At 49.2% G+C, this 72,089-nt stretch overlaps 2 protein-coding genes across 2 annotated transcripts; both read right to left on the bottom strand.

Moving 5' to 3' along the window:
• Nucleotides 1-13,658: 13,658 nt before the first annotated feature.
• On the bottom strand, nucleotides 13,659-31,499 carry LOC116371873 (eukaryotic translation initiation factor 3 subunit H-like). The gene is made up of 2 exons (XM_031820987.1): nucleotides 31,337-31,499; nucleotides 13,659-13,839 (listed from the first exon to the last, which is right to left on the bottom strand). The coding sequence occupies exons 1-2, from the start codon at nucleotides 31,442-31,444 to the stop codon at nucleotides 13,675-13,677; spliced, it is 273 nt and encodes a 90-aa protein (XP_031676847.1). The 5' UTR covers nucleotides 31,445-31,499; the 3' UTR covers nucleotides 13,659-13,674.
• A 3,301-nt stretch (nucleotides 31,500-34,800) lies between these two features.
• On the bottom strand, nucleotides 34,801-56,255 carry LOC109887708 (double-strand-break repair protein rad21 homolog A-like). Its single transcript, XM_031820986.1, is given in 15 exon segments — nucleotides 34,801-35,886; nucleotides 43,668-43,739; nucleotides 43,741-43,749; nucleotides 44,064-44,246; nucleotides 45,679-45,812; nucleotides 46,272-46,422; nucleotides 48,174-48,397; nucleotides 49,947-50,072; nucleotides 50,585-50,707; nucleotides 51,848-52,042; nucleotides 53,691-53,797; nucleotides 54,112-54,211; nucleotides 54,452-54,581; nucleotides 55,144-55,333; nucleotides 56,076-56,255. Coding segments are annotated over 14 exon segments (1,890 nt in total). The 5' UTR covers nucleotides 55,288-55,333; nucleotides 56,076-56,255; the 3' UTR covers nucleotides 34,801-35,694.
• Between the last annotated feature and the right edge of the window lie 15,834 nt (nucleotides 56,256-72,089).

Raw genomic sequence — 72,089 nt, 5'->3', positions numbered from 1 at the left:
TCTCTAAAAACAAGTCTCTCACCGTTGCCGCCTGCTATAGACCACCCTCTGCCCCCAGCTGTGCTCTGGACACCATATGTGAACTGATTGCCCCCCATCTATCTTCAGAGTTCGTGCTGCTAGGCGACCTAAACTGGAACATGCTTAACACCCCAGCCATCCTACAATCTAAACTTGATGCCCTCAATCTCACACAAATAATCAATGAACCTACCAGGTACCTCCCCAAAACCTTAAACACGGGCACCCTCATAGATATCATCCTAACCAACTTCCCCTCTAAATACACCTCTGCTGTCTTCAACCAAGATCTCAGCGATCACTGCCTCATTGCCTGCATCCGTAATGGGTCAGCGGTCAAACGACCTCCACTCATCACTGTAAAACGCTCCCTGAAACACTTCTGCGAGCAGGCCTTTCTAATCGACCTGGCCGGGGTATCCTGGAAGGATATTGATCTCATCCCGTCAGTAGAGGATGCCTGGATATTTTTTAAAAATGCCTTCCTAACCATCTTAAATAAACATGCCCCATTCAAGAAATTTAGAACCAGGAACAGATATAGCCCTTGGTTCTCCCCAGACCTGACTGCCCTTAACCAACACAAAAACATCCTATGGCGTTCTGCATTAGCATCGAACAGCCCCCGTGATATGCAGCTGTTCAGGGAAGCTAGAAATCATTATACACAGGCAGTTAGAAAAGCCAAGGCTAGCTTTTTCAAGCAGAAATTTGCTTCCTGCAACACTAACTCAAAAAAGTTCTGGGACACTGTAAAGTCCATGGAGAATAAGAACACCTCCTCCCAGCTGCCCACTGCACTGAAGATAGGAAACACTGTCACCACTGATAAATCCACCATAATTGAGAATTTCAATAAGCATTTTTCTACGGCTGGCCATGCTTTCCACCTGGCTACTCCTACCCCGGACAACAGCACTGCACCCCCAACAGCAACTCGCCCAAGCCTTCCCCATTTCTCCTTCTCCCAAATCCATTCAGCTGATGTTCTGAAAGAGCTGCAAAATCTGGACCCCTACAAATCAGCCGGGCTAGACAATCTGGACCCTTTCTTTCTAAAATTATCTGCCGAAATTGTTGCCACCCCTATTACTAGCCTGTTCAACCTCTCTTTCGTGTCGTCTGAGATTCCCAAAGATTGGAAAGCAGCTGCGGTCATCCCCCTCTTCAAAGGGGGGGACACTCTTGACCCAAACTGCTACAGACCTATATCTATCCTACCGTGCCTTTCTAAGGTCTTCGAAAGCCAAGTCAACAAACAGATTACCGACCATTTCGAATCTCACCATACCTTCTCTGCTATGCAATCTGGTTTCAGAGCTGGTCATGGGTGCACCTCAGCCACGCTCAAGGTCCTAAACGATATCTTAACCGCCATCGATAAGAAACATTACTGTGCAGCCGTATTCATTGATCTGGCCAAGGCTTTCGACTCTGTCAATCACCATATCCTCATCGGCAGACTCGACAGCCTTGGTTTCTCAAATGATTGCCTCGCCTGGTTCACCAACTACTTCTCTGATAGAGTTCAGTGTGTCAAGTCGGAGGGTCTGCTGTCCGGACCTCTGGCAGTCTCTATGGGGGTGCCACAGGGTTCAATTCTTGGACCGACTCTCTTCTCTGTATACATCAATGAGGTCGCTCTTGCTGCTGGTGAGTCCCTGATCCACCTCTACGCAGACGACACCATTCTGTATACTTCCGGCCCTTCTTTGGACACTGTGTTAACAACCCTCCAGGCAAGCTTCAATGCCATACAACTCTCCTTCCGTGGCCTCCAATTGCTCTTAAATACAAGTAAAACTAAATGCATGCTCTTCAACCGATCGCTACCTGCACCTACCCGCCTGTCCAACATCACTACTCTGGACGGCTCTGACTTAGAATACGTGGACAACTACAAATACTTAGGTGTCTGGTTAGACTGTAAACTCTCCTTCCAGACCCATATCAAACATCTCCAATCCAAAGTTAAATCTAGAATTGGCTTCCTATTTCGCAACAAAGCATCCTTCACTCATGCTGCCAAACATACCCTTGTAAAACTGACCATCCTACCAATCCTCGACTTTGGCGATGTCATTTACAAAATAGCCTCCAATACCCTACTCAACAAATTGGATGCAGTCTATCACAGTGCAATCCGTTTTATCACCAAAGCCCCATATACTACCCACCATTGCGACCTGTACGCTCTCGTTGGCTGGCCCTCGCTTCATACTCGTCGCCAAACCCACTGGCTCCATGTCATCTACAAGACCCTGCTAGGTAAAGTCCCCCCTTATCTCAGCTCGCTGGTCACCATAGCATCTCCCACCTGTAGCACACGCTCCAGCAGGTATATCTCTCTAGTCACCCCCAAGACCAATTCTTTCTTTGGCCGCCTCTCCTTCCAGTTCTCTGCTGCCAATGACTGGAACGAACTACAAAAATCTCTGAAACTGGAAACACTTATCTCCCTCACTAGCTTTAAGCACCAACTGTCAGAGCAGCTCACAGATTACTGCACCTGTACATAGCCCACCTAAAATTTAGCCCAAACAACTACCTCTTTCCCAACTGTATTTAATTTTTATTTATTTATTTATTTTGCTCCTTTGCACCCCATTATTTTTTTATTTCTACTTTGCACATTCTTCCATTGCAAAACTACCATTCCAGTATTTTACTTGCTATATTGTATTTACTTTGCCATCATGGCCTTTTTTTGCCTTTACCTCCCTTCTCACCTCATTTGCTCACATTGTATATAGACTTGTTTATACTGCATTATTGACTGTATGTTTGTTTTTACTCCATGTGTAACTCTGTGTCGTTTTATCTGTCGAACTGCTTTGCTTTATCTTGGCCAGGTCGCAATTGTAAATGAGAACTTGTTCTCAACTTGCCTACCTGGTTAAATAAAGGTAAAATAAATAAATAAATAAATAAAACTGTAGAGGCTAGATAGAACCCTCACACTATACTATAGCGGTGTAGAGGCTAGATAGAACCCTCACGTTATGCTGTAGATTCTAGATAGAACCCTCACGTTATGCTGTAGATTCTAGATTGAAACCTCACGTTATGCTGTAGAGGCTAGATAGAACCCTCACGTTATGCTGTAGATTCTAGATAGAACCCTCACGTTATGCTGTAGATTCTAGATAGAACCCTCACGTTATGCTGTAGAGGCTAGATAGAACCCTCACGTTATGCTGTAGATTCTAGATAGAACCCTCACGTTATGCTGTAGATTCTAGATAGAACCCTCACGTTATGCTGTAGAGGCTAGATAGAACCCTCACGTTATGCTGTAGATTCTAGATAGAACCCTCACGTTATGCTGTAGATTCTAGATAGAACCCTCACGTTATGCTGTAGATTCTAGATAGAACCCTCACGTTATACTGTAGTGGTGTAGAGTTTAGATAGAGACAGCCCATTGGAGTCAGGGACAGAGAGGAGACAGCCCGTTGGAGTCAGGGACAGAGAGGGGACAGAGAGGAGACAGCCCATTGGAGTCAGGGACAGAGCAGTGTTTCTCCTCGTATTAAAAACAACTTGATCCAGAACACTGAACAGTATACGGAGCCCCTCCGTGTTAAGGGCCACAGAGGAGATGGGGCCCCTCCATAAGAGCAGGGTTCCTCCGCTAAGTATTCCTCTCCATAATTACAGCTCCCCCAAATAAATACTGCCCTTGTTTTGGGGTGGCTTCACTGCAGTGCCATAAACTAGATTTGGGCCTTTAAAGGTCATTCATTTGGCCAATTAAAACAAATGCCAAAAGGGTATTTCACTGTTCCCTCCATCTCCCCATTCTCCTCTCTCTCCCAGTCTCTTTCTCCCACACTTTCCATCTCCCCCTCTCTTAGTCCCCCCCCCCCCCCCGTCGCTCTCTTTACTCAAATCTGGTTAAAATATTTCCGTTCCTTAATTAAACCTCTGTAGAGATTACAGAGAGGGTAGGTTGGGTGGAACGCTGTGGAACTGGGTTCCCTGGCTGGGTTCCAACTGCAGGAGACGTCCTTTAGAATGCCATGAGCTCTGACTTGGAGTCAGAGCCCCCATCTCCCTCCCCGTAACCCCATCCTCTCTCCCCGTAACCCCATCCTCTCTCCCCGTAACCCCATCCTCTCTCCCCGTAACCCCATCCTCTCTCCCCGTAACCCCATCCTCTCTCCCCGTAACCCCATCCTCTCTCCCCGTAACCCCATCCTCTCTCCCCGTAACCCCATCCTCTCTCCCCGTAACCCATTTCCTTCCCCATAACCCATTTCCTTCCCCATAACCCATCTCCCTCCCCCTAACCCAGTCTCTCTCTGCCCCATAACCCAGTCTCTCTCTCTGCCCCATCTCCCTCCCCATAACCCATCTCCCTCCCCCTCACCCAGTCTCTCGCTCTGCCCCATAACCCAATCTGTCTCTCTCTCTCTGCCCCATCTCCCTCCCCATAACCCAGTCTCTCTCTCGCTCTGTCCCCATCTCCCTCCCCATAACCCAGTCTCTCTCTCTGCCCCATCTCCCTCCCCATAACCCAGTCTCTCTCTCTGCCCCATCTCCCTCCCCATAACCCAGTCTCTCTCTCTGCCCCATCTCCCTCCCCATAACCCAGTCTCTCTCTCTGCCCCATCTCCCTCCCCATAACTCAGTCTCTCTCTCTCTCTCTCGCTCTCTGCCCCATCTCCCTCCCATAACCAGTCTCTCTCTCTCCTGCCCCATCTCCCTCCCCATAACCCAGTCTCTCTCTCTCTCTCTGCCCCATCTCCCTCTCCCATAACCCAAGTCTCTCTCTCTCCTCTGCCCCATCTCCTCCCCATAACCCAGTCTCTCTCTCTCTCATGCCCATCTCTCCCCCATAACCCAGTCTCTCTCTGCCCCATCTCCCTCCCCATAACCCAGTCTCTCTCTCTGCCCATCTCCCTCCCCATAACCCAGTCTCTCTCTCTGCCCCATCTCCCTCCCCATAACCCCAGTCTCTCTCTCTCTCTGCCCCATCTCCCTCCCCATAACCCAGTCTCTCTCTCTCTCTCTGCCCCATCTCCTCCCCATAACCCAGTCTCCTCTCTCTCTCTCTCTCTCTGCCCCATCTCCCTCCCCATAACCCAGTCTCTCTCTCTCTCTCTCTCTCTCTGCCCCATCTCCCTCCCCATAACCCAGTCTCTCTCTCTCTCTCTGCCCCATCTCCCTCCCCATAACCCAGTCTCTCTCTCTCTCTGCCCCATCTCCCTCCCCATAACCCAGTCTCTCTCTCTCTCTGCCCCATCTCCCTCCCCATAAACCCAGGTCTCTCTCTCTCTCTGCCCCATCTCCCTCCCCATAACCCAGTCTCTCTCTCTCTCTGCCCCCATCTCCCTCCCCATAACCCAGTCTCCTCTCTCTCTGCCCCATCTCCCTCCCATAACCCAGTCTCTCTCTCTCTGCCCCCATCTCCCTCCCCATAACCCAGTCTCTCTCTCTCTCTCTCTCTCTCTGCCCCATCTCCCTCCCCATAACCCAGTCTCTCTCTCTCTCTCTCTCTGCCCCATCTCCCTCCCATAACCCAGTCTCTCTCTCTCTCTCTCTCTCTCTGCCCCATCTCCCTCCCCATAACCCAGTCTCTCTCTCTCTGCCCCATCTCCCTCCCCATAACCCAGTCTCTCTCTCTCTGCCCCATCTCCCTCCCCATAACCCAGTCTCTCTCTCTCTGCCCCATCTCCCTCCCCATAACCCAGTCTCGCTCTCTCTGCCCATCTCCCTCCCCATAACCCAGTCTCTCTCTTTGTCCCATCTCCCTCCCCATAACCCAGTCTCTCTCTCTGCCCCATCTCCCTCCCCATAACCCAGTCCTCTCTCTCTGTCCCATCTCCCTCCCCATAACCCAGTCTCTCTCTCTCTCTGCCCCATCTCCCTCCCCATAACCCAGTCCTCTCTCTCTCTCTGCCCCATCTCCCTCCCCATAACCCAGTCTCTCTCTCTCTGCCCCATCTCCCTCCCCATAACCCAGTCTCTCTCTCTCTGCCCCATCTCCCTCCCCATAACCCAGTCTCTCTCTCTCTGCCCCATCTCCCTCCCCATAACCCAGTCTCTCTCTCTGCCCCATCTCCCTCCCCATAACCCAGTCTCTCTCTCTCTGTCCCATCTCCCTCCCCATAACCTAGTCTCTTTCTCCCTAGTGCCGCTATATCCTCCAATCGGGATTTCTGGAAAAACAAGGAATTTGGGGAAAAGCCAAAAGCCCAAATGAGCGTGTTTACTTGTAACAATAAAATACATCATGGAATTCCGTTGTCCTTCAAGAGCTGCTGAATGTCCTCTACTTTACATTTGGGGAAAGTTGGCAGGAATGTTCAACCCTGATTCTCCTTGCTGGTCGTCTCTGAGGACCGGTATCCATCTACCCATCTGAGCCCAGTCTTATTCCAGTCACTCCTCACTGCTGGTGGTCTCTGAGGACCGGTCTCCATCTACCCATCTGAGCCCAGTCTTATTCCAGTCACTCCTCACTGCTGGTGGTCTCTGAGGACCCGTCTCCATCTACCCATCTGAGCCCAGTCTTATTCCAGTCACTCCTCGCGTCTGAAACGTTTAAACAATACCACATCTGGAGATTATACAGAGGGTGTGTATACCCTGTCTGAGTACACAGAGTGTCCCAAATGGCACCCTATTCTCCATGTAGTGCACTACTTTAGACCAGGGCCCTATTCCCTATATAGTGCACTACTTTAGACCAGGGCCCTATTCCCTATATATAGTGCACTACTTTAGACCAGGGCCCTATTCCCTATATAGTGCACTACTTTAGACCAGGGCCCTATTCCCTATGTAGTACACTACTTTAGACCAGGGACCATAGAGAAACTCATAGGGTAGTGCACTACAGGCAGTGTGTGTGTTTACTGTGTGACACTCCCCATAACCCAGTCTCTCTCTCTGCCCCATCTCCCTCCCCATAACTCAGTCTCTCTCTCTCGCTCTCTGCCCCCTCGCTCTCTGCCCCATCTCCCTCCCCATAACCCAGTCTCTCTCTCTCTGCCCCATCTCCCTCCCCATAACCCAGTCTCTCTCTCTCTCTCTGCCCCATCTCCCTCCCCATAACCCAGTCTCTCTCTCTCTCTGCCCCATCTCCCTCCCCATAACCCAGTCTCTCTCTCTCTCTCTCTGCCCCATCTCCCTCCCCATAACCCAGTCTCTCTCTCTCTCTCTCTCTGCCCCATCTCCCTCCCCATAACCCAGTCTCTCTCTCTCTCTGCCCCATCTCCCTCCCCATAACCCAGTCTCTCTCTCTCTCTGCCCCATCTCCCTCCCCATAACCCAGTCTCTCTCTGCCCCATCTCCCTCCCCATAACCCAGTCCACTATTCCATATATAGTGCACTACTATAGACCAGGACCCTATTTCCCATGTAGTGCACTACTTTAGACCAGGGCCCTATTCCCTATGTAGTACACTACTTTAGACCAGGGACCATAGAGAAACTCATAGGGTAGTGCACTACAGGCAGTGTGTGTGTTTACTGTGTGACACTAACTAGGCAGAGAGACGTGTCCCTGCTAAACCAACAAGAGGGAATCCACGTCAAAAACAGATTCGATATTAGCTACACAATTCGTAAACACACACACACACACACACACACACACACAGTCCACTTTAAATAGAACTCGTGTCAGTCGCCTTCAGTACTGGGTGATACGGACAAAATATGATATCACAGAATAAACTAGACAAATTGACGGTATTTTATGTTTTTAAGATTATAAAAAAGTCTAAATTTGCTTTATCAAATCAAATCAAATCAAATGTATTTATATAGCCCTTCGTACATCAGCTGATATCTCAAAGTGCTGTACAGAAACCCAGCCTAAAACCCCAAACAGCAAGCAATGCAGGTGTAGAAGCACGGTGGCTAGGAAAAACTCCCTAGAAAGGCCAATACCTAGGAAGAAACCTAGAGAGGAACCAGGCTATGTGGGGTGGCCAGTCCTCTTCTGGCTGTGCCGGGTGGAGATTATAACAGAACATGGTCAAGATGTTCAATGTTCATAAATGACCAGCATGGTCGAATAATAATAAGGCAGAACAGTTGAAACTAGAGCAGCAGCACAGTCAGGTGGAAGTTGAAACTGGAGCAGCAGCATGGCCAGGTAGACTGGGGACAGCAAGGAGTCATCATGTCAGGTAGTCCTTTATAAGTAATGAATGACCTCAGAATGTATGTGTTGCCACTAAGTGATGTCAATTAGTCTTTCTCCATTCTGATTGGCTTATACAGTCCAATTCAACTTTCACCCCCCCCAAAAAAATATATATTTTTGTTTCATTTTTCATCCATTTCTGCATTTCCTGCTCTCTTTTGAGATAATTTCCACACTGCCACGTAGGGCTGCGCGATATGGGCAAACTAATCAAAACCTTATTTTGAACCAAAATGTTACAATAATGATTTAACTTGTGATTTGGATCAAAACACGTTGGGTATACTGTTGAAGTCATGGAAATATAAATGATTATTCTAATTCTATAGTCAGAATATAAATAACAGTGGGCACTTTGAATACAGTGTTGTTTGACATGACAACGAATGAAAATGCCAGGGGAGGAGTTATTGTGACAGGGTAGGAACCAAAGTGTTGATAAGTGTTTCCTAGGGGACCCTATAATCTTTGGCTACATTCAATGTTCTCTCTTAGCTACTTCATGTCGCTAACATGTTCGTGCTTCTTGTATTCCTCTTTGATTTAGAAGATACTGTTGAACAAACAACATGCTGATTTAGGTCTACACCATCACTGGTATTATCAGACTGTATTAGCTAGCTACGTTTGCTCTGACTCGGTACATTTATTAGCTAGCTACGTCTGCTCTGACTCGGTACGTTTATTAGCTAGCTACGTCTGCTCTGACTCGGTACATTTATTAGCTAGCTACGTCTGCTCTGACTCGGTACATTTATTAGCTAGCTACGTCTGCTCTGACTCGGTACAATTATTAGCTAGCTACGTTTGCTCTGACTCGGTACATTTATTAGCTAGCTACGTTTGCTCTGACTCGGTACATTTATTAGCTAGCTACGTTTGCTCTGACTCGGTACATTTATTAGCTAGCTACGTTTGCTCTGACTCGGTACATTTATTAGCTAGCTACGTTTGCTCTGACTCGGTACATTTATTAGCTAGCTACGTTTGCTCTGACTCGGTACATTTATTAGCTAGCTACGTTTGCTCTGACTCGGTACATTTATTAGCTAGCTACGTTTGCTCTGACTCTGTACATTTATTAGCTAGCTACGTTTGCTCTGACTCGGCACATTTATTAGCTAGCTACGTTTGCTCTGACTCGGTACATTTATTAGCTAGCTACATTTGCTCTGACTCGGTACATTTATTAGCTAGCTACGTTTGCTCTGACTCTGTACATTTATTAGCTAGCTACGTTTGCTCTGACTCTGTACATTTATTAGCTAGCTACGTTTGCTCTGACTCTGTACATTTATTAGCTAGCTACATTTGCTCTGACTCAGTACATTTATTAGCTAGCTACCTAGCGATTAGCATTAGCGGCTAACAAGATTTAGGTCCCAAATTGCTAAGAAAAAAGACAAACTAGATGTTTGCAGGTGTAAGAAACAAACTGATAGTGTCACTATAGAAACCTAGTGGATTTATATTAAGATGCAAAGTGAAAACAGCATCGTTATCATCAACATTGTTACATGCGCTGCATTGACCCGACTGAACTTAAGTGTCTCATGGTGGAAGGAACAACAAATGATTGATTTGGGTTGGTCCGGCTCGGGTTCATGATGTGCGCAACGTTGTAGCCTGTAGACCAACTCGTGGAGAGAGAGACAGAGAGAGAGAGAGAGAAGTACGCCTCAATCTCTCACAGAACCAGATGATATTTCAATGATCTCTCTCCTCCCTCGCTCTGATAGATACGAGCCTGCACCTCTCATCTCTCTAGAGTTGAACTTCATTTACTTCCTGATAGAATCATAGCCATGGGGAAGGAAGGGTCCTTCATCATTTACTTCCTGATAGAATCACAGACATGGAAGGGTCCTTCAGCATTTACTTCCTGATAGAATCACAGCCATGGGGAAGGAAGGGTCCTTCATCATTTACTTCCTGATAGAATCACAGCCATGGAAGGGTCCTTCAGCATTTACTTCCTGATAGAACCATGGGAAGGAAGGGTCCATCATTTACTTCCTGATAGAATCATAGTCATGGAAGGGACCTTCATCATTTACTTCCTGATAGAATCATAGCCATGGGAAGGAAGGGTCCTTCATCATTTACTTCCTGATAGAATCATAGCCATGAGAAGTAAGGTGGAGATGAACTGAAATACATTTGGCCAAAGTCACAGAAATCACTGCCGTCTGTTCAGAAATAAATGTAATGATTCAGAATACTACACTAGGAGTAGGTCTATAATTTAGCCACGGAGGATCGATAGCTTATTTATTTTTTAATAGCCTAGCTGTGGATTGTTATAGTCCAATCACAAGGCATCGCCTACAGTCTGTAACGCTTAACAAATCTGTCAGTGAACAGCATTGCAGCAACAACAACAAAAAACAGGCCTTGTCCAGTTACACAGGACAGCACAGTTACACAGCACAGTTACACAGCAGTTACGCACGACAGCACAGTTACGCACGACAGCACAGTTACGCACGACAGCACAGTTACGCACGACAGCACAGTTACGCACGACAGCACAGTTACGCACGACAGCACAGTTACGCACGACAGCACAGTTACGCACGACAGCACAGTTACGCACGACAGCACAGTTACGCACGACAGCACAGTTACGCACGACAGCACAGTTACGCACGACAGCACAGTTACGCACGACAGCACAGTTACGCACGACAGCACAGTTACGCACGACAGCACAGTTACACAGGACAGCACAGTTACACAGGACAGCACAGTTACACAGGACAGCACAGTTACACAGGACAGCACAGTTACACAGGACAGCACAGTTACACAGGACAGCACAGTTACACAGGACAGCACAGTTACGCACGACAGCACAGTTACGCACGACAGCACAGTTACACAGGACAGCACAGTTACACAGGACAGCACAGTTACGCACGACAGCACAGTTACGCACGACAGCACAGTTACACAGGACAGCACAGTTACACAGGACAGCACAGTTACACAGGACAGCACAGTTACACAGGACAGCACAGTTAGGAGAGCTGCTGAGACAAAGACTGTGTGTAGTCTACAAAAAAAATATGTTATTAAACTTCCAAATAGACCTATTGACTCGAACAGTGTTGTTTACCAAACGAAAACAAGAGACACGGGCTTTAGGCACGAGCCCATTGGCCGTCGCCTGTGAGGGAGCTGCACATCATTGGGCGAGTCGGTGAAACTAGAAAGCTTATTGTACCATGTGTCTCTCTTCCACACACCTCGACCTCGACTGTTGATGGATTCAAGACCAGGTCGTTTTTTAATGATCTCACATTGTCCATTTGTCAGTGTCAAAACAGCCAATCATTTGAGTATACATTTTAAAATCAGTTAAGTCTCCAGTCATGTATAATTACATAGAATTGCATTAAATGAGTTTATAATTTATTTATTTTAAAGTCAAATTTTTTCCCAGAGCCAAGGCTACAAACAAACAAATCTTCAAGCGCCTCTACTGCCCCATACCACTTTAGCCTGTTTCTCTGCTGTCTGGTAATTTAAATTGGTTTTGTACACTACAGGGCACCACTATATGTTGGGGTCATGGGTCACTGTCGTGCAGAGACTGGGCTTCTTAGAACACATGACTGACCAATCAGCTGTGAGGAGCTGAGAGCTCTTATCACCCCAACAGTTGATATTCAGCGGCTACAGATTTCATCTGGTTTTAAACTTTTATATGATAGACCTAGACTACAGAACAGCATTATTACAATATTCATTAGTACTTAACCAAACAAAGGTTTAAATAATGTACAGGTGTTGACAAGCAGCTCCATACCGTAGGCCTGAGTAAACCTTTCTTTGCTAATAATGACATCCCAGTGTCTGATATGAAAATGACTGAAAAGCAGGTGGAATTGATGTTGCTGGTCTGGTGGAGGCGTGGCCTACTGAGACGGGTCTGGTGGAGGCGTGGCCTACTGAGACGGGTCTGGTGGAGGCGTGGCCTACTGAGACGGGTCTGGTGGAGGCGTGGCCTACTGAGACGGGTCTGGTGGAGGCGTGGCCTACTGAGACGGGTCTGGTGGAGGCGTGGCCTACTGAGAACGGGTCTGGTGGAGGCGTGGCCTACTGAGACGGGTCTGGGTGGAGGCGTGCCTACTGAGACGGGTCTGGTGGAGGCGTGGCCTACTGAGACGGGTCTGGTGGAGGCGTGGCCTACTGAGACGGGTCTGGTGGAGGCGTGGCCTACTGAGACGGGTCTGGTGGAGGCGTGGCCTACTGAGACGGGTCTGGTGGAGGCGTGGCCTACTGAGACGGGTCTGGTGGAGGCGTGGCCTACTGAGACGGGTCTGGTGGAGGCGTGGCCTACTGAGACGGGTCTGGTGGAGGCGTGGCCTACTGAGACGGGTCTGGTGGAGGCGTGGCCTACTGAGACGGGTCTGGTGGAGGCGTGGCCTACTGAGACGGGTCTGGTGAAGGCGTGGCCTACTGAGACGGGTCTGGTGGAGGCGTGGCCTACTGAGACGGGTCTGGTGGAGGCGTGGCCTACTGAGACGGGTCTGGTGGAGGCGTGGCCTACTGAGACGTAGTCGACAGTGAGGGTTTATGGCAGGGGGAACGGACCTAAAAAAAGGGGAACCGGGCCACGGAAATCCCAGGATCTCCTGCAGGGGAACCCCATAGGGGGACTTATTAACTGAGGGGAGAGGCAGAGGACAAATCCTACCATCTGGGTGACAGCTATACACTCACTAGTAGTCACTACCATATAGCCATTCCTCCCTAGACAGCTACAGACAGCCCTACCAGATCTCAGAGTCACTGTTCTCCATTCACTACTACAGACCTACTAGATATCTCAGTTACTGTTCTCCATTCACTACTACAGACCTACTAGATATCTCAGTCACTGTTCTCCATTCACTACTACAGACAGACCTACTAGATATCTCAGTCACTGTTCTCCATTCACTACTACAGACCTACTAGATATCTCAGTCACTGTTCTCCATTCACTACTACAGACAGACCTACTAGATATCTCAGTTACTGTTCTTCATTCACTACTACAGACCTACTAGATATCTCAGTTACTGTTCTCCATTCACTACTACAAACAGACCTCTGATTTGCTCACTAACATACACCCAGACCTCTGATACTAACGAGCTTTTAGCAACCTCTCATGCTCGGGTTATTACCCAGAATTCAGGACCGTAGCTTGTTAGTGAGAGAAATGAGGGACATGATTGGAGAGACCTTTCCCTTCCTCTGGACAGACTGTCAGTCAGTTGGACTGTGTGCCAACAAGCTGCCCGGAGAAACAGGGTTTGATAAGGAAAGCAGCAGGGGCTCCGGTCAGAGGAATGATCTCTGATGAGGTACTGACTGACACACGGGAGACATAATGAGAAACACTGAACATTCAGAGCACACACACACACACACTGAAGGACACACACACACACAAAGAACAGCAGTAGGTTTTCCAATTCGAAGCACAAACCCAGTGTTCTCACGTACCTTCGTCGAAGTCGGCGTCGTCCTCGGTGTGTTGAGGGAAGGGGAAACAGTTGGTGATCTCTAACCTGTCCTCCACTACCAGGCCCAGTAGTACACCCTGAACCACCTCACTGCCCTGACCCTCCTCCTGGTAATGTTTGATCATCTTCAGGACCACCTGTAGAGGGAGAGATAGAGAGAGAGGGGGGGGGGAGATGGGGAGAGATGGAGAGAGAGGGGGGGGGGAGATGGGGAGAGATGGAGAGAGAGAGGGGGGGGAGATGGGGAGAGATGGAGAGAGAGAGGGGGGGAGATGGGGAGAGATGGAGAGAGAGAGGGGGGGAGATGGGAGAGATGGAGAGAGAGGGGGGGAGAGATGGGGAGAGATGGAGAGAGAGAGGGGGGGAGATGGGGAGAGATGGAGAGAGAGAGGGGGGGGAGATGGGGAGAGATGGAGAGAGAGAGGGGGGGGAGATGGGGAGAGATGGAGAGAGAGAGGGGGGGGAGATGGGGAGAGATGGAGAGAGAGAGGGGGGGAGATGGGGAAGAGATGGAGAGAGAGAGGGGGGGAGATGGGGAGAGATGGAGAGAGAGAGGGGGGGAGATGGGGAGAGATGGAGAGAGAGAGGGGGGGGGGGAGATGGGAGAATGGAGAGAGAGAGGGGGGGAGATGGGGAGAGATGGAGAGAGAGAGGGGGGGAGATGGGGAGATGGAGAGAGAGAGGGGGGGAGATGGAGAGATGGAGAGAGAGGGGGGGAGATGGGGAGAGATGGAGAGAGAGAGGGGGGGGAGATGGGGAGAGATGGAGAGAGAGAGGGGGGGGAAGATGGGGAGAGATGGAGAGAGAGAGGGGGGGGAGATGGGGAGAGATGGAGAGAGAGAGGGGGGGAGATGGGGAGAGATGGAGAGAGAGAGGGGGGGGAGATGGGGAGAGATGGAGAGAGAGAGGGGGGGGAGATGGGGAGAGATGGAGAGAGAGAGGGGGGGAGATGGGGAGAGATGGAGAGAGGAGAGGGGGGGAGATGGGGGAGAGAGGAGAGAGAGAGGGGGGGGAGATGGGGAGAGGATGGAGAGAGAGAGGGGGGGGAGATGGGGAGAGATGGAGAGAGAGAGGGGGGGAGATGGGGAGAGATGGAGAGAGAGAGAGGGGGGGGGAGATGGGGAGAGATGGAGAGAGAGAGGGGGGGGAGATGGGGAGAGATGGAGAGAGAGAGGGGGGGGAGATGGGGAGAGATGGAGAGAGAGAGAGGGGGGGAGATGGGAGAGATGGAGAGAGAGAGGGGGGAGATGAGAGAGAGAGGGGGGGAGAGGAGAGAGGGGGAGGGGGAGAGAGAGAGGGGGGGGGAGATGGAGAGAGAGAGGGGGGGGAGATGGAGAGAGAGAGGGGGGGAGATGGAGAGAGAGAGGGGGGGAGATGGAGAGAGAGAGGGGGGGAGATGGAGAGAGAGAGGGGGGGAGATGGAGAGAGAGAGGGGGGGAGATGGAGAAGAGAGGGGGGGAGATGGAGAGAGAGAGGGGGGGGAGATGGAGAGAGAGGGGGGGGAGATGGAGAGAGAGAGGGGGGGAGATGGAGAGAGAGGGGGGGGGAGATGAGAGAGAGAGGGGGGGAGATGGAGAGAGAGAGGGGGGGAGATGGAGAGAGAGAGGGGGGGGGAGATGGAGAGAGAGAGGAGGGGGGGGAGATGGAGAGAGAGGGGGGGGAGATGGAGAGAGAGAGGGGGGGGAGATGGAGAGAGAGAGGGGGGGGGAGATGGAGAGAGAGAGGGGGGGGGAGATGGAGAGAGAGGGGGGGGGGAGATGGAGAGAGATGAGAGAGAGGGGAGATGGAGAGAGATGAGAGAGAGGGGGGGGGGGGATGGAGAGAGATGGAGAGAGAGGGGGGGGGGGGGAGGGGGAGAGATGGAGAGAGAGAGGGGGGGGAGAGAGAGGGGGGGTAGAGAGAGGGGGGAGAGAGAGGGTGAGAGAGAATTTCAGAAAAAGGGCAAGACAAAGTATTTGGTCAGAAACTGGACCAAGCCAGACACTATAGAGGATTATTGGTCTCCACTAGACTCAGGGAATAATCCTGACTGTGTGGACACCCACCTGTAGCACGCGCTCCAGCAGGTATATCTCTCTGGTCACCATAACAACACCCACCCGTAGCACACGCTCCAGCAGGTATATCTCTCTGGTCACCATAACAACACCCACCCATAGCACGCGCTCCAGCAGGTATATCTCACTGGTCACCATAGCAACACCCACCTGTAGCACGCGCTCCAGCAGGTATCTCTCACTGGTCACCATAGCAGCACCCACCCGTAGCACGCGCTCCAGCAGGTATATCTCACTGGTCACCATAGCAGCACCCACCCGTAGCACGCGCTCCAGCAGGTATCTCTCACTGGTCACCATAGCAGCACCCACCCGTAGCACGCGCTCCAGCAGGTATATCTCACTGGTCACCATAGCAGCACCCACCCGTAGCACGCGCTCCAGCAGGTATATCTCACTGGTCACCATAGCAACACCCACCCGTAGCACGCGCTCCAGCAGGTATACAGTATCTCACTAGTCACCCCCAAAGCCAATTCCTACTTTGGCCGCCTCTCCATCCAGTTCTTTGCTGCCAATGACTGGAACGAACTGCAAAAATCTCTGAAGCTGGAGAGTCATATCTCCCTCACTAGCTTTTAAGCACCAGCTGTCACAGATCACTGCACCCGTACATAGCCCACCCGTACATAGCCCACCCGTACATAGCCCATCTAACTACCTCATCCCCATAGTGTTATTTGTATTGTGTTGCTCCTTTGCACCCCAGTATCTCCACTTGCACATTCATCACTCCAGTGTTTAATTTGCTAAATTATAATTACTTCACCTCTACGGCCTATTTATTGCCTCACCTCCTTAATCTCACCTCATTTCCACTCACTGTATATAGATTTAATGTCTACTGTATGTTTGTTTATTCCATGTGTAACTCTGTGTTGATGTTTGTTGTGTGTCAAACTGCTTTGCTTTATTCTGGGCCAGGTCGCAGTCGTAAATGAGAACTTGTTCTCGACTGGCCTTGCTTGGTTATATAAAAGTATATAAACATCAATATAAAAATAGATACCATGGAGGGATGACGGGTCAGAGGCCTTAGCGCTCTGTTGTTCTAGAGAGAACACACCGGAGACGAGGAATAGACACCATGGAGGGATGACGGGTCAGAGGCCTTTAGCGCTCTGTTGTTCTAGAGAGAACACACCGGAGACGAGGAATAGACACCATGGAGGGATGACGGGTCAGAGGCCTTAGCGCTCTGTTGTTCTAGAGAGAACACGCCGGAGACGAGGAATAGACACCATGGAGGGATGACGGGTCAGAGGCCTTAGCGCTCTGTTGTTCTAGAGAGAACACACCGGAGACGAGGAATAGACACCATGGAGGGATGACGGGTCAGAGGCCTTTAGCGCTCTGTTGTTCTAGAGAGAACACACCGGAGACGAGGAATAGACACCATGGAGGGATGACGGGTCAGAGGCCTTTAGCGCTCTGTTGTTCTAGAGAGAACACACCGGAGACGAGGAATAGACACCATGGAGGGATGACGGGTCAGAGGCCTTTAGCGCTCTGTTGTTCTAGAGAGAACACGCCGGAGACGAGGAATAGACACCATGGAGGGATGACGGGTCAGAGGCCTTTAGCGCTCTGTTGTTCTAGAGAGAACACGCCGGAGACGAGGAATAGACACCATGGAGGGATGACGGGTCAGAGGCCTTAGCGCTCTGTTGTTCTAGAGAGAACACACCGGAGACGAGGAATAGACACCATGGAGGGATGACGGGTCAGAGGCCTTTAGCGCTCTGTTGTTCTAGAGAGAACACACCGGAGACGAGGAATAGACACCATGGAGGGATGACGGGTCAGAGGCCTTAGCGCTCTGTTGTTCTAGAGAGAACACGCCGGAGACGAGGAATAGACACCATGGAGGGATGACGGGTCAGAGGCCTTTAGTGCTCTGTTGTTCTAGAGAGAACACGCCGGAGATGAGGAATAGACACCATGGAGGGATGACGGGTCAGAGGCCTTTAGCGCTCTGTTGTTCTAGAGAGAACACGCCGGAGACGAGGAATAGACACCATGGAGGGATGACGGGTCAGAGGCCTTTAGCGCTCTGTTGTTCTAGAGAGAACACGCCGGAGACGAGGAATAGACACCATGGAGGGATGACGGGTCAGAGGCCTTAGCGCTCTGTTGTTCTAGAGAGAACACACCGGAGACGAGGAATAGACACCATGGAGGGATGACGGGTCAGAGGCCTTTAGCGCTCTGTTGTTCTAGAGAGAACACGCCGGAGACGAGGAATAGACACCATGGAGGGATGACGGGTCAGAGGCCTTTAGCGCTCTGTTGTTCTAGAGAGAACACGCCGGAGACGAGGAATAGACACCATGGAGGGATGACGGGTCAGAGGCCTTTAGCGCTCTGTTGTTCTAGAGAGAACACGCCGGAGACGAGGAATAGACACCATGGAGGGATGACGGGTCAGAGGCCTTAGCGCTCTGTTGTTCTAGAGAGAACACACCGGAGACGAGGAATAGACACCATGGAGGGATGACGGGTCAGAGGCCTTAGCGCTCTGTTGTTCTAGAGAGAACACACCGGAGACGAGGAATAGACACCATGGAGGGATGACGGGTCAGAGGCCTTTAGCGCTCTGTTGTTCTAGAGAGAACACACCGGAGACGAGGAATAGACACCATGGAGGGATGACGGGTCAGAGGCCTTAGCGCTCTGTTGTTCTAGAGAGAACACACCGGAGACGAGGAATAGACACCATGGAGGGATGACGGGTCAGAGGCCTTAGCGCTCTGTTGTTCTAGAGAGAACACACCGGAGATGAGGAATAGACACCATGGAGGGATGACGGGTCAGAGGCCTTTAGCGCTCTGTTGTTCTAGAGAGAACACACCGGAGACGAGGAATAGACACCATGGAGGGATGACGGGTCAGAGGCCTTTAGCGCTCTGTTGTTCTAGAGAGAACACACCGGAGACGAGGAATAGACACCATGGAGGGATGACGGGTCAGAGGCCTTTAGCGCTCTGTTGTTCTAGAGAGAACACACCGGAGACGAGGAATAGACACCATGGAGGGATGACGGGTCAGAGGCCTTTAGCGCTCTGTTGTTCTAGAGAGAACACGCCGGAGACGAGGAATAGACACCATGGAGGGATGACGGGTCAGAGGCCTTTAGCGCTCTGTTGTTCTAGAGAGAACACACCGGAGACGAGGAATAGACACCATGGAGGGATGACGGGTCAGAGGCCTTAGCGCTCTGTTGTTCTAGAGAGAACACACCGGAGACGAGGAATAGACACCATGGAGGGATGACGGGTCAGAGGCCTTAGCGCTCTGTTGTTCTAGAGAGAACACGCCGGAGACGAGGAATAGACACCATGGAGGGATGACGGGTCAGAGGCCTTAGCGCTCTGTTGTTCTAGAGAGAACACACCGGAGACGAGGAATAGACACCATGGAGGGATGACGGGTCAGAGGCCTTAGCGCTCTGTTGTTCTAGAGAGAACACGCCGGAGACGGGGAATAGACACCATGGAGGGATGACGGGTCAGAGGCCTTAGCGCTCTGTTGTTCTAGAGAGAACACACCGGAGACGAGGAATAGACACCATGGAGGGATGACGGGTCAGAGGCCTTTAGCGCTCTGTTGTTCTAGAGAGAACACACCGGAGACGAGGAATAGACACCATGGAGGGATGACGGGTCAGAGGCCTTAGCGCTCTGTTGTTCTAGAGAGAACACGCCGGAGACGAGGAATAGACACCATGGAGGGATGACGGGTCAGAGGCCTTAGCGCTCTGTTGTTCTAGAGAGAACACGCCGGAGACGAGGAATAGACACCATGGAGGGATGACGGGTCAGAGGCCTTAGCGCTCTGTTGTTCTAGAGAGAACACGCCGGAGACGAGGAATAGACACCATGGAGGGATGACGGGTCAGAGGCCTTAGCGCTCTGTTGTTCTAGAGAGAACACACCGGAGACGAGGAATAGACACCATGGGGGGATGACGGGTCAGAGGCCTTTAGCGCTCTGTTGTTCTAGAGAGAACACACCGGAGACGAGGAATAGACACCATGGGGGGATGACGGGTCAGAGGCCTTTAGCGCTCTGTTGTTCTAGAGAGAACACACCGGAGACGAGGAATAGACACCATGGAGGGATGACGGGTCAGAGGCCTTAGCGCTCTGTTGTTCTAGAGAGAACACGCCGGAGACGAGGAATAGACACCATGGAGGGATGACGGGTCAGAGGCCTTAGCGCTCTGTTGTTCTAGAGAGAACACGCCGGAGACGAGGAATAGACACCATGGAGGGATGACGGGTCAGAGGCCTTAGCGCTCTGTTGTTCTAGAGAGAACACGCCGGAGACGAGGAATAGACACCATGGAGGGATGACGGGTCAGAGGCCTTAGCGCTCTGTTGTTCTAGAGAGAACACGCCGGAGACGAGGAATAGACACCATGGAGGGATGACGGGTCAGAGGCCTTAGCGCTCTGTTGTTCTAGAGAGAACACGCCGGAGACGAGGAATAGACACCATGGAGGGATGACGGGTCAGAGGCCTTAGCGCTCTGTTGTTCTAGAGAGAACACGCCGGAGACGAGGAATAGACACCATGGAGGGATGACGGGTCAGAGGCCTTTAGCGCTCTGTTGTTCTAGAGAGAACACACCGGAGACGAGGAATAGACACCATGGAGGGATGACGGGTCAGAGGCCTTTAGCGCTCTGTTGTTCTAGAGAGAACACACCGGAGACGAGGAATAGACACCATGGAGGGATGACGGGTCAGAGGCCTTTAGCGCTCTGTTGTTCTAGAGAGAACACACCGGAGACGAGGAATAGACACCATGGAGGGATGACGGGTCAGAGGCCTTTAGCGCTCTGTTGTTCTAGAGAGAACACACCGGAGACGAGGAATAGACACCATGGAGGGATGACGGGTCAGAGGCCTTAGCGCTCTGTTGTTCTAGAGAGAACACGCCGGAGACGAGGAATAGACACCATGGAGGGATGACGGGTCAGAGGCCTTAGCGCTCTGTTGTTCTAGAGAGAACATGCCGGAGACGAGGAATAGACACCATGGAGGGATGACGGGTCAGAGGCCTTAGCGCTCTGTTGTTCTAGAGAGAACACGCCGGAGACGGGGAATAGACACCATGGAGGGATGACGGGTCAGAGGCCTTAGCGCTCTGTTGTTCTAGAGAGAACACGCCGGAGACGAGGAATAGACACCATGGAGGGATGGGATGACGGGTCAGAGGCCTTAGCGCTCTGTTGTTCTAGAGAGAACACGCCGGAGACGAGGAAGATAAAAAAGGACAACAGTGTGAATAAAACAAGAGTAACAAGCTGAAAAACAACAGGTCACAAGAGTTCTTCATAAATCACATTGATAAGAGCAGAAGCAGGTCAAGATCAACAGACAATCTCACACTGCTGGAACAGAGGAGAGGTTGAGGCACCCTATTGGTTATTAATACCAGGGAGCCAATGTGGAACCATGGGGAAATAACAGCCCAGGGCAACGAGCCCAGGGCAAATAACAGCCCAGGGCAACGAGCCCAGGGCAAATAACAGCCCAGGGCAACGAGCCCAGGGCAACGAGCCCAGGGCAAATAACAGCCCAGGGCAACGAGCCCAGGGCAAATAACAGCCCAGGGCAAATAACAGCCCAGGGCAAATAACAGCCCAGGGCAAATAACAGCCCAGGGCAAATAACAGCCCAGGGCAACGAGCCCAGGGCAACGAGCCCAGGGCAACGAGCCCAGGGCAACGAGCCCAGGGCAACGAGCCCAGGGCAACGAGCCCAGGGCAACGAGCCCAGGGCAACGAGCCCAGGGCAACGAGCCCAGGGCAACGAGCCCAGGGCAACGAGCCCAGGGCAAATAACAGCCCAGGGCAAATAACAGCCCAGGGCAACGAGCCCAGGGCAAATAACAGCCCAGGGCAACGAGCCCAGGGCAACGAGCCCAGGGCAAATAACAGCCCAGGGCAACGAGCCCAGGGCAAATAACAGCCCAGGGCAACGAGCCCAGGGCAAATAACAGCCCAGGGCAAATAACAGCCCAGGGCAAATAACGAGCCCAGGGCAAATAACGAGCCCAGGGCGGGAAACGAGCCCAGGGCAGGCAACGAGCCCAGGGCAGGCAACGAGCACAGGGCAGGCAACGAGCCCAGGGCAACTAACGTGTTTTATAGCTTGGTTCTCTAAAACTTCTGATTAAAACTTCTGAATAAAAGTGCATAATGTGCTCTCCACCAACAGGAGGTGTGTGAACAGAAAACCCACTGTATATATTTAAATATTCATGAGGTCATTCTGCCAGGTGAACATTGGCTACTTCGTACTTAACATTTAAATGAGATGTTTTTTTGGGGGGGGACTTTAAATCTACCAGAAGGCTTTTCATTAGCATCATCGCTAACGGCTACATTAAGTGGTAAGACTCGGGACACTGCATTTATTTTCAATACATTTATTTTTATATTGTTGAAAATAAAATTGGGTTTTTTCAACGTCTGGATTCAGTCCACGTTTTATAGGGACAGAACAGACACCTTTTAAAGGTCTATTCCCCCTCTATCACTGCTGCAAACGTCCTTCTTCCCCTCTCTCAAAGCCACAGGGTCAGATTAAAGTCTGTAAATATTCTAAACCTTCACCCAGCCACACCAATCCTTCCATCACGTATTCTAAACCTTCACCCAGCCACACCAATCCTTCCATCACGTATTCTAAACCTTCACCCAGCCACACCAATCCTTCCATCACGTATTCTAAACCTTCACCCAGCCACACCAATCCTTCCATCACGTATTCTAAACCTTCACCCAGCCACACCAATCCTTCCATCACGTATTCTAAACCTTCACCCAGCCACACCAATCCTTCCATCACGTATTCTAAACCTTCACCCAGCCACACCAATCCTTCCATCACGTATTCTAAACCTTCACCCAGCCACACCAATCCTTCCATCACGTATTCTAAACCTTCACCCAGCCACACCAATCCTTCCATCACGTATTCTAAACCTTCACCCAGCCACACCAATCCTTCCATCACGTCTCAAAAACTAAAATAATGGAGCGTCACAACAGAGCTGGAACCCTGACAGATCGATCGTCCCACATCTCCTGAAGGACTGCGGGTTAAAAATCAGCTAGTAGTGGCTTTGTGATGATATTCAGGCTTCATATAAATACCATCAGGTATTGCAAGTAAAGCCTGTTGGACTTTATAAGGTAGGTTTCTCTTCTACCTCAGATCGATCTTGCTCAAACAGCTGGTGGCAGCAAACTTCATGTGGAGAAGAAAGATGGATATATGTGGGCACTAAAATTGTAATCAAAACAGGTTTAAAATTGAATCACGCAACAAACAAACATAATCATGAAATCGTAGGCGAAAACCCTGCTGACTTCCATCCTCAATTCCAGGCCATAAATCATGAGCCCCACAGACACAATAACACATTGGATGTGAGTGACTCAGGATCTACGATGTGGAATGTTTGTACCAGCCAAGCATCTGAAGTAGCTGACTGAGACCTCCACCCCGATGACCTGTTAACCTGGTGCAACGCTCAATAGAACTGTTGGTAGGGCTGGCAAGGGCCACGGTGGGCCCCCGTGGAGGGCCGGGCCACGGTGGGCCCCCGTGGAGGGCCGGGCCACGGTGGGCCCCCGTGGAGGGCCGGGTCTCGCTGGGCCCCCGTGGAGGGCCGGGCCACGGTGGGCCCCCGTGTAGGGCCGGGCCACACGGCCGCCGTGGAGGGCCACATGAGCGCCGTGTAGGGCCGGGCCATATGACCTAAAAATCATAGCTACATTCAGACTGATGGGTGATTCACGATATACACTACCAGTGAATGAGAATGCCAAGAGTGTGCAAAGCTGTCATCATGGCAAAGGGTGGCTACTTTGAAGAATCTAAAATATATTTTGTCATAGTTCTCATGTCTTCACTATTATTCTACAAAGTAGAAAATGGTTTTAACAAATAAAGAAAAACCCTTGAATGAGTTTGTGTCCAAACTTGACTGGCACCATTTATCTGTACTGAACAAAGATCTGTATATACTGAAGAGATGCACGTCTCCGCCCTAACAATGGGAGTCGTTGACCCAAAGGAGGGAAGACAGGCGACAAGCTTAGGTCCAGAAATAAGCCCATAGAAACACATGGGCCTTATTGTGGACAGATTTTAGCAAGAGTAAAACATCTCGCTTCGACTCTTCCTCTAAGGTTTACGCACACGCCAAGCCCCCCCCCCTGGCCTCTCACGCCAAGCCCCTCCCCCTGGCCTCTCACGCCAAGCCCCTCCCCCTGGCCTCTCACGCCAAGCCCCTCCCCCTGGCCTCATCTTCCTGTCTGACAAGCGGTTTTAACTCACTATTTACATTTTGAGGTTTGATCCAACAGAAATGGGACATATTGACACCGAAACACATTTAGACATTATTTTACTGTAATAGACAAGTTAACCTTTATGTCTCAATTCCTCAAACCTGCAGTTCAGAGCAGACACTACTAAAAACAAGAGTATCAATGAACATTGATTTATGCTGTTTGGCACAACAACAAAAATGACATTTTTATAGACTTGAAAGATCAGTGACTATTGCAACAACCACCAAAAATGCTGGTTAAACTCACTGTATGACTCCAAGTATGACTCTCTATTGATGAATAGAGAGAGAATGACCAATGTCTAAATGTGTTTCATATATCTTTATGTACATATTCCTTATCCCTTTACACTTGTGTCTATAAGACAGTAGTTTTGGAATTGTTAGTTAGATTACTTGTTGGTTATTACTGCATTGTCGGAACTAGAAGCACAAGCATTTCGCTACACTCGCATTAACATCTGCTAACCATGTGACCATTAACATCTGCTAACCATGTGACCATTAACATCTGCTAACCATGTGTATGTGACAAATAACATGTAATTTAATATATGGGGCCGACACCTGATTGATTGATTGATCACCTGCCATTCTCTATTGCCGATAGTCCCTCTACATAGAAAAACCTCAGCCACGCCAGCCGTCAATCACCATCTAATGTTATGTTTTATAACGAAAACACTTTCTCCCGTGTCGTTACGGTCGCTGTCCGCGGTTCTGAAACATCCTTTTCAGTAGAGATAGAGAAGGGCAGGTGTCGGCCCCATACTGTGGAATTGGCACCTTTTCCCCATGTTGCTATGTGCATAATAACTAAATGAAACCAGCATGTTGAGATGGAGAACAATGAGGCGGAGGCAGCAGAGGAAACAGCCCTTCGCCTAATTGTCTGAGAACATTGAGGAGAGAGAGGAAACTCCAATGTAATTAGGTCTATAAATCAATGGCCTAACTGTTCATTTTCTGCCTAAGTGTTCATCTTTACACTGCTGCTACTCTGTTATCATCTAGTCACTTTAATAACTCTACCTCTATGTACACATTACCTCCACTAACTGCTGCTACTCTCTGTTATCATCTAGTCACTTTAATAACTCTACCTACATGTACACATTACCTCCACTAACCTCTGCTACTCTCTGTTATCATCTAGTCACTTTAATAACTCTACCTACATGTACACATTACCTCCACTAACCGGTGCCCCCGCACATTGACTCTATACTGGTACCCCCTGTATATAGCCTCCACATTGACTCTGTACTGGTACCCCCCTGTATATAGCCTCCACATTGACTCTGTACCGGTACCCCCTGTATATAGCCTCCACATTGACTCTGTACTGGTACCCCCTGTATATAGCCTCCACATTGACTCTGTACCGTAATACCCTGTATATAGCCTCCACATTGACTCTGTACTGGTACCCCCTGTATATAGCCTCCACATTGACTCTGTACCAGTACCCCCTGTATATAGCCTCCACATTGACTCTGTACCGTAATACCCTGTATATAACCTCCACATTGACTCTGTACCGGTACCCCCTGTATATAGCCTCCACATTGACTCTGTACTGGTACCCCCTGTATATAGCCTCCACATTGACTCTGTACCGTAATACCCTGTATATAACCTCCACATTGACTCTGTACCGGTACCCCCTGTATATAGCCTCCACATTGACTCTGTACCAGTACCCCCTGTATATAGCCTCCACATTGACTCTGTACTGGTACCCCCTGTATATAGCCTCCACATTGACTCTGTACCAGTACCCCCTGTATATAGCCTCCACATTGACTCTGTACCGTAATACCCTGTATATAGCCTCCACATTGACTCTGTACTGGTACCCCCTGTATATAGCCTCCACATTGACTCTGTACCGGTACCCCCTGTATATAGCCTCCACATTGACTCTGTACTGGTACCCCCTGTATATAACCTCCACATTGACTCTGTACCGGTACCCCCTGTATATAGCCTCCACATTGACTCTGTACCAGTACCCCCTGTATATAGCCTCCACATTGACTCTGTACCGGTACCCCCTGTATATAGCCTCCACATTGACTCTGTACCGGTACCCCCTGTATATAGCCTCCACATTGACTCTGTACTGGTACCCCCTGTATATAACCTCCACATTGACTCTGTACTGGTACCCCCTGTATATAGCCTCCACATTGACTCTGTACTGGTACCCCCTGTATATAGCCTCCACATTGACTCTGTACTGGTACCCCCTGTATATAGCCTCCACATTGACTCTGTACTGGTACCCCCTGTATATAGCCTCCACATTGACTCTGTACTGGTACCCCCTGTATATAGCCTCCACATTGACTCTGTACCATAATACCCTGTATATAGCCTCCACATTGACTCTATACTGGTACCCCCTGTATATAGCCTCCACATTGACTCTGTACCATAATACCCTGTATATAGCCTCCACATTGACTCTATACTGGTACCCCCCCCCCCTGTATATAGCCTCCACATTGTTATTTAACTGCTCTTTAATTACTTGTTACTTTTATTGTTACATTTATCGCTTATTCTTATTTTATTTATTTAAATGCATTGTTGGTCAAGGGGCTCGTAAGTAAACATTTCACTGTAAGGTCTACTACACCTGTTGTATTCAGCATTTCACTGTGAGGTCTACTACACCTGTTGTATTCAGCATTTCACTGTAAGGTCTACTACACCTGATGTATTCAGCATTTCACTGTAAGGTCTACTACACCTGTTGTATTCAGTATTTCACTGTAAGGTCTACTACACCTGTTGTATTCAGCATTTCACTGTGAGGTCTACTACACCTGTTGTATTCAGCATTTCACTGTAAGGTCTACTACACCTGTTGTATTCAGCATTTCACTGTAAGGTCTACTACACCTGTTGTATTCAGCATTTCACTGTAAGGTCTACTACACCTGTTGTATTCAGCATTTCACTGTGAGGTCTACTACACCTGTTGTATTCAGCATTACACTGTAAGGTCTACTACACCTGTTGTATTCAGCATTTCACTGTAAGGTCTACTACACCTGTTGTATTCAGCATTTCACTGTAAGGTCTACTACACCTGTTGTATTCAGCATTTCACTGTAAGGTCTACTACACCTGTTGTATTCAGCATTTCACTGTGAGGTCTACCTACACCTGTTGTATTCAGCATTTCACTGTGAGGTCTACTACACCTGTTGTATTCAGCATTTCACTGTAAGGTCTACTACACCTGTTGTATTCAGCATTTCACTGTGAGGTCTACTACACCTGTTGTATTCAGCATTTCACTGTAAGGTCTACTACACCTGTTGTGTTCAGCATTTCACTGTAAGGTCTACTACACCTGTTGTATTCAGTATTTCACTGTAAGGTCTACTACACCTGTTGTATTCAGCATTTCACTGTAAGGTCTACTACACCTGTTGTATTCAGTATTTCACTGTAAGGTCTACTACACCTGTTGTATTCAGCATTTCACTGTAAGGTCTACTACACCTGTTGTATTCAGCATTTCACTGTAAGGTCTACTACACCTGTTGTATTCAGCATTTCTACTGTAAGGTCTACTACACCTGTTGTATTCAGCATTTCACTGTAAGGTCTACTACACCTGTTGTATTCAGCATTTCACTGTAAGGTCTACCTACACCTGTTGTATTCAGCATTTCACTGTAAGGCCTACTACACCTGTTGTATTCAGCATTTCACTGTAAGGTCTACTACACCTGTTGTATTCAGCATTTCACTGTAAGGTCTACTACACCTGTTGTATTCAGCATTTCACTGTAAGGCCTACTACACCTGTTGTATTCAGCATTTCACTGTGAGGTCTACTACACCTGTTGTATTCAGCATTTCACTGTAAGGTCTACTACACCTGTTGTATTCAGCATTTCTACTGTAAGGTCTACTACACCTGTTGTATTCAGCATTTCACTGTAAGGTCTACTACACCTGTTGTATTCAGCATTTCACTGTAAGGTCTACTACACCTGTTGTATTCAGCATTTCACTGTAAGGTCTACTACACCGGTTGTATTCAGCATTTCACTGTAAGGTCTACTACACCGGTTGTATTCAGCATTTCACTGTAAGGTCTACTACACTTGTTGTATTCAGCATTTCACTGTAAGGTCTACCTACACCTGTTGTATTCAGCATTTCACTTTAAGGTCTACTACACCTGTTGTATTCAGCATTTCACTGTAAGGTCTACCTACACCTGTTGTATTCAGCATTTCACTTTAAGGTCTACTACACCTGTTGTATTCAGCATTTCACTGTAAGGTCTACTACACCTGTTGTATTGAGCATTTCCCTGTAAGGTCTACTACACCTGTTGTATTCAGCATTTCACTGTAAGGTCTACATCAGTTGTATTCGGTGCATGTGACTAAGAACATTAGATTTGTGGCTTTATAAATGATCCATATGCATCTACAGAAATAAAACAGATCCTGCTTCTGTTTTAACAGGACATCCTGGCCATCCTGACTCTAGATCTCTTGACGTAGCATGATGCAATGGAATAGCAACTAGCTGGCTGTCTCCAAGTACCCCCGAGTAGGTGACTAGCTACACTGGGAAGAACTGTCCTTCACAATGATCCAATCTAGCACCAGGCAGGCAGCAACCACAGGTGGGTTAGATGTTTTACTCAACCAGGCAAGTCGGGTTAATTCTTATTTACAAATGACGGCCTACCATTGGCCAAAACCTCCATTAACCCGGGACGGCGTTGGGCCAAATTGTGCGTTGCCTTATGGGACTTCCGATCACAGCCGGCTGTGATACAGCCCGGGATCGAACCAGGGCCTGTAGTTACGCCTCTAACACTGAGTTGCAGTGCCTTAGACCGCTGAGCCACTCGGAAGCCCCAAAATGAATGAATGCGGTGTATTTCACAGACAAACACAGGCTGAATCCTAAATGACACTCTATTCCCTATATAGCGAACTACTTTTGACCAGGACCTGTGGTGCGCTATATTAAAGAATAGGGTGCTATTTGAGATGCGGGCAGACAATTATTTTCCCAAAATGAGTCCATATTTCTTCATAACAAATCTCCTTGTATCTAACCAGCCAAGCACTTATTAAACCATACACAGTAGACTCTTATTTGAACCGTAGTCCTCTCGTCTGGCTGTTGATTTAACGAGGACGATCAAATCGTGTTCTAGCAGCAGCTGCCCGGTCAAGTTCCTCTCCTCTGAATAAACATGAAGCATAAAAAAACAGCTTCTTTATTTTTTCTACTGCAGATTGATTAGATTTCACTAGCAGTAAAACAATGGCGCCCTCTGTTGGCAAAACAGCGGTAGTGCAGGAGAAAAGGTCAATGTAGACTAGATGCAAATCTGTCATTTCTGTTTTTCCAGTTCATTTGTGAGCTTTTTTTGTTTGTTTGAGTAATGTGTGTACTGTGGACACAGCAGGGGCCACTTCTGGCACTGACTGATGAAGTTTTTGGGGGGTATCTGTACTTAACAATTTATATTTTTGACAACTTTAGGTTTTACTCCACTACATTCTTCAAGAAAATAATGTACTTTTTACTCCTTACATTTTCCCTGAAACCCAAAAGTATTCGTTACATTTTGAATGCTTAGCAGGACATGAAATTGTCTAATTTACGCACTTATCAAAAGAGCATCCCTGGACATCCCTACTGCCTCTGATCTGGATGACTCACTAAACAGAGAACATCCCTGGTCATCCCTACTGCCTCTGATCTGGTGGACTCACTAAACAGAGAACATCCCTGGTCATCCCTACTGCCTCTGATATGGAGGACTCACTAAACAGAGAACATCCCTGGTCATCCCTACTGCCTCTGATCTGGATGACTCACTAAACAGAGAACATCCCTGGTCATCCCTACTGCCTCTGATCTGGTGGACTCACTAAACAGAGAACATCTCTGGTCATCCCTACTGCCTCTGGAGGACTCACTAAACAGAGAACATCCCTGGTCATCCCTACTGCCTCTGATCTGGAGGACTCACTAAACAGAGAACATCCCTGGTCATCCCTACTGCCTCATCTGGAGGACTCACTAAACAGAACATCCCTGGTCATCCCTACTGCCTCTGATCTGGAGGACTCACTAAACAGAGAACATCCCTGGTCATCCCTACTGCCTCTGATCTGGAGGACTCACTAAACAGAGAACATCCCTGGTCATCCCTACTGCCTCTGATCTGGAGGACTCACTAAACAGAGAACATCCCTGGTCATCCCTACTGCCTCTGATCTGGAGGACTCACTAAACAGAGAACATCCCTGGTCATCCCTACTGCCTCTGATCTGGATGACTCACTAAACAGAGAACATCCCTGGTCATCTCTACTGCCTCTGATCTGGTGGACTCAGTAAACACAAACACTTCGTTTGTAAATTATGTCTGAGAGTTTAACTGTGCCCCTGGCTATCCGTAAATGTTTAAAAAAAACAAGAACATTGTGTCTTCTGGTTCTCTTAATATAAGACATTTTAAATATAAACTATAACTTTTGATACTTAAGTACATTTTAAACCAAATACTTTTAGACTTTTACTCTTGTAGTATTTTACTGGGTGACTTTTACTTGAGTCATTTTCTTTTAAGGAGTTCGACATTTACTCCAGTTTGAAAACGGGGTACTTTTGTCCACCCCTGTTTATTATTAACTACATAGTTCGAGATGGATTTTCAGCCGTATGGCAGGAGTGACGTCACTTTCCTTTTCTACATGAAAAAAAATATATTTTAGTTTAGTTTATTAATTCGACCATTTAAAAAATTAAAAATAAAACAAGCACACACAAAACTTAAAAGCCTTATACATGAACATGAATAAAATCGAGGTTAACAGGATTATTTCTATTGTGGTCCTCTTGAGACAAGTTGGCAAGCGAAGATCCAACACAGTATGGCAGTACTAACCACATTTAACGTTAGCAACAAGACCCTGGTGTTAATGTCTGGTAAATCGGGCTTTTTATTGTCACAACAACAACAAAAAAATGGTACAGACAGCGATACTATCCAACCACATTTAACAGTTAGGACACATTCCATACATCCCGCTTGTGTCCGCCATGATGCTAAAGCTAACTAGCATAGCCACACTTTCCAGCCAGTCTATCCGGGTCCCACAGCCTCCAAAAACGGACAGAAATAACCTCATAATTAACTCACCAGCCCCTCGATCTGAATCTGTTTCACAGGTGAATCTAAAGTCGCTCCCGGAGACGTGGAAGCCATCGGGGCGGTTGGTGTCGACGGTGTTTCCTTGCGAGTAGCCATTCTGAAACACGCCGAAAAAAAGAGGGAGGAAAGAGAGGGTGGGACATGGTGCACCGGCTTTCTACGCTTGGGGTAAATGGTTACATAATAAATAGTTCCGAGTGTCGAGCCATTATTCAGAGACTGGATACAGTCATATCTACATACAGTAAGTAGTTCAAACACGATGTTATTGCTATATTGCTGCCATCACATAATTCATTTCATGAGGAAAAGATCTTCAACCTCTCTCCTTTCTATACTTTATAACAGTAAATTGTCTTGTGCCGTTCACGAGCCATTTGGGGCCCAAAGCAACATTTAATTTCCCCCACCCCCAGCGATCAAAACATTTTAGCAGCCCCTACTGTTATGAAGAGAAGAGATGGAGAGGGAGAGAGAGAGAGAGGGGGGTAGGGAAGGAAGGAAGGAATGAAGGAAAGATGAAAGGAAGGAGGAGAGGAAGAGAGGAAAAGGGGCTGAATGGATTTGAAATTGATTTTTTTTTTTCTTTAATTGTAACTTATTTTGTCCATAATGTTTCTGACGCGATGTCTTATGACCGAAATGAGCTTCTTGATATCAGGGCAGCGATTACTCACCTCGTACTGGAGGAATTCTTCAACGAGTCGGACGGAAACGATGACGTCATCCCCAACAGGGCCCTCATCCCCGTATTTCGCAGGAGGTAAAGACGGAGATATCGTGGACGACGGTCCGGGTGCCTTGTAAGGATCCGTCTCAAAGAGGGTGATCTACATTTACCATCGGTCCTATTAGCAAACGTAGAATCAAATTAGAATCAAATAGACGGGCATGTATATTCTACCAACGGGACATTAAAAACTTGTCTCAGGATGGTAAGTTGGTGGTTGAAGATATCCCTCTAGTGGTGTTGGGGCTGTGCTTTGGCAAAGTGGGTGGGGTTATATCCTGCCTGTTTGGCCCTGTCCGGGGGTATCATCAGATGGGGCCACAGTGTCTCCTGACCCCTCCCGTCTCAGCCTCCAGTATTTATGCTGCAGTAGTTTATGTGTCGGGGGGCTGGGGTCAGTTTGTTATATCTGGAGTACTTCTCCTGTCTTATCTGGTGTCCTGTGTGAATTTAAGTATGCTCTCTCTAATTCTCTCTTTCTTTCTCTCTCTAGGAGGACCTGAGCCCTAGGACCATGCCTCCGGACTATCTGGCATGATGACTCCTTGCTGTCCCCAGTCCACCTGGTCGTGCTGCTGCTCCAGTTTCAACTGTTCTGCCTGTGGCTATGGAACTGACCTGTTCACCGAACGTGCTACCTGTCCCAGACCTGCTGTTTTCAACTCTCTAGAGACAGCAGGAGCAGTAGAGAAACTCTAATGATAGTCTATGAAAAGCCAACTGACATTTACTCCTGAGGTGCTGACCTGCTGCACCCTCGACAACCACTGTGATTATTATCTGATCCTGCTGGTCATTTATGAACATTTGAACATCTTGTTCTGTTATAATCTCCACCCAGCACAGCCAGAAGAGGACTGGCCACCCCTCAGAGCCTGGTTCCTCTCTAGGTTTATAATCTCCACCCAGCACAGCCAGAAGAGGACTGGCCACCCCTCAGAACCTGGTTCCTCTCTAGGTTTATAATCTCCACCCGGCACAGCCAGAAGAGGACTGGCCACCCCTCATAGCCTGGTTCCTCTCTAGGTTTATAATCTCCACCCGGAACAGCCAGAAGAGGACTGGCCACCCCTCATAGCCTGGTTCCTCTCTAGGTTTATAATCTCCACCCGGAACAGCCAGAAGAGGACTGGCCACCCCTCATAGCCTGGTTCCTCTCTAGGTTTATAATCTCCACCCGGAACAGCCAGAAGAGGACTGGCCACCCCTCATAGCCTGGTTCCTCTCTAGGTTTATAATCTCCACCCGGCACAGCCAGAAGAGGACTGGCCACCCCTCATAGCCTGGTTCCTCTCTAGGTTTATAATCTCCACCCGGCACAGCCAGAAGAGGACTGGCCACCCCTCATAGCCTGGTTCCTCTCTAGGTTTATAATCTCCACCCGGCACAGCCAGAAGAGGACTGGCCACCCCTCATAGCCTGGTTCCTCTCTAGGTTTATAATCTCCACCCGGCACAGCCAGAAGAGGACTGGCCACCCCTCATAGCCTGGTTCCTCTCTAGGTTTATAATCTCCACCCGGCACAGCCAGAAGAGGACTGGCCACCCCTCATAGCCTGGTTCCTCTCTAGATTTCTTCCTAGGGAGTTTTTCCTAGCCACCGTGCTTCTACACCTGCATTGCTTGCTGTTTGGGGTTTTAGGCTGGGTTTCTGTACAGCACTTTGAGATATCAGCTGATGTAAGAAGGGCTATATAAATACATTTGATTAATATCTTATGTTTCACAGAGTCGCGGCTGAACAACAACATGATTAACATACAGCTGGCGGGTTTTAAGCTTTTTCGTCGGGAGTCACGAGTGTCAACTGGTGTTGTATTCTAAACAGCAGGATTATTAAAGGGATACCTCGATTTTGGCAATGAAGCCCTTTATCTTCTTCCCCAGTCAGATTAACATGGACACCATTTTTATGTCTGACTGTGTCCAGTATGAAGGAAGCATGCTAGCTGTTCTCATAGACTTCCATTCAATGCGCTAACGCTAGTTAGCAACTTCCTTAAAAAAATAGTTTTTATTGCATACGTGACAAATAAAATTTGATTTCAAACGGCACAGACATAAAAATGACTGAGGAAATAAGTAAAAAGGCTTCATTGCCAAAATATTTAAGCATCCCTTTAAGTTAGCCTCAACTTGTCGTCAAGTCAGTTATTTTAAGTCCACATTTCTCTAAAAGATTAAATCATTTCAAGTCATTCTAAACAGTCAGCTGGACCAAGTCATTCTGAACAGTCAGCTGGACCAAGTCATTCTGAACAGTCAGCTAGGCCAAGTCATTCTGAACAGTCAGCTGGGCCAAGTCATTTTGAACAGTCAGCTGGGCCAAGTCATTTTGAACAGTCAGCTGGGCCAAGTCATTTTGAACAGTCAGCTGGGCCAAGTCATTTTGAACAGTCAGCTGGGCCAAGTCATTTTGAACAGTCAGCTGGCCAAGTCATTTTGAACAGTCAGCTGGACCAAGTCATTTTGAACAGTCAGCTGGACCAAGTCATTTTGAACAGTCAGCTGGGCCAAGTCATTTTGAACAGTCAGCTTGGCCAAGTCATTTTGAACAGTCACCAAGTCATTCTAAACAGTCAGCTGGGCCAAGCCATTTTGAACAGTCAGCTGGGCCAAGTCATTTTGAACAGTCAGCTGGACCAAGTCATTGATCTTGCTTTCTGGAACATATTCTTGATGTCATTTCACCAGACAGAATGGTTCAGAGTGTGTAAACCAGGTAATTAAAACACTTTTTATTTCAAATTCTTTACAGAAGTATCACAACAGCTAGTTAACCATAAGACTTAAAAACATGGGATCATCAACTTTCATTGAAACATGTACAAGCATCTAGTTTCTTTTATGCAACAACAAAAATAGCTGTGGAGGTACAAAACGCAACAGGAATAAATGGGCATTATTATACACCTAAACAATACAATTCAATGCTAGTCGTAATATAGCCAATTTATCAACAGAAATAACAACCTGTATAAACAAAAACAAAAATCAACAAAAAAAAATTGGGAAAGAAAAACAGGATTTTATGTCAAGTGCAATAGGAAGAACTTGAGGTGAAGAGCTCTTATTCCATTTCTCTCATGATATAACAGTACCTGTAAAACAGCATGTATGTAAGCATGAAAGACAAATGTTCTAACACAATTTTTGAAGGGGAATTCGTGATTGGAGACTAAAATTTGATTAATCTTTTTGATGAATTTGACCATTACAGAGCAATGGGACATGTATTGTTCCAACCCCCCCCAAAACAAAACAACTAGTGTGGTCAGAAAGCTTTACAAAATGGAAAGAAGGAACTTGACAGGATATATATAAATATACTGGATAAATGCATTTCTCACGTAAAAAAACAATACTGCATGATTCAGTTGGTGGTAGATACAGTACAATCCTTTTCAAAGTTAGCATTTAGGACCCCCCCACCCCCCCCAACAAAAAAAAAGGGCAAAAAAAAAACTAACATATACATAAAAATAGTGAAAAAGACATTTCCAAATGGCACCATATTTCCTATATAGTGCACTACTTTTGCCCAGAACCCTAAGGAGGCTCTGGTCAAAAGTAGGGTGCTGTATAGGAACCAGTGCCATTTGGACCTCAGGCAGTGTCTAAACCAGGTGGAATCTTGGTCCGGCTGTAGCGATGATGTCACTGTAAGGCTCGGTCTGGTTGAGCTCGATGGCCTGCTGTTTCTTCAGAACCAGGAAACTGTAGAACTTGGCGGCCGCCTGCTTCTTGTTGTTGTCTCGGCACAGCGCCAACAAGCTGACCTGCTCGGCTCCCGTCTTGGCCATGACTCGCTGTAGAGAGGAGAGAACAGAGAGACGGTCACCTTACTGATCAATGGTCTGTTCAACCAGATTACAGACCGACCCAGGGGGTCGTCCAGCGAGATAACAGACCGACCCAGGAGAAAGTGGTTCGCCCAAATAAGAGATGATGGAATGACTTGCTAAAGATATGAAGTCAGTCGCCTCCAGACAACCAGATGTCGACATCGGCTATCGTCAGGTGTCGACATCGGCTATCGTCAGGTGTCGACATCGGCTATCGTCAGGTGTCGACATCGGCTATCGTCAGGTGTCGACATCGGCTATCGTCAGGTGTCGACATCGGGCTATCGTCAGGTGTCGACATCGGCTATCGTCAGGTGTCGACATCGCTATCGTCAGGTGTCGACATCGGCTATCCGTCAGGTGTCGACATCGGCTATCGTCAGGTGTCGACATCGGCTATCGTCAGGTGTCGACAATCGGCTATCGTCAGGTGTGCCGACCATCGGCTATCGTCAGGTGTCGACATCGGCTATCGTCAGGTGGTCGACATCGGCTATCGTCAGGTGTCGACATCGGCTATCGTCAGGTGTCGACATCGGCTATCGTCAGGTGTCGACATCGGCTATCGTCAGGTGTCGACATCGGCTATCGTCAGGTGTCGACATCGGCTATCGTCAGGTGTCGACATCGGCTATCGTCAGGTGTCGACATCGGCTATCGTCAGGTGTCGACATCGGCTATCGTCAGGTGTCGACATCGGCTATCGTCAGGTGTCGACATCGGCTATCGTCAGGTGTCGACATCGGCTATCGTCAGGTGTCGACATCGGCTATCGTCAGGTGTCGACATCGGCTATCGTCAGGTGTCGACATCGGCTATCGTCAGGTGTCGACATCGGCTATCGTCAGGTGTCGACATCGGCTATCGTCAGGTGTCGACATCGGCTATCGTCAGGTGTCGACATCGGCTATCGTCAGGTGTCGACATCGGCTATCGTCAGGTGTCGACATCGGCTATCGTCAGGTGTCGACATCGGCTATCGTCAGGTGTCGACATCGGCTATCGTCAGGTGTCGACGACATCGGCTATCGTCAGGTGTCGACATCGGCTATCGTCAGGTGTCGACATCGGCTATCGTCAGGTGTCGACATCGGCTATCGTCAGGTGTCGACATCGGCTATCGTCAGGTGTCGACATCGGCTATCGTCAGGTGTCGACATCGGCTATCGTCAGGTGTCGACAATCGGCTATCGTCAGGTGTCGACATCGGCTATCGTCAGGGTGTCGACATCGGCTATCGTCAGGTGTCGACATCGGCTATCGTCAGGTGTCGACATCGGCTATCGTCAGGTGTCGACATCGGCTATCGTCAGGTGTCGACATCGGCTATCGTCAGGTGTCGACATCGGCTATCGTCAGGTGTCGACATCGGCTATCGTCAGGTGTCGACATCGGCTATCGTCATGGTGTCGACATCGGCTATCGTCAGGTGTCGACATCGGCTATCGTCAGGTGTCGACATCGGCTATCGTCAGGTGTCGACATCGGCTATCGTCAGGTGTCGACATCGGCTATCGTCAGGTGTCGACATCGGCTATCGTCAGGTGTCGACATCGGCTATCGTCAGGTGTCGACATCGGCTATCGTCAGGTGTCGACATCGGCTATCGTCAGGTGTCGACATCGGCTATCGTCAGGTGTCGACATCGGCTATCGTCAGGTGTCGACATCGGCTATCGTCAGGTGTCGACATCGGCTATCGTCAGGTGTCGACATCGGCTATCGTCAGGTGTCCGACATCGGCTTATCGTCAGGTGTCGACATCGGCTATCGTCAGGTGTCGACATCGGCTATCGTCAGGTGTCGACATCGGCTATCGTCAGGTGTCGACATCGGCTATCGTCAGGTGTCGACATCGCTATCGTCAGGTGTCGACATCGGCTATCGTCAGGTGTCGACAATCGGCTATCGTCAGTTCGACATCGCTATCGTCAGGTGTCGACATCGGCTATCGTCAGGTGTCGAAATCGGCTATCGTCAGGTGTCGAATCGGCTATCGTCAGGTGTCGACATCGGCTATCGTCAGGTGTCGACATCGGCTATCGTCAGGTGTCGACATCGGCTATCGTCAGGTGTCGACATCGGCTATCGTCAGGTGTCGACATCGGCTATCGTCAGGTGTCGACATCGGCTATCGTCAGGTGTCGACATCGGCTATCGTCAAGGTGTCGACATCGCTATCGTCAGGTGTCGACATCGGCTATCGTCAGGTGTCGACATCGGCTATCGTCAGGTGTCGATCGGCTATCGTCAGGTGTCGACATCGGCTATCGTCAGGTGTCGACATCGGCTATCGTCAGTGTCGACATCGGTCGGTGTCGACATCGTCTATCGTCTATCGTCAGGTGTCGACATCGGCTATCGTCAGGTGTCGACATCGGCTATCGTCAGGGTGTCGACATCGGCTATCGTAAGGTGTCGACATCGGCTATCGTCAGGTGTCGACATCGGCTATCGTCAGGTGTCGACATCGGCTATCGTCAGGTGTCGACATCGGCTATCGTCAGGTGTCGACATCGGCTATCGTCAGGTGTCGACATCGGCTATCGTCAGGTGTCGACATCGGCTATCGTCAGGTGTCGACATCGGCTATCGTCAGGTGTCGACATCGGCTATCGTCAGGTGTCGACATCGGCTATCGTCAGGTGTCGACATCGGCTATCGTCAGGTGTCGACATCGGCTATCGTCAGTGTCGACATCGGCTATCGTCAGGTGTCGACATCGGCTATCGTCAGGTGTCGACATCGGCTATCGTCAGGTGTCGACATCGGCTATCGTCAGGTGTCGACATCGGCTATCGTCAGGTGTCGACATCGGCTATCGTCAGGTGTCGACATCGGCTATCGTCAGGTGTCGGACATCGGCTATCGTCAGGTGTCGACATCGGCTATCGTCAGGTGTCGACATCGGCTATCGCTTTTTTATTTCAGGTGTCGACATCGGCTATCGTCAGGTGTCGACATCGGCTATCGTCAGGTGTCGACATCGGCTATCGTCAGGTGTCGACATCGGCTATCGTCAGGTGTCGACATCGGCTATCGTCAGGTGTCGACATCGGCTATCGTCAGGTGTCGACATCGGCTATCGTCAGGTGTCGACATCGGCTATCGTCAGGTGTCGACATCGGCTATCGTCAGGTGTCGACATCGGCTATCGTCAGGTGTCGACATCGGCTATCGTCAGGTGTCGACATCGGCTATCGTCAGGTGTCGACATCGGCTATCGTCAGGTGTCGACATCGGCTATCGTCAGGTTGTCGACATCGGCTATCGTCAGGTTGTCGACATCGGCTATCGTCAGGTGTCGACATCGGCTATCGTCAGGTGTCGACATCGGCTATCGTCAGGTGTCGACATCGGCTATCGTCAGGTGTCGACATCGGCTATCGTCAGGTGTCGACATCGCTATCGTCAGGTGTCGACATCGGCTATCGTCAGGTGTCGACATCGGCTATCGTCAGGTGTCGACATCGGCTATCGTCAGGTGTCGACATCGGCTATCGTCAGGTGTCGACATCGGCTATCGTCAGGTGTCGACATCAGGCTATCGTCAGGTGTCGACATCGGCTATCGTCAGGTGTCGACATCGGCTATCGTCAGGTGTCGACATCGGCTATCGTCAGGTGTCGACATCGGCTATCGTCAGGTGTCGACATCGGCTATCGTCAGGTGTCGACATCGGCTATCGTCAGTGTCGACATCGGCTATCGTCAGGTGTCGACATCGGCTATCGTCAGGTGTCGACATCGGCTATCGTCAGGTGTCGACATCGGCTATCGTCAGGTGTCGACATCGGCTATCGTCAGGTGTCGACATCGGCTATCGTCAGGTGTCGACATCGGCTATCGTCAAGGTGTCGACATCGGCTATCGTCAGGTGTCGACATCGGCTATCGTCAGGTGTCGACATCGCTATCGTCAGGTGTCGACATCGGCTATCGTCAGGTGTCGACATCGGCTATCGTCAGGTGTCGACATCGGCTATCGTCAGGTGTCGACATCGGCTATCGTCAGGTGTCGACATCGCTTATCGTCAGGTGTCGACATCGGCTATCGTCAGGTGTCGACATCGGCTATCGTCAGGTGTCGACATCGGCTATCGTCAGGTGTCGACATCGGCTATCGTCAGGTGTCGACATCGGCTATCGTCAGGTGTCGACATCGGCTTATCGTCAGGTGTCGACATCGGCTATCGTCAGGTGTCGACATCGGCTATCGTCAGGTGTCGACATCGGCTATCGTCAGGTGTCGACATCGGCTATCGTCAGGTGTCGACATCGGCTATCGTCAGGTGTCGACATCGGCTATCGTCAGGTGTCGACATCGGCTATCGTCAGGTGTCGACATCGGCTATCGCAGGTGTCGACATCGGCTATCGTCAGGTGTCGACATCGGCTATCGTCAGGTGTCGACATCGGCTATCGTCAGGTGTCGACATCGGCTTAGTCAGGTGCGACATCGGCTATCGTCAGGTGTCGACATCGGCTATCGTCAGGTGTCGACATCGGCTATCGTCAGGTGTCGACATCGGCTATCGTCAGGTGTCGACATCGGCTATCGTCAGGTGTCGACATCGGCTATCGTCAGGTGTCGACATCGGCTATGTCAGTGTCGACATCGGCTATCGTAGGTGTCGACACGGCTATCGTCAGTGTCGACATCGGCTATCGTCAGGTGTCGACATCGGCTATCGTCAGGTGTCGACATCGGCTATCGTCAGGTGTCGACATCGGCTATCGTCAGGTGTCGACATCGGCTATCGTCAGGTGTCGACATCGGCTATCGTAGGTGTCGCATCGGCTATCGTCAGGTGTCGACATCGGCTATCGTCAGGTGTCGACATCGGCTATCGTCAGGTGTCGACATCGGCTATCGTCAGGTGTCGACATCGGCTATCGTCAGGTGTCGACATCGGCTATCGTCAGGTGTCGACATCGGCTATCGTCAGGTGTCGACATCGGCTATCGTCAGGTGTCGACATCGGGCTATCGTCAGGTGTCGACATCGGCTATCGTCAGGTGTCGACATCGGCTATCGTCAGGTGTCGACATCGGCTATCGTCACGGTGTCGACATCGGGGGGGGGTGTCGACATCGGCTATCGTCAGGTGTCGACATCGGCTATCGTCAGGTGTCGACATCGGCTATCGTCAGGTGTCGACATCGGCTATCGTCAGGTGTCGACATCGGCTATCGTCAGGTGTCGACATCGGCTATCGTCAGGTGTCGACATCGGCTATCGTCAGGTGTCGACATCGGCTATCGTCAGGTGTCGACATCGGCTATCGTCAGGTGTCGACATCGGCTATCGTCAGGTGTCGACATCGGCTATCGTCAGGTGTCGACATCGGCTATCGTCAGGTGTCGACATCGGCTATCGTCAGGTGTCGACATCGGCTATCGTCAGGTGTCGACATCGGCTATCGTCAGGTGTCGACATCGGCTATCGTCAGGTGTCGACATCGGCTATCGTCAGGTGTCGACATCGGCTATCGTCAGGTGTCGACATCGGCTATCGTCAGGTGTCGACATCGCTATCGCGGTGTCGACATCGGCTATCGTCAGGTGTCGACATCGGCTATCGTCAGGTGTCGACATCGGCTATCGTCAGGTGTCGACATCGGCCTATGCGTCAGGTGTCGACATCGGCTATCGTGCAGGTGTCGACATCGGCTATCGTCAGGTGTCGACATCGGCTATCGTCAGGTGTCGACATCGGCTATCGTCAGGTGTCGACATCGCTATCGTCAGGTGTCGACATCGGCTATCGTCAGGTGTCGACATCGGCTATCGTCAGGTGTCGACATCGGCTATCGTCAGGTGTCGACATCGGCTATCGTCAGGTGTCGAACATCGGCTATCGTCAGTGTCGACATCGGCTATCGTCAGGTGTCGACATCGGCTATCGTCCGTGTCGACATCGGCTATCGTCAGGTGTCGACATCGGCTATCGTCAGGTGTCGACATCGGCTATCGTCAGGTGTCGACATCGGCTATGTCAGGTGTCGAACATCGGCTATCGTCAGGTGTCGACATCGGCTATCGTCAGGTGTCGACATCGCTATCGTCAGGTGTCGACATCGGCTATCGTCAGGTGTCGACATCGGGGCCCTATCGTCAGGGTCGACATCGGCTATCGTCAGGTGTCGACATCGGCTATCGTCAGGTGTCGACATCGGCTATCGTCAGGTGCGACATCGGCTATCGTCAGGTGTCGACATCGGCTATCGTCAGGTGTCGACAGCTATCGTCAGGGGTTTCGACATCGGCTATCTCAGGTGTCGACATCGGCTATTGTCAGGGTGTCGACATCGGCTATCGTCAGTGTCGACATCGGCTATCGTCAGGTGTCGACATCGGCTATCGTCAGGTGTCGACATCGGCTATCGTCAGGTGTCGACATCGGCTATCGTCAGGTGTCGACATCGGCTATCGTCAGGTGTCGACATCGGCTATCGTCAGGTGTCGACATCGGCTATCGTCAGGTGTCGACATCGGCTATCGTCAGGTGTCGACATCGGCTATCGTAATGGTGTCGACATCGGCTATCGTCAGGTGTCGACATCGGCTATCGTCAGGTGTCGACATCGGCTATCGCAGGTGTCGACATCGCTATCGTCAGGTGTCGACATCGGCTATCGTCAGGTGTCGACATCGCTATCGTCAGGTGTCGACATCGGCTATCGTCAGGTGTCGACATCGGCTATCGCAGGTGTCGACATCGGCTATCGTCAGTGTCGACATCGGCTATCGTCAGGTGTCGACATCGGCTATCGTCAGGTGTCGACATCGGCTATCGTCAGGTGTCGACATCGGCTATCGTCAGGTGTCGGACATGGCTGTATCGTCAGGATGTCGACATCGGCTATCGTCAGGGTCGACATCGGCTTCGTCAGGTGTCGACATCGGCTATCGTCAGGTGTCGACATCGGCTATCGTCAGGTGGTCGAAATCGGCTATCGTCAGGTGTCGACATCGGCTATCGTCAGGTGTCGACATCGGCTATCGTCAGGTTGTCGGACATCGGCTTATCGTCAGGTGTCGACATCGGCTATCGTCAGGTGTCGACATCGGCTATCGTCAGGTGTCGACATCGGCTATCGTCAGGTGTCGACATCGCTATCGTCAGGTGTCGACATCGGCTATCGTCAGGTGTCGACATCGGCTATCGTCAGGTGTCGACATCGGCTATCGTCATGTGTCGACATCGGCTATCGTCAGGTGTCGACATCGGCTATCGTCAGGTGTCGACATCGGCTATCGTCAGGTGTCGACATCGGCTATCGTCAGGTGTCGACATCGGCTATCGTCAGGTGTCGACATCGGCTATCGTCAGGTGTCGACATCGGCTATCGTCAGGTGTCGACATCGGCTATCGTCAGGTGTCGACATCGGCTATCGTCAGGTGTCGACATCGGCTATCGTCAGGTGTCGACATCGGCTATCGTCAGGTGTCGACATCAGCTATCGTCAGGTGTCGACATCAGCTATCGTCAGATGTCGACATCAGCTATCGTCAGATGTCGACATCAGCTATCGTCAGATGTAGACATCAGCTATCATCAGATGTAGATATCAGATATTCTCCAACGACCTGTTTTCCATTATAGCAATTTTCCACATGGAAATGTAATATTCTGTAACTCTAATTTCCAACAGAACATTAGCATAGTTTGTTTGTTTACCTGAAGTAGTGAATAACAGGATGTTTGTTTACCTGAGTAGTGAATAACAGGATGTTTGTTTACCTGAAGGCCATGCAGCATCTGTTGGGTCCTCTTGTTCCACCTCTTCTCCTCCTGGTCCTGAGTTGGATCACCCCTCCTCCTCCTGCAAACACACACACACACACACACACACACACACTCTGAAAAACATGCAGGACCTCAAGGTGGCCTGACACAGTCCATTCATCTCCAAAGGTATCATAGATGTGTATTTCCCACAAATGTTACTTTTCCATCAGGCCAGTTGAGGTCACATTGTCTTTACCCCCCCCTCCTCCCCCCCCAGGTCTCTACCCTCCCCTCCTCCCCCCCAGGTCTTTACTCTACCCCCCCCCCCCCAGGTTTCTACCCTCCTCCCCCAGTCTCTACCCCCCCCCATATATAAACCCTCTCTGATGGTAAGTTGCCACCACTCACCTCCTCATCACTGTCATCCTTGTCCTTCTTCTCCTTGTCCAGCAGATCCAGCTCAGGGACCAGCTGTGTGAGGTTGAGGCTCTCCTCTGGGGGCAGGTCTACCTGGGGCAGGTCAACCTGGGGCAGGTCAACCTGGGCCATGGATAGGACTGAGAGATCAGCCTGAGGCTCCTGGGCTCCCATCTAAATGGACAAGACGAGAGAGGGTTATTGGATACACATACCAGAACTAGTCAGAGGTAAGACAAAACATCAACCATTTCATTACTGGTTGTTGAATACATTTATATACACCTTGCTGTTATTACTGGGGGGGTTACGCACATCGTTTAACATTATGTAAATGTGGCAGATGCTCTGATTCAGAGACTTAACTAGGTGCATCCGACTACAGTAGGTAAGATAACTAGTCACAGGAAATAGGCAAAACATGAATGATTCCATTGCTGGCTGGTTGTTCCATATCCATATGGGGGGGGGCTGATATCCCAAACAACTAACAGCAGGGGGGGGGCTGATATCCCAACCAACTAACAGCAGGGGGGGGGGGGGGCTGATATCCCAACCAACTAACAGCAGGGGGGGGGGGGGGCTGATATCCCAACCAACTAACAGCAGGGGGGGGCTGATATCCCAACCAACTAACAGCAGGGGGGGGGGGGGCTGATATCCCAACATACTGTAACAGCAGGGGGGGGGGGCTGATATCCCAATCAACTGTAACAGCAGGGGGGGGGGGCTGATATCCCAATCCACTGTAACAGCAGTGGGGGGAGGCTGATATCCCAATCAACTGTAACAGCAGTGGGGGGGGGGGGGGCTGATATCCCAATCAACTGTAACAGCAGTGGGGGGAGGCTGATATCCCAATCAACTGTAACAGCAGTGGGGGGGGCTGATATCCCAATCAACTGTAACAGCAGTGGGGGGGAGGCTGATATCCCAACCAACTGTAACAGCAGTGGGGGGGGGGGGGGGGGGCTGATATCCCAACCAACTGTAACAGCAGTGGGGGGTGGGGGGGCTGATATCCCAACCAACTGTAACAGCAGTGGGGGGTGGGGGGGCTGATATCCCAACCAACTGTAACAGCAGTGGGGGGGGGGGGCTGATATCCCAACCAACTGTAACAGCAGTGGGGGGGGGGGGGGGGGCTGATATCCCAACCAACTGTAACAGCAGTGGGGGGGGGGGGCTGATATCCCAACCAACTGTAACAGCAGTGGGGGGGGGGGCTGATATCCCAACCAACTGTAACAGCAGTGGGGGGGGGGGGGGGGCTGATATCCCAGTCTCCTGAATGAAAGCAGTAGTACTCACAGGCAGGCCAGCCCCCTCCCTGAATGAAAGCAGTAGTACTCACAGGCAGGCCAGCCCCCTCCCTGAATGAAAGCAGTAGTACTCACAGGCAGGCCAGCCCCCTCCCTGAATGAAAGCAGTAGTACTCACAGGCAGGCCAGCCCCCTCCCTGAATGAAAGCAGTAGTACACAGGCAGGCCAGCCTCCTGAATGAAAGCAGTAGTACTCACAGGCAGGCCAGCCCCCTCCCTGAATGAAAGCAGTAGTACTCACAGGCAGGCCAGCCCCCTCCCTGAATGAAAGCAGTAGTACTCACAGGCAGGCCAGCCTCCTTGTGTTTGAGTCCGTGTGGGGTGGACGGTGGTGGCATGACAGTCTCATCCAAGGTGGTCCTACTTCCCTCCATGGCTGAGGCCTGCAGCATACTGGGTTCCTCCATGATGGTCTGGTCTGAGGAGAGAGAGACACAGGGTTGGTTTGATAATGACAGAGGAACAACCAGATGTCCATGATGGTCTAGTATATGAGGGGTGAGACAGGGAGAAAGCCTCCTCTCTGGGGTTAGTATACGAGGGGTGAGACAGGGAGAAAGCCTCCTCTCTGGGGTTAGTATATGAGGGGTGAGACAGCCTCCTCTCTGGGGTTAGTATATGAGGGGTGAGACAGCCTCCTCTCTGGGGTTAGTATATGAGGGGTGAGACAGCCTCCTCTCTGGGGTTAGTATATGAGGGGTGAGACAGCCTCCTCTCTGGGGTTAGTATATGAGGGGTGAGACAGCCTCCTCTCTGGGGTTAGTATATGAGGGGTGGGACAGGGAGACAGCCTCCTCTCTGGGGTTAGTATATGAGGGGTGAGACAGGGAGACAGCCTCCTCTCTGGGGTTAGTATATGAGGCTGAAGGTAACTTACCAATAACGTCCCTGCCAGACAGTGCCTCCTCTCTGGGCACCTCGGGGTTCTCCAGGTCCTTCAGGAACTCATCCAGACTATCAGCCTCTCCTCCCTTCCTCCTCTTCCTCATCTCGTCGGGCACCAGGGGAGTCAGGCAGCGCGTGAACATCTGACAACACAGGACATATTTCAGTTAAAAACCCATTCAACTTCAGGTGTCCCAGAGGGACAGTTAATGAGATCTGACACGCTCACCCCCTCCAGACTAAAGCCGTGTGTTCAACCCCCCCTCCAGACTAAAGCCGTGTGTTCAACCCCCCCTCCAGACTAAAGCCGTGTGTTCAACCCCCCCTCCAGACTAAAGCCGTGTGTTCAACCCCCCCTCCAGACTAAAGCCGTGTGTTCAACCCCCCCTCCAGACTAAAGCCGTGTGTTCAACGGCCCCTCCAGACTAAAGCCGTGTGTTCACCCCCCCCTCCAGACTAAAGCCGTGTGTTCACCCCCCCCACCCAGACTAAAGCCGTGTGTTCACCCCCCCCACCAGACTAAAGCCGTGTGTTCACCCCCTCCACCCAGACTAAAGCCGTGTCTTCACCCCCTCCACCCAGACTAAAGCCGTGTCTTCACCCCCTCCACCCAGACTAAAGCCGTGTCTTCACCCCCTCCACCCAGACTAAAGCCGTGTGTTCCCCCCCTCCACCCAGACTAAAGCCGTGTGTTCCCCCCCTCCACCCAGACTAAAGCCGTGTCTTCACCCAGACTAAAGCCGTGTCTTCACCCCCTCCACCCAGACTAAAGCCGTGTCTTCACCCCCTCCACCCAGACTAAAGCCGTGTCTTCACCCCCTCCACCCAGACTAAAGCCGTGTCTTCACCCCCTCCACCCAGACTAAAGCCGTGTCTTCACCCCCTCCACCCAGACTAAAGCCGTGTCTTCACCCCCTCCACCCAGACTAAAGCCGTGTCTTCACCCCCTCCACCCAGACTAAAGCCGTGTCTTCACCCCCTCCACCCAGACTAAAGCCGTGTCTTCACCCCCTCCACCCAGACTAAAGCCGTGTCTTCACCCCCTCCACCCAGACTAAAGCCGTGTCTTCACCCCCTCCACCCAGACTAAAGCCGTGTCTTCACCCCCTCCACCCAGACTAAAGCCGTGTGTTCACCCCCTCCATCCAGACTAAGCTGTGTGTTCACCCCCTCCATCCAGACTAAAGCCGTGTCTTCACCCCCCCTCCAGACTAAAGCCGTGTGTTCACCCCCTCCACCCAGACTAAAGCCGTGTGTTCACCCCCTCCACCCAGACTAAAGCCGTGTGTTCACCCCCTCCACCCAGACTAAGCTGTGTGTTCACCCCCTCCAGACTAAAGCCGTGTCTTCACCCCCCCTCCAGACTAAAGCCGTGTGTTCACCCCCTCCACCCAGACTAAAGCCGTGTGTTCACCCCCTCCATCCAGACTAAGCTGTGTGTTCACCCCCTCCAGACTAAAGCCGTGTCTTCACCCCCCCTCCAGACTAAAGCCGTGTGTTCACCCCCTCCATCCAGACTAAAGAAGTGTCTTCACCCCCCCTCCAGACTAAAGCTGTGTGTCTTCACCCCCCCTCCAGACTAAAGATGTGTGTTCACCCCCTCCAGACTAAAGCTGTGTGTTCACCCCCTCCAGACTAAAGCTGTGTGTTGATCTCCTCCTGTCTCTTACCTTCAGCAGTTTGCTGTTCCAGAGCGGCTGTGCGTTGATCTCCTCCTGTCTCTTACCTTCAGCAGTTTGCTGTTCCAGAGCGGCTGTGCGTTGATCTCCTCCTGTCTCTTACCTTCAGCAGTTTGCTGTTCCAGAGCAGCTGTGCGTTGATCTCCTCCTGTCTCTTACCTTCAGCAGTTTGCTGTTCCAGAGCGGCTGTGCGTTGATCTCCTCCTGTCTCTTACCTTCAGCAGTTTGCTGTTCCAGAGCGGCTGTGCGGGGAGAGAGAAGAGTTTCTCCACTCCTCCGGTCTCTTTCCACATCATCAGCTTCTTGGTGGGAGGGGCCAGGTCCAACGTGGTCACGATATCCGAGTAGTCGCTGAGCTGGGCGCGGATCGACTTACTGTCCAACTCTTTCAGGTTGTCGACAATCAGCTTCCTCTTCCTCTTCGCCTTGGTCTCTTTCACTGGACAGAGAAGTGTGGATGTCATTTTCCCACTAATGACCAAAAATCCCTATTTCTTTAACAGTTGTTTTCTTCCGCCACAGACCGAGAGGTTCTAGAATGTCTCTGTACCAGAGAGGTTCTAGAATGTCTCTGTACCAGAGAGGTTCTAGAATGTCTCTGTACCAGAGAGGTTCTAGAATGTCTCTGTACCAGAGAGGTTCTAGAATGTCTCTGTACCAGAGGTGTTCTAGAATGTCTCTGTACCAGAGGTGTTCTAGAATGTCTCTGTACCAGAGGTGTTCTAGAATGTCTCTGTACCAGAGGTGTTCTAGAATGTCTCTGTACCAGAGAGGTTCTAGAATGTCTCTGTACCAGAGAGGTTCTAGAATGTCTCTGTACCAGAGAGGTTCTAGAATGTCTCTGTACCAGAGAGGTTCTAGAATGTCAGGCCATCAGTCTGTGATTTGGAATGGCCTCGTCAAAGTCAAGACCTAATCCCAATTTGAGAAGTTGTGGCAGGACTTGAAACTAGCAGTTCCATGATTGAAAATCCACAAATGTGGCTGAGTTAAAGGGGTTCTGCATGGAAGAACGGGCCAGAATTCCTCCACAGAGATGTGAGAGACTGATCAACAATTACAGGAAGTCATTGCTGCTAAAAAAGGTGGCACAACCAGTTAGAGTGTAAGAGGGGGGAATGACCTTTTTTCTCCACGAGGGGAATTGGGTATTGCATAAATTTGTTAATAAAATAAGTATACCCTTTCCTTGTTATTTGTGAACTCAGGTTCCCCTTTATCTAATATTAGGTTTTGGTTGAAGATCTGATAATTCAGTATCAGAAATATGCACACAAAAATAATTTTATAATAACAATAAATTTGTTTTAATCAGAAAAGGGGGCAAATACTTTTTCACAGCGTTGTATTTATAGCAGATTTACATTTTAACAGTCAATGAAAGAGAAATGGTTTTGGTTGTGTTTCTCCACGATTCTGACAGAGGAGAGCTGAGAGAAGTGTTTTGGTTGTGTCTCTACACTATTCTGACAGAGGAGAGCTGAGAGAAGTGTTTTGGTTGTGTCTCTACACTATTCTGACAGAGGAGAGCTGAGAGAAGTGTTTTGGTTGTGTCTCTACACTATTCTGACAGAGGAGAGCTGAGAGAAGTGTTTTGGTTGTGTTTCTCCACTATTCTGACAGAGGAGAGCTGAGAGAAGTGTTTTGGTTGTGTCTCTACACTATTCTGACAGAGGAGAGCTGAGAGAAGTGTTTTGGTTGTGTCTCTACACTATTCTGACAGAGGAGAGCTGAGAGAAGTGTTTTGGTTGTGTTTCTCCACGATTCTGACAGAGGAGAGCTGAGAGAAGTGTTTTGGTTGTGTCTCTACACTATTCTGACAGAGGAGAGCTGAGAGAAGTGTTTTGGTTGTGTCTCTACACTATTCTGACAGAGGAGAGCTGAGAGAAGTGTTTTGGTTGTGTCTCTACACTATTCTGACAGAGGAGAGCTGAGAGAAGTGTTTTGGTTGTGTCTCTACACTATTCTGACAGAGGAGAGCTGCTCACCAGTGATGTCGATAGGCTCCAAGGCAAAAGCCTCCTCCTCATTGTGGACCAGAGTGGTCTGTTCCGTCTGGTCCTGCATGGCCGGCAGGGGCTCGACTGGGCCGGAGTCAGGACTGTCTGGACCCGCTGTGGGACAACAACACATCTTAATACACACAGTAGGAGTGATGACAGCAGTAATTATCTTCTAGGTCGTTTTAATGGTGTCATGGTTAGATCGATAATAACAAGCTTCTAGGTCGTTTTAATGGTGTCAAGGTTAATCGATAATAACAAGCTTCTAGGTCGTTTTAATGGTGTCATGGTTAGATCGATAATAACAAGCTTCTAGGTCGTTTTAATGGTGTCATGGTTAGATCGATAATAACAAGCTTCTAGGTCGTTTTAATGGTGAATTGTTATCGATTAACCAAACACACAAGCTTGTGATCCGGGTAGTGTTCAGTTGGGAGAAAACGTTTTGAAACAGGGAGGTACAACCTGAACTTGTCAAATAAGAACACAGGTGTTTGTTTTCGGCTGGAAAAACGTATTTGCTACAGTACGCCCCAATGAACAACACACTGACATGTTATCCCAGAAAGAGAGAAAGATCAACAGATTTTAAATGACCACATCGGTCTGGGTAATGAACGTACGTGACTGTAGGTTGTCGAAGTCGTCCTCATCGTCTCCATGGTCTGGGGGAATCACGCTCTCTGTGATGGCCGGAGGGTCGTCAAATATACCACCCCCATCCTCCTGGGACAGTAGTTTATCCACTGGACAAACGAGACAACACACGGTTCAGGCTCCGGGACAAACCATTTGGAGGGGAGGGGTGATAACACACTGACTGCCGTCATCGCATCACTCTGAATTTAGAATAGTACTATATTGATCCTTCACACAAACACACAGCTTAGAGCACAGAGACAGTCAACACTATGGGGCGGTATCCCAGCATCCCCCTCCCTCCCTACCCAGCATCCCCCTCCCTCCCTAAGAGCACAGAGACAGTCAACACTATGGGGCGGTATCCCAGCATCCCCCTCCCTCCCTACCCAGCATTCCCCTCCCTCCCTAAGAGCACAGAGACAGTCAACACTATGGGGCGGTATCCCAGCATCCCCCTCCCTAAGAGCACAGAGACAGTCAACACTATGGGGCGGTATCCCAGCATCCCCCTCCCTAAGAGCACAGAGACAGTCAACACTATGGGGCGGTATCCCAGCATCCCCCTCCCTCCCTAAGAGCACAGAGACAGTCAACACTATGGGGCGGTATCCCAGCATCCCCCTCCCTCCCTACCCAGCATCCCCCTCCCTCCCTAAGAGCACAGAGACAGTCAACACTATGGGGCGGTTTCCCAGCATTCCCCTCCCTCCCTACCCAGCACTCCCCTCCCTCCCTACCCAGCACTCCCCTCCCTCCCTACCCAGCACTCCCCTCCCTCCCTACCCAGCACTCCCCTCCCTCCCTACCCAGCACTCCCCTCCCTCCCTACCCAGCACTCCCCTCCCTCCCTACCCAGCACTCCCCTCCCTCCCTACCCAGCACTCCCCTCCCTCCCTACCCAGCACTCCCCTCCCTCCCTACCCAGCATTCCCCTCCCTCCCTACCCAGCATTCCCCTCCCTCCCTACCCAGCATTCCCCTCCCTCCCTACCCAGCATTCCCCTCCCTCCCTACCCAGCATTCCCCTCCCTCCCTACCCAGCATTCCCCTCCCTAAGAGCACAGAACCAGTCAACACTATGGGGCGGTATCCCAGCATTCCCCTCCCTAAGAGCACAGATACAGTCAACACTATGGGGCGGTATCCCAGCATTCCCCTCCCTCCCTACCCAGCATTCCCCTCCCTAAGAGCACAGAGACAGTCAACACTATGGGGCGGTTTCCCAGCATCCCCCTCCCTCCCTACCCAGCATTCCTCCTTCGTTGTTCTCCATAGTGTCTCCAAAGTCATCGTACTCCAGGTGGTTGGACTTGTCTGGCAGGTGAGCAGGCCCAGGCTCTGCCTCCAGCAGCAGATTAGAGGCTGTCGCTCCATGGATGATGTCCTCTTCAAAGCCTCCCTCTACCCTCATCATCTCACGGTCATCCATGCCAAAGTCAGCTGGGAGCGCGGGAGGGACACAGAGGGTTGTTACAATACATGGAAAGCCAAAGCCAATAGCTAAGTAACCTAGTTAGCATTATTAGAATGTGTCTCCAGCTAGGTAACCTAGTTAGCATTATGAGAATGTGTCTCCAGCTAGGTAACCTAGTTAGCATTATGAGAATGTGTCTCCAGCTAGGTAATCTAGTTAGCATTATGAGAATGTGTCTCCAGCTAGGTAATCTAGTTAGCATTATGAGAATGTGTCTCCAGCTAGGTATTCTAGTTAGCATTATGAGAATGTGTCTCCAGCTAGGTATTCTAGTTAGCATTATGAGAATGTGTCTCCAGCTAGGTAATCTAGTTAGCATTATGAGAATGTGTCTCCAGCTAGGTAATCTAGTTAGCATTATGAGAATGTGTCTCCAGCTAGGTAATCTAGTTAGCATTATGAGAATGTGTCTCCAGCTAGGTAATCTAGTTAGCATTATGAGAATGTCTCCAGCTAGGTAATCTAGTTAGCATTATGAGAATGTCTCCAGCTAGGTAATCTAGTTAGCATTATGAGAATGTGTCTCCAGCTAGGTAATCTAGTTAGCATTATGAGAATGTGTCTCCAGCTAGGTAATCTAGTTAGCATTATGAGAATGTGTCTCCAGCTAGGTAATCTAGTTAGCATTATGAGAATGTGTCTCCAGCTAGGTAATCTAGTTAGCATTATGAGAATGTCTCCCCAGCTAGGTAATCTAGTTAGCATTATGAGAATGTCTCCAGCTAGGTAACCTAGTTAGCATTATGAGAATGTGTCTCCAGCTAGGTAACCTAGTTAGCATTATGAGAATGTCTCCAGCTAGGTAATCTAGTTAGCATTATGAGAATGTGTCTCCAGCTAGGTAATCTAGTTAGCATTATGAGAATGTCTCCAGCTAGGTAATCTAGTTAGCATTATGAGAATTTATGACTTAGTTTTAGATTTGCATATTCATGAACCAGTTGGTTTTTACAGGGGAAATACAATGTTGTGTATTATCAACATGACTTGCTGTTGCATATTCAGTAGCGATCCAAAACCCAGTTAAAGAGACTCTCAGGTACTTTGTATACTTTTTAGCCAGTAGTTCTGAAAGTAGCACACGAGCCAAAAGCTGTCCACAAACATTTGCATAATAGATCGCAAATGTGCTGATATGTGCACCACATCATCGCTCTCTCTCTCTCTCTCTGCTGTGTCCACTGGGCCGTTGAGCCCGCCCTGGATAACGCTGGGCAGGCCTCTGGCTAGCCGTCACTCAAATGGGAGGAGCTGAAGCTCATTGGCTAGAACAAAAATTGCTAGGGGGCTGGCCCACATGGGGGAGATGTAAGGTAAATTTGGCATGGCACAGTTTAAAAAAAATTAAAAAGTTGCTTTGAAACTGGGGATTTCACAGCTAATTGAGGTAGGAGTAATTCTGCTCATAGATTATGCAAATGGGAGGAGCTGAAGCTCATTGGCTAGAACTGAAATTGCTAGGTGGCTGACCAGCCCACATGCAGGAGATGTATACTTCTCATTGACATCAAGCCAAAGGAGGGAGTTGAAATAAATACACACACTTTCTCGGTCGCCAAAAATACCAGAGCATGTCGAACAAAAGCCAGGAATATTGACAAGACAGCTCCTTACCAAAGTCATTGTCCTGCATGAGGCTGAGGTTCCCCACCTCCTCCCTCATGGTGATCTCCTCCACTCTGCTCTGGTTCAGGGTGAACTGCTGGGCGACGTCTATGTCACTGTGGAAACAACCGACAGTGTCAACGTTTCACCTCAGTTCGTTATAGCTCTGCATAATCACCCGTTCCTTATGTCAGATAGCCGAGTACAATCTGTATTTGGTTAGGACGGGACGGGGGCTCCTAAAATTAGGATTATACTTGTTAGGTGATTTGCATCCTCATTAGTTGCCTGTTACAATTAGCAACAGTCCTCTTCCTGGGAGGCGTGTGTAGGGTTGTATTGGGAGGGAACTTCCTCCATAGACACTATCTATATCTCTATATATAGATATATCTATATATAGAGATAGATATATATCTATATGACTTACTCAAGGTCGGGTAAGGGTTGGTCAAAGTCGTGGAAATCCTCCGGCAGGGTGATAGCGTTGTAGGCAGCCTCTCTGTTCTCCTCTGGCAGATCCACCACACCTGGGGGGCAGCCAGACAGAGTGGTGAGCAAATAAACAACAAATCAGTAAGACTAGGATCACCAGCCGCTCAAACTCCTGATCTCTTCATGTTTAGTCCTAGTCAAGTAAGTACCTGGTCTGAAAGCCACGTTGATTAAGCGTATTCCTAGTCACATAAGACCCAAACTACAAACCTGGTTTGAAAGCCACATTGATTAAGTTTATTTCCTAGTCCCATAATAAGAGCCAAGCTACGCACCTGGTCTGAAAGCCATCTTGATCTTGATGAAGGCTTCATTACAGTCAGCCAGGAGGTACTTGGCCTTCCTGTTGTAGATCCTCACCACACCGAGCAGGAGGTGACCTGAGGTCCTCAGCGCCATCTTCACCTAGGGGGAGGAGACAGAACCATGGTGTATTCAGTGTGGTGAAATGTTCTGAACGCTGTTGAAACAGAATGAAGAGAGACGATATGATTCCCTATTCTATCTGACAATCATTTCTGGTCTACAAAATAGACTTCTAGTTTGAACGTTGCGTAACGATGTGCCCTCCTGAACAGGTCCCATGGATCACATCAGGGAGATGTCATAGGTAACATTACATCATCATCGGCCGAAGAACTGTCGACCGCAAGCATCATCCAGTAGCTGTGGTCACTACCAAGGTATGTTACTTGATGTGGGTAACATGCATGCATGCATGCTGCCTCAGTCAATCGGCCTGGTTCTAATCTGGTCACTACCTAGTTCCATCATTAGACCCATGCCTACTTCTTCCACACGTAGATCTGACACTATTGGATTGGTCAATGCGGAAATAAGGAAAGCCAATGGGATGTCTAATGAACGGCCAAGGGATGAGACTGACTTCTCAGACTGGGTCTTCATTGTGTAAGGGCATTTAACAGAGACATGAATCATGATATCTGCTAGCCAGGTCTCCTCTTACCTTGGGGCAGATAATGCTCTCCACACTGCTCTCTAGGTTACATTCAAACACATGAGCCTTGGTCAGCTTCTTGTCCCAGTGGGCCGCTAGCCAGATCTTGGCCAGAGGCCCACGTTTGGACAGGACAAAGTGGGCGTAGAACATTGCCCCGGTTGGTTGCTAGCTCTTGAAGAACCGGGGGTAAGAGCACCTGGAATAGAGAAAGACGGATTTGAAAGCTTTATGGCATGTGAAATAGAAACTTTCTCAAAATGTTTAGGTAGCTAAGCTTTTGGGAAGAAAATTATCCATGCAAAATAGACGGTAGTTGTAGCTAATATCAACAAATAAAATGTGTCGTTTTGGATTGAAAATACGACTCATTCACGACTCTTTTGGCTTTTTGGATGATAGGAGACCCATAATCAGACATATCTGCCTTGCAATCTAATAAATGACTTAAGTTAGCTAATTATTGTACTGGTTGAAACTGGATTTATATAGTTAGCAGCTCATGTTCAAGTACTGGTGGACTTGCGAGTTAAAAGTTGTTCGAAAAAAATCTACTACTTGGGGCTTTGATTGAACATGGCTAGGCTAGCATGCTAGCTCACGTTAACTGTTCAGTTAGCAAGAGAGCTAGTTAGCTAGCTTGAAATCCTAGCAACAATTTCGGAAAATATATCAAAGTAAACCAAATAAGAAGAGAAGCATGATAATACATCATCCTAATTGATCATAATTGTGGGATGCATCATTTCACGCTAACTAGCGACGGTGCTGAGCGTGCGTGCATTAACTGCAAACACTTTTTCCCCCCCGGTAGCGGTTAGCAGGCGCGCTAGTTGGTAGGAGGGCCCCGGTAAAGAAAGCATCGGCGTGCACGCTAATTTCTCATCACAAAACTCACTAATCATTTTTTTTTTTCATAAAGTAAAATATATTTAACTTACCGATTGTACCCCCCCTTTCAAAATAAATATCAATGATTATGCAATTACTCCCAGCGATTGTCTCTTCCTGTTGTACTCATGAAAAGAGTCAAGATGGCGCCAGTAGACTTCCTCCCGCTCAGTGTCCTTTTAAAATCAGCAGGATGTTTACAGCCCGAAACATGGCGAAGGGAGGAGTCTGCTCGTGTTGACAGCCAGCTGCAAATGGCAAATGCATTGACCAATGATAGCGGGCGAGATTGTTTAAATTCGATTATTGCAAAAATCAAATAAAATGTGCCATCTGATTAATACAAGTGTGTTTGTTGTGTACGAAAATGTGTATGCACTATCTACTGTAAAATCGCTCTGGATAACTGACTAAAAAAATGTATGTGTGTGAAAGATAGAGAAGGCGAGATGCTTTGCTCCTGAGCCAGACTTTAAAATGTGCGGATTCGATTAGCCAAAGGGCACCAGTCTATGGCCCGTGACTTGATAAGTAAAAGTAAATAAATGTTTTTAAATGTCACATGCACCGAATACAACATGTGTGGACTTTACCGTGAAATGCTTATGTACAAGCCCTTTCCCAACAGTGCAGGGTTAAAAAGTAAAGAAAAATGAACAAAAAAAGTAACAGTAACACAATAAAATAACAATAATGAGACTATATACAAGGAGTACAGAGTCACTGTGCAGGGGTACCAGGTAGTAATGAGACTATATACAAGGAGTACAGAGTCACGGTGCAGGGGTACCAGGTAGTAATGAGACTATATACAAGGAGTAGAGTCACTGTGCAGGGGTACCAGGTAGTAATGAGACTATATACAAGGAGTACAGAGTCACTGTGCAGGGGTACCAGGTAGTAATGAGACTATATACAAGGAGTAGAGTCACTGTGCAGGGGTACCAGGTAGTAATGAGACTATATACAAGGAGTACAGAGTCACTGTGCAGGGGTACCAGGTAGTAATGAGACTATATACAAGGAGTACAGAGTCACTGTGCAGGGGTACCAGGTAGTAATGAGACTATATACAAGGAGTACCTGTACAGAGTCACGGTGCAGGGGTACCAGGTAGTAATGAGACTATATACAAGGAGTACAGAGTCACAGTGCAGGGGTACCAGGTAGTAATGAGACTATATACAAGGAGTACCAGTCACTGTGCAGGGGTACCAGGTAGTAATGAGACTATATACAAGGAGTACAGAGTCACAGTGCAGGGGTACCAGGTAGTAATGAGACTATATACAAGGAGTACCAGTACAGAGTCACAGTGCAGGGGTACCAGGTAGTAATGAGACTATATACAAGGAGTACCAGTACAGAGTCACTGTGCAGGGGTACCAGGTAGTAATGAGACTATATACAAGGAGTACAGAGTCACTGTGCAGGGGTACCAGGTAGTAATGAGACTATATACAAGGAGTACAGAGTCACTGTGCAGGGGTACCAGGTAGTAATGAGACTATATACAAGGAGTACCAGTACAGAGTCACGGTGCAGGGGTACCAGGTAGTAATGAGACTATATACAAGGAGTACCAGTCACTGTGCAGGGGTACCAGGTAGTAATGAGACTATATACAAGGAGTACAGAGTCACAGTGCAGTGGTACCAGGTAGTAATGAGACTATATACAAGGAGTAGAGTCACTGTGCAGGGGTACCAGGTAGTAATGAGACTATATACAAGGAGTACCAGTACAGAGTCACAGTGCAGGGGTACCAGGTAGTAATGAGACTATATACAAGGAGGACCAGTACAGAGTCACTGTGCAGGGGTACCAGGTAGTAATGAGACTATATACAAGGAGTACAGAGTCACTGTGCAGGGGTACCAGGTAGTAATGAGAGTATATACAAGGAGTACCTGTACAGAGTCACTGTGCAGGGGTACCACATAGTAATGAGACTATATACAAGGAGTACAGAGTCACTGTGCAGGGGTACCAGGTAGTAATGAGACTATATACAAGGAGTAGAGTCACTGTGCAGGGGTACCAGGTAGTAATGAGACTATATACAAGGAGTACCAGTCACTGTGCAGGGGTACCAGGTAGTAATGAGACTATATACAAGGAGTACCAGTACAGAGTCAATGTGCAGGGGTACCAGGTAGTAATGAGACTATATACAAGGAGTAGAGTCACTGTGCAGGGGTACCAGGTAGTAATGAGACTATATACAAGGAGTAGAGTCACTGTGCAGGGGTACCAGGTAGTAATGAGACTATATACAAGGAGTAGAGTCACTGTGCAGGGGTACCAGGTAGTAATGAGACTATATACAAGGAGTAGAGTCACTGTGCATGGGTACCAGGTAGTAATGAGACTATATACAAGGAGTAGAGTCGCTGTGCAGGGGTACCAGGTAGTAATGAGACTATATACAAGGAGTACAGAGTCACGGTGCAGGGGTACCAGGTAGTAATGAGACTATATACAAGGAGTACAGAGTCACTGTGCAGGGGTACCAGGTAGTAATGAGACTATATACAAGGAGTACAGAGTCACTGTGCAGGGGTACCAGGTAGTAATGAGACTATATACAAGGAGTACCAGTACAGAGTCACGGTGCAGGGGTACCAGGTAGTAATGAGACTATATACAAGGAGTACCAGTCACTGTGCAGGGGTACCAGGTAGTAATGAGACTATATACAAGGAGTACCAGTACAGAGTCACGGTGCAGGGGTACCAGGTAGTAATGAGACTATATACAAGGAGTACCAGTACAGAGTCACTGTGCAGGGGTACCAGGTAGTAATGAGACTATATACAAGGAGTACAGAGTCACTGTGCAGGGGTACCAGGTAGTAATGAGACTATATACAAGGAGTACAGAGTCACGGTGCAGGGGTACCAGGTAGTAATGAGACTATATACAAGGAGTACAGAGTCACGGTGCAGGGGTACCAGGTAGTAATGAGACTATATACAAGGAGTACCAGTACAGAGTCACTGTGCAGGGGTCTGAGGTAGTTATGAGACTATATACAAGGAGTAGAGTCACTGTGCAGGGGTACCAGGTAGTAATGAGACTATATACAAGGAGTACCAGTACAGAGTCACTGTGCAGGGGTCTGAGGTAGTTATGGAAATATGTACAACTAGGCAGTGGTAAACATGACGAGGCAATCAGGATAGATATTGAACAGAGTAGCAGCAGCATATGAGAGAGAGAGAGAGAGTGTGTGTGTGTGTGTGTGTGTGTGTGTGTGTGTGTGTGTGTGTGTGTGTGTGTGTGTGTGTGTGTGTGTGTGTGTGTGTGTGTGTGTGTGTGTGTGTGTGTGTGTGTGTGTGTGTGTGTGTGTGTGTGTGTGTGTGTGTGTGTGTGAGAGCGTGGCGCTTGCAACACCAGGGTTGTGGGTTCGATTCCTACCGAGGAAAATTATGAAAATGTATGCATTCAATACTGTAAATCGCTAATACGTTTGTTTCATCACAAAACCGGAGAGGAATATCTGTCCGGTGAAGTCCACATTCAATCAAGTTAACGTTTACAACAATTTATTACACAACCACTGATTTGTTACCGCAAGTCAGCACAAAGACAACAGGCGCACCGCCTCCGCTAATTCCAGCACCATATCAATTTAAACAATATTAAATCAACAAGGCTATATGTACTCTGTGTATATGTGTTTAATAAACTGAAAACAAACGTAAAGATACCAAAAAACAATTGAGTCCAATCAATGTTGCTAAATATCACGTGGCTGTCCATGGAACTGATTATTGACGCACAGAAGTAAAACAGTTTTACTCTCCATAGTTACTTGTCGACGAGTTGAACGCCAATCCTCCTCTCTTTCATGTTGTCAAAACGGTCTATGGCTCTGTCATACAGTATGCTTTACGTTTCTGTTTTCATAGGCTACCTAGCTAAAATGCTTGCTAGCCTACCGTGATCGCATGGACAACATATGAACCAGCTAAGTTAACTAGCAAGTTAATTTGAGCCTACTATACTTCATCTAAGATAAATATTGTAAATATTGAACTTCAATCGTCTCAGGCCGGTGGCACAATATAGGCATTTATGGTTAGATCCGAATCACCGTCACAATCATTGGCCTGTACAGATAATTAAGTCAAAACCACAAATCTAAATCCGCATCTCAATCTATGGTTTAGAAAAGTGCAGATTTAGCAAACTAGCCTCTGTAGCACATCAACATAAGCAGACCAGAAACAGACACGTTTTTTTTTCTGACAATGATGACGTTTTGCTTCGGACTGTGATTTGATTGGTGTGAAGCCACGCCTCCCTTGTGGGGGGGGGGGGGGGGGCAGGACAACCCACAAGTTGAGCTCAGCTCAATGCTGATTGGGCGCGCAAAACACGCCTACCCCCAAACCAGATTAATAGAATCCTTTCATTCAAACCCCCCTTACTGCAACAACAACAAAAATATTGGAATGACATGTCGGTTAAAGACTGAATCATCAGGAAGTAAAATGGCCAATAGGATTTGAGAGAGACTTGTCAGCATCTGTTGCAGTTGCTGCTCAGCGTTGGCTCATCATGGTTTATTTTCTGCTCCCATGGGGTCCAAGGGAGATTAAACTAAATGTTCAACATCATTTGTGCATGCCAGAGTTTACAGAGCATTGAACGTGGATTTGTTTATCTATTTATTTACAGTTTTCATTAATGTTATACGCCTCTCTGTATAGCAGCTGAGGGGAAAACTACAAGTCAGAACCCACTGTGAATTTATAAAGGATGAGCTATGTTTTTTTTTCACGTGAATAATTGAGATATAGGATGGCTGAAAAAGGTTATTTATTCAGGTGAGAGAAGGAGTGGGCCAAAATGACAATATTCCCCCTAATGAGTTCAGACAAAGGTCAAACATTCTAGATGAACGAATTACAGTGCTTCTGTGGATCCCAGCCTCCCCACACACTTGGTTATTGATACAGTAATAGTGGATCCCAGCCTCCCCACAGACCTGGTTATTGATACAGTAATAGTGGATCCCAGCCTCCCCACACACCTGGTTATTGATACAGTATTAGTGGATCCCAGCCTCCCCATACACCTGGTTATTGATACAGTAGCTCTGTACAAGAGGATCCAGACTGTTGACTGCAACATGGGGACTGAGACTAAATCCTCTGTACAAGAGGATCCAGACTGCTGACTGCAACATGGCGACTGGGACTAAATCCTCGGGTCTCACTAGCTCTGTACAAGCTGGTCCAAACTGCTGAATGCAACATGGTGACTGGGACTAAATCCTCTGGTCTCACTAGCTCTGTACAAGAGGATCCAGACTGCTGAACTAAATCCCCGGGTCTCACTAGCTCTGTACAAGAGGATCCAGGCTGCTGACTGCAACATGGTGACTGGGACTAAATCCTCTGGTCTCACTAGCTCTGTACAGAATGGTCCAGACTGCTGACTGCAACATGGCGACAGACTAAATCCTCTGGTCTCACTAGCTCTGTACAAGCTGGTCCAGACTGCTGACTGCAACATGGCGACTGGGACTAAATCCTCGGGTCTCACTAGCTCCGTACAAGAGGATCCAGACTGCTGACTGCAACATGGCGACTGGGACTAAATCCTCTGGTCTCACTAGCTCTGTACAAGAGGATCCAGACTGCTGAACTAAATCCCCGGGTCTCACTAGCTCTGTACAAGAGGATCCAGGCTGCTGACTGCAACATGGTGACTGGGACTAAATCCTCTGGTCTCACTAGCTCTGTACAGAATGGTCCAGACTGCTGACTGCAACATGGCGACAGACTAAATCCTCTGGTCTCACTAGCTCTGTACAAGCTGGTCCAGACTGCTGACTGCAACATGGCGACTGGGACTAAATCCTCGGGTCTCACTAGCTCCGTACAAGAGGATCCAGACTGCTGACTGCAACATGGCGACTGGGACTAAATCCTCTGGTCTCACTAGCTCTGTACAAGAGGATCCAGACTGCTGACTGCAACATGGCGACTGGGACTAAATCCTCGGGTCTCACTAGCTCCGTACAAGAGGATCCAGACTGCTGACTGCAACATGGCGACTGGGACTAAATCCTCTGGTCTCACTAGCTCTGTACAAGAGGATCCAGACTGCTGAACTAAATCCCCGGGTCTCACTAGCTCTGTACAAGAGGATCCAGGCTGCTGACTGCAACATGGTGACTGGGACTAAATCCTCTGGTCTCACTAGCTCTGTACAGAATGGTCCAGACTGCTGACTGCAACATGGCGACAGACTAAATCCTCTGGTCTCACTAGCTCTGTACAAGCTGGTCCAGACTGCTGACTGCAACATGGCGACTGGGACTAAATCCTCGGGTCTCACTAGCTCCGTACAAGAGGATCCAGACTGCTGACTGCAACATGGCGACTGGGACTAAATCCTCTGGTCTCACTAGCTCTGTACAAGAGGATCCAGACTGCTGACTGCAACATGGCGACTGGGACTAAATCCTCTGGTCTCACTAGCTCTGTACAAGAGGATCCAGACTGCTGACTGCAACATGGCGACTAGGACTAAATCCTCTGGTCTCACTAGCTCTGTACAAGAGGATCCAGACTGCTGAACTAAATCCCCGGGTCTCACTAGCTCTGTACAAGAGGATCCAGGCTGCTGACTGCAACATGGTGACTGGGACTAAATCCTCTGGTCTCACTAGCTCTGTACAGAATGGTCCAGACTGCTGACTGCAACATGGCGACTGAGACTAAATCCTCTGGTCTCACTAGCTCCGTACAAGCTGGTCCAGACTGCTGACTGCAACATGGCGACTGGGACTAAATCCTCGGGTCTCACTAGCTCCGTACAAGAGGATCCAGACTGCTGACTGCAACATGGCGACTGGGACTAAATCCTCTGGTCTCACTAGCTCTGTACAAGAGGATCCAGACTGCTGACTGCAACATGGCGACTAGGACTAAATCCTCTGGTCTCACTAGCTCTGTACAAGAGGATCCAGACTGCTGACTGCAACATGGCGACTAGGACTAAATCCTCTGGTCTCACTAGCTCTGTACAAGAGGATCCAGACTGCTGACTGCAACATGGCGACTAGGACTAAATCCTCTTCTTACATTACTGTAACCACAGATGGAGACAGTGAACCTTCACACAGTAACCAATTCTGTAATAGGTATCTTATGACTCCGTACAGTAATCACAATCACACCAGCTCCTCTGCGGTTGTAAAACAGGATGCCTGAGGGGCTTCGCCAAAGATCTGGTGATTTAAAGGGGAGTTTAGCTGTGTTTATTAAACACATATGACCATGTTCAGGGTGTCAACTTACAGGGTGAGAAATTTGGTGCAGGGAGGGAGTTTGGTGCAGATAACCTGATGAGCCAGACCACCTGTAGGGAGGGAGTTTGGTGCAGATAACCTGATGTACCAGACCATCTATCTGTCTGGAGGGAGTTTGGTGCAGATAACCTGATGAACGAGACCACCTGTAGGGAGGGAGTTTGGTGCAGATAACCTGATGAACGAGACCACCTGTAAGGAGGGAGTTTGGTGCAGATAACCTGATGAACCAGACCACCTGTAGGGAGGGAGTTTGGTGCAGATAACCTGATGAACCAGACCATATATCTGTAGGGAGGGAGTTTGGTGCAGATAACCTGATGAACCAGACCACCTGTAGGGAGGGAGTTTGGTGCAGATAACCTGATGAACCAGACCACCTGTAGGGAGGGAGTTTGGTGCAGATAACCTGATGAACCAGACCACCTGTAGGGAGGGAGGGAGTTTGGTGCAGATAACCTGATGAACCAGACCATCTATCTGGAGGGAGGGAGTTTGGTGCAGATAACCTGATGAACCAGACCACTTGTAGGGAGGGAGTTTGGTGCAGATAACCTGATGAACCAGACCACCTGTAAGGAGGGAGTTTGGTGCAGATAACCCGATGAACCAGACCACCTGTAGGGAGGGAGTTTGGTGCAGATAACCTGATGAACCAGACCATATATCTGGAGGGAGGGAGTTTGGTGCAGATAACCTGATGAACCAGACCACCTGTAGGGAGGGAGTTTGGTGCAGATAACCTGATGAACCAGATCACCTGTAGGGAGGGAGTTTGGTGCAGATAACCTGATGAACCAGACCACCTGGAGGGAGGGAGTTTGGTGCAGATAACCTGATGAACCAGACCATCTATCTGGAGGGAGTTTGGTGCAGATAACCTGATGAACCAGACCATCTGTAGGGAGGGAGTTTGGTGCAGATAACCTGATGAACCAGACCATCTGTAGGGAGGGAGTTTGGTGCAGATAACCTGATGAACCAGACCATCTATCTGGAGGGAGGAAGTTTGGTGCAGATAACCTGATGAACCAGACCATCTGTAGGGAGGGAGTTTGGTGCAGATAACCTGATGAACCAGACCATCTGTAGGGAGGGAGTTTGGTGCAGATAACCTGATGAACCAGACCATCTATCTGGAGGGAGGGAGTTTGGTGCAGATAACCTGATGAACCAGACCATCTATCTGGAGGGAGGGAGTTTGGTGCAGATAACCTGATGAACCAGACCACCTGTAAGGAGGGAGTTTGGTGCAGATAACCCGATGAACCAGACCACCTGTAGGGAGGGAGTTTGGTGCAGATAACCTGATGAACCAGACCATATATCTGGAGGGAGGGAGTTTGGTGCAGATAACCTGATGAACCAGACCACCTGTAGGGAGGGAGTTTGGTGCAGATAACCTGATGAACCAGATCACCTGTAGGGAGGGAGTTTGGTGCAGATAACCTGATGAACCAGACCACCTGGAGGGAGGGAGTTTGGTGCAGATAACCTGATGAACCAGACCATCTATCTGGAGGGAGTTTGGTGCAGATAACCTGATGAACCAGACCATCTGTAGGGAGGGAGTTTGGTGCAGATAACCTGATGAACCAGACCATCTGTAGGGAGGGAGTTTGGTGCAGATAACCTGATGAACCAGACCATCTATCTGGAGGGAGGGAGTTTGGTGCAGATAACCTGATGAACCAGACCATCTGTAGGGAGGGAGTTTGGTGCAGATAACCTGATGAACCAGACCATCTGTAGGGAGGGAGTTTGGTGCAGATAACCTGATGAACCAGACCATCTATCTGGAGGGAGGGAGTTTGGTGCAGATAACCTGATCACTGCAGTTTATATAATATTTTGTATCCCTCTAAAACTGGTGCTTGTTCAATTCTGAATATCGGTTTGTCAACGGTTTGTCTTGTTAGTAGAGTTACCATGGAAGACCTAGTCCTACTTTCTATTGGACATACAGTTTAAAATCCTCTGTGGACAGGGCTTCCCTATTCTACTGTGGTCAGGGCTTCCCTATTCTAGTGTGGGTCAGGGCTTCCCTATTCTACTGTGGGTCAAGGCTTCCCTATTCTACTGTGGGTCAGGGCTTCTCTATTCTACTGTGGGTCAGGGCTTCTCTATTCTACTGTGGGTCAGGGCTTCCCTATTCTACTGTGGGTCAGGGCTTCCCTATTCTACTGTGGGTCAGGGCTTCCCTATTCTACTGTGGGTCAGGGCTTCCCTATTCTACTGTGATCAGGGCTTCCCTATTCTACTGTGGTCAGGGCTCCCCTATTCTACTGTGGATCAGGGCTTCTCTATTCTACTGTGGGTCAGGGCTTCCCTATTCTACTGTGGATCAGGGCTTCTCGATTCTACTGTGGTCAGGGCTTCCCTATTCTACTGTGGGTCAGGGCTTCTCTATTCTACTGTGGTCAGGGCTTCCCTATTCTACTGTGATCAGGGCTTCCCTATTCTACTGTGGTCAGGGCTTCCCTATTATATTGTGGATCAGGGCTTCTCTATTCTACTGTGGGTCAGGGCTTGCCTATTCTACTGTGGATCAGGGCTTCTCGCTTCTACTGTGGTCAGGGCTTCCCTATTCTACTGTGGGTCAGGGCTTCTCGATTCTACTGTGGTCAGGGCTTCCCTATTCTACTGTGGGTCAGGGCTTCTCGATTCTACTGTGGTCAGGGCTTCCCTATTCTACTGTGGGTCAGGGCTTCTCGATTCTACTGTGGTCAGGGCTTCCCTATTCTACTGTGGGTCAGGGCTTCTCGATTCTACTGTGGTCAGGGCTTCCCCATTCTATTGTGGGTCAGGGCTTCCCTATTCTACTGTGGGTCAGGGCTTCTCTATTCTACTGTGGGTCAGGGCTTCCATATTCTACTGTGGTCAGGGCTTCCCTATTCTACTGTGCTCAGGGCTTCCCTATTCTACTGTGGGTCAGGGCTTCCCTATTCTACTGTGGGTCAGGGCTTCCCTATTCTACTGTGGTCAGGGCTTCCCTATTCTACTGTGGTTCAGGGCTTCCCTATTCTACTGTGGGTAAGGGCTTCTCTATTCTACTGTGGGTCAGGGCTTCCCTATTCTACTGTGGATCAGGGCTTCCCTATTCTACTGTGGATCAGGGCTTCCCTATTCTACTCTCCATATCGTATTTGTATTTGACATACAGTATTACATTCTCTGTGGGTCAGGGCTTCTCTATTCTACTGTGGTCAGGGCTTCCCTATTCTACTGTGATCAGGGCTTCCCTATTCTACTGTGATCAGGGCTTCCCTATTCTACTGTGGTCAGGGCTTCCCTATTCTACTGTGGATCAGGGCTTCTCTATTCTACTGTGGTCAGGGCTTCCCTATTCTACTGTGGATCAGGGCTTCCCTATTCTACTGTGGGTCAGGGCTTCCCTATTCTACTGTGGATCAGGGCTTCTCGATTCTACTGTGGTCAGGGCTTCCCTATTCTACTGTGGGTCAGGGCTTCTCTATTGTACTGTGGTCAGGGCTTCCCTATTCTACTCTACATATAGTCTTTGTATTTGACATACAGTATTACATTCTCTGTGGGTCAGGGCTTCTCTATTCTACTGTGGTCAGGGCTTCCCTATTCTACTGTGATCAGGGCTTCCCTATTCTACTGTGGTCAGGGCTTCCCTATTCTACTGTGGATCAGGGCTTCTCTATTCTACTGTGGGTCAGGGCTTCCCTATTCTACTGTGGATCAGGGCTTCTCTATTCTACTGTGGTCAGGGCTTCCCTATTCTAGTGTGGGTCAGGGCTTCTCTATTCTACTGTGGTCAGGGCTTCCCTATTCTACTGTGGGTCAGGGCTTCCCTATTCTACTGTGGTCAGGGCTTCCCTATTCTACTGTGGGTCAGGGCTTCTCTGTTCTACTGTGGTCAGGGCTTCCCTATTCTACTGTGGTCAGGGCTTCCCTATTCTACTGTGGGTCAGGGCGGCCCCTGATTCTCCTCTCCATATAGTCTTGCCAAGGGACTCACTAATGAGGAGTGAAACAAACCCAAGTTATATCTCTTGCAAATATTCAGAGATGACTCCCGCTGTCCTTAATCCCATGATGCATATTGCTAATAGCTTCCTAATGTGTTTAATCTTAATATATTCAATGATGATCCGAACCCAGTGGAGTTGTCAACCCTTCAGACAGTGGGATACCTTCCTGGAGCTTCTGGTGTGTAAGTTAGAGAAGAGACGCCCTCATTAAATCCCCCCCCCCCCCCCCCCCCCCCCCACTGCATGTTGGGTAGTCTGCTCTGGAGCGGATAGAGAGAGAAAGGATGTTTTAGTTCGCCCCACAGCAATTAAACTGTCATCCTGCAGAAGCTGGCCCACATCCATTTAAATGAATGTCATCCTGCAGTAGCTGGCCCACGGCAATTAAACTGTCATTCTGCAGTAGCTGGCCCACGGCAATTAAACTGTCATCCTGCAGTAGCTGGCCCACGGCAATTAAACTGTCATCCTGCAGTAGCTGGCCCACGGCAATTAAACTGTCATCCTGCAGTAGCTGGCCCACGGCAATTAAACTGTCATCCTGCAGTAGCTGGCCCACGGCAATTAAACTGTCATCCTGCAGTAGCTGGCCCACGGCAATTAAACTGTCATCCTGCAGTAGCTGGCCCACGGCAATTAAACTGTCATCCTGCAGTAGCTGGCCCACGGCAATTAAACTGTCATCCTGCAGTAGCTGGCCCACGGCAATTAAACTGTCATCCTGCAGTAGCTGGCCCACGGCAATTAAACTGTCATCTTGCAGTAGCTGGCCCACGGCAATTAAACTGTCATCCTGCAGTAGCTGTCCCACAGCCATTTAACTGTCATCCTGCAGTAGCAACAGTACTACTGCGATAAAACTTAACAGAATGGGAGGTTGATGTGTTCCAGACCGACTAATTTGGTCTGGAGAGGGGTCATCTGGAGAGGGGTCACGTCTCCCGAAAACCACATCTGGAGAATGGTCACGTCTCACATCTGGAGAGGGGTCACGTCTCCCGAACCACCTGGAGAGGGGTCACGTCTCACAAACCACATCTGCAGAGGGGTCACATCTCACATCTGGAGAGGGGTCACGTCTCACGAACCACCTGGAGAGGGGTCACGTCTCACGAACCACCTGGAGAGGGGTCACGTCTCACAAACCACCTGGAGAGGGGTCACGTCTCACGAACCACCTGGAGAGGGGTCATGTCTCACGAACCACCTGGAGAGGGGTCACGTCTCACGAACCACCTGGAGAGGGGTCACGTCTCCCGAACCACATCTGCACGATGTGATGATGATCCTGTAATAAGCCTCATCTGGAGAGGGGTGTGATGATGTGATGATGATCCTGTAATAAGCCTGGACAGATTTGGGGATTTGTGTATCTGGAAGACACCCAATATCAGGGCAGCAGTGAGTCCAGTCCAGAGGTGGGTGGTTGCTGGCAGTGGTGCCACTAAGGGATCAGCTTGGATAGATAGTGGTACCACTATGTGATCAGCTTGGATAGATAGATGGTATCTGGCAGTGGTGCCACTATGGGATCAGCTTGGATAGATAGATGGTAGCTGGCAGTGGTACCACTATGGGATCAGCTTGGATAGATAGATGGTATCTGGCAGTGGTACCACTATGGGATCAGCTTGGATAGATGGTAGCTGGCAGTGGTACCACTATGGGATCAGCTTGGATAGATAGATGGTATCTGGCAGTGGTACCACTATGGGATCAGCTTGGATAGATAGATGGTAGCTGGCAGTGGTACCACTATGGGATCAGCTTGGATAGATAGATGGTAGCTGGCAGTGGTACCACTATGGGATCAGCTTGGATAGATAGATGGTAGCTGGCAGTGGTCCCACTATGGGATCAGCTTGGATAGATAGATGGTAGCTGGCAGTGGTACCACTATGGGATCAGCTTGGATAGATAGATGGTAGCTGGCAGTGGTACCACTATGGGATCAGCTTGGATAGATAGATGGTATCTGGCAGTGGTACCACTATGGGATCAGCTTGGATAGATAGATGGTATCTGGCAGTGGTACCACTATGGGATCAGCTTGGATAGATAGATGGTATCTGGTAGTGGTAAAACTATGGGATCAGCTTGGATAGATAGATGGTAGCTGGCAGTGGTACCACTATGGGATCAGCTTGGATAGATAGATGGTAGCTGGCAGTGGTACCACTATGGGATCAGCTTGGATAGATAGATGGTATCTGGTAGTGGTACCACTATGGGATCAGCTTGGATAGATAGATGGTAGCTGGCAGTGGTACCACTATGGGATCAGCTTGGATAGATGGTAGCTGGCAGTGGTACCACTATGGGATCAGCTTGGATAGATGGTAGCTGGCAGTGGTACCACTATGGGATCAGCTTGGATAGATAGATGGTATCTGGCAGTGGTACCACTATGGGATCAGCTTGGATAGATAGATGGTAGCTGGCAGTGGTACCACTATGGGATCAGCTTGGATAGATGGTAGCTGGCAGTGGTACCACTATGGGATCAGCTTGGATAGATAGATGGTAGCTGGCAGTGGTACCACTATGGGATCACCTTGGATAGATAGATGGTAGCTGGCAGTGGTACCACTATGGGATCAGCTTGGATAGATAGATGGTAGCTGGCAGTGGTACCACTATGGGATCAGCTTGGATAGATAGATGGTAGCTGGCAGTGGTACCACTATGGGATCAGCTTGGATAGATAGATGGTAGCTGGCAGTGGTACCACTATGGGATCAGCTTGGATAGATAGATGGTATCTGGCAGTGGTACCACTATGGGATCAGCTTGGATAGATAGATGGTAGCTGGCAGTGGTACCACTATGGGATCAGCTTGGATAGATAGATGGTAGCTGGCAGTGGTACCACTATGGGATCAGCCTGGATAGATAGATGGTAGCTGGCAGTGGTACCACTATGGGATCAGCTTGGATAGATAGATGGTAGCTGGCAGTGGTACCACTATGGGATCAGCTTGGATAGATAGATGGTAGCTGGCAGTGGTACCACTATGGGATCAGCTTGGATAGATAGATGGTAGCTGGTAGTGGTACCACTATGGGATCAGCTTGGATAGATAGATGGTATCTGGCAGTGGTACCACTATGGGATCAGCTTGGATAGATAGATGGTATCTGGCAGTGGTACCACTATGGGATCAGCTTGGATAGATAGATGGTATCTGGCAGTGGTACCACTATGGGATCAGCTTGGATATATAGGTGGTAGCTGGCAGTGGTACCACTATGGGATCAGCTTGGATAGATAGATGGTATCTGGCAGTGGTACCACTATGGGATCAGCTTGGATAGATGGTAGCTGGCAGTGGTACCACTATGGGATCAGCTTGGATATATAGATGGTAGCTGGCAGTGGTACCACTATGGGATCAGCTTGGATAGATGGTAGCTGGCAGTGGTACCACTATGGGATCAGCTTGGATATATAGATGGTAGCTGGCAGTGGTACCACTATGGGATCAGCTTGGATATATAGATGGTAGCTGGCAGTGGTACCACTATGGGATCAGCTTGGATAGATGGTAGCTGGCAGTGGTACCACTATGGGATCAGCTTGGATAGATAGATGGTAGCTGGCAGTGGTACCACTATGGGATCAGCTTGGATAGATAGATGGTAGCTGGCAGTGGTACCACTATGGGATCAGCTTGGATAGATGGTAGCTGGCAGTGGTACCACTATGGGATCAGCTTGGATATATAGATGGTAGCTGGCAGTGGTACCACTATGGGATCAGCTTGGATAGATGGTAGCTGGCAGTGGTACCACTATGGGATCAGCTTGGATAGATAGATGGTAGCTGGCAGTGGTACCACTATGGGATCAGCTTGGATAGATAGATGGTATCTGGCAGTGGTACCACTATGGGATCAGCTTGGATAGATAGATGGTATCTGGCAGTGGTACCACTATGGGATCAGCTTGGATAGATAGATGGTATCTGGCAGTGGTGCCACTATGGGATCAGCTTGGATAGATAGATGGTATCTGGCAGTGGTACCACTATGGGATCAGCTTGGATAGATAGATGGTAGCTGGCAGTGGTGCCACTATGGGATCAGCTTGGATAGATAGGTGGTATCTGGCAGTGGTACCACTATGGGATCAGCTTGGATAGATAGATGGTAGCTGGCAGTGGTACCACTATGGGATCATCTTGGATAGATGGTAGCTGGCAGTGGTACCACTATGGGATCAGCTTGGATAGATAGATGGTAGCTGGCAGTGGTACCACTATGGGATCAGCTTGGATAGATAGATGGTAGCTGGCAGTGGTACCACTATGGGATCAGCTTGGATAGATAGGTGGTAGCTGGCAGTGGTACCACTATGGGATCAGCTTGGATAGATAGATGGTAGCTGGCAGTGGTACCACTATGGGATCAGCTTGGATAGATAGATGGTAGCTGGCAGTGGTACCACTATGGGATCAGCTTGGATAGATAGGTGGTAGCTGGTAGTGGTACCACTATGGGATCAGCTTGGCTAGATAGATGGTATCTGGCAGTGGTACCACTATGGGATCAGCTTGGATAGACAGATGGTAGCTGGCAGTGGTACCACTATGGGATCAGCTTGGATAGATAGATGGTATCTGGCAGTGGTACCACTATGGGATCAGCTTGGATAGATAGATGATAGCTGTTATTTACTTGTCTTAACCGATCGCTGCCTCCCTCTGAGACTGATGTACACAGCTGCTGTTTTGT

The sequence above is a fragment of the Oncorhynchus kisutch genome, unplaced genomic scaffold (genome assembly GCF_002021735.2).
Source record: "Oncorhynchus kisutch isolate 150728-3 unplaced genomic scaffold, Okis_V2 scaffold3809, whole genome shotgun sequence".
Classification (NCBI taxonomy): Eukaryota; Metazoa; Chordata; class Actinopteri; order Salmoniformes; family Salmonidae; genus Oncorhynchus; species Oncorhynchus kisutch.
This window is presented reverse-complemented; position numbering and strand designations above follow the sequence as displayed.

What these genes read in the sequence shown, in the direction of transcription:
- LOC116371873 (XM_031820987.1), bottom strand. Translation starts at nt 31,444, where the DNA reads ATGGCTACTCGCAAGGAAACACCGTCGACACCAACCGCCCCGATGGCT. An exon ending in AGATTCAGATCGAGGGGCTG is followed by an intron (nt 13,840 to 31,336) that starts GTGAGTTAATTA and finishes CTCCCTCTACAG; the next exon opens with GTGGTCCTGAAGATGATCAA.